The sequence below is a fragment of the Vipera berus genome (genome assembly GCF_964194415.1).
Source record: "Vipera berus genome assembly, chromosome: 1".
Taxonomy (NCBI): domain Eukaryota; kingdom Metazoa; phylum Chordata; class Lepidosauria; order Squamata; family Viperidae; genus Vipera; species Vipera berus.
This window is the reverse complement of record NC_138202.1, coordinates 158,424,279-158,485,226: the sequence shown is the minus strand read 5'-3', so window position 1 is coordinate 158,485,226 and position 60,948 is coordinate 158,424,279. Positions and strand designations below refer to the sequence as shown.

Genomic DNA, 60,948 nt, shown 5'->3' with positions numbered 1-60,948 from the left:
TTCATCTAGAGGAACCAGTTTGGCAAATTTGGCTTCTGGTACAACAATATCAGGCAGGGTCTGGAAAGAGATGTACGATACATTCCCTTCTTCTGCTTTCTCTTAGTAGGAATCTTTGGGAGATTCAAAAATCACAATAGTAATTTCTGTAATCAGCCTCTAACCCTCTTGAAACCTCTTGTGTTATACTTTCAAAACAATCAGAGGATATATATCAGACCTGCCTTTAACGCTCTGAGCGAAGACTGACACAGCAGTACCTGAGGCAATCAACCCTAAATATTAGGAACAACCACACTGATCCCACAAATTGTACACCACGTAAGAAGCTATGCACAAGCCACACATCTGTATCTCACGATAAACGGCTGAATTAATGGACTGTTGATTTTAATGTATTTTGCAGGGAAAAAAAGAGAGAAAAAGAAACATTTATTTAGGGTGCTTCCAAATTTCTAGGAATCCTGATGAGAGTCTTCAGAACTTGTTTCACTTTCAGTCTCGCTGTCTTCTGAGCTGTTGGTCTCTTCTTCGTTCTCGTCACTGCTCTCCTCCTCCTCACTTTCCTCATCTTCTTGATCAGTACACTGACTTTCTAACACAGAAGTGTAAAAGACACAAGCTTTAAAAGCAGCCCTTCTTCTCAACGCTCATTATGTACGTGGTGGCCTGGTGCTTGCTGCCCTCATAAGCCATTTGAATCTTCTTCCTGCTTTCCAGAGGTTGACTACGTCTTAAGAGAAAATCCAATGGAAATGAAACTTTCTACATACATCCTTTCAAAAATTAGAAATTGGTGTCGTAAAACTTCGTAGACAAATTGGAGATGTGAACATCGAACAGCTTGAATTGCATGCTGGAAAGATTTATATTGTGTTGATCTCAATTATAATTCCACATCTGCTTCATACATTTCCAAACTCTCTCAAGCAAATTTGGAAAATGCTTAGGAGGTTGGCGGGGAGACAAGGGGTTTGTTCCTCTGGTGGGCACTGTTCCATCAGCAATTGCAACAGTGACTTCATAAAAGTTTGTTAAATAGTTTGTAATATTTCTAATGACCGTACTCACCTAGAAGCAGTTTCTTCTCAATAAGTGGAAGAAACTGCTTAGCCTCAGGATTGCTTGGTTCATATATCAGAACTGGAATTTGACAAAGAGAGAAGGAATTAGTATTTCTGGGGTGCAAGAAAATACAAATCCTTCTTCCCACCCCCCAATCCTAACCATCAACTTCTATTTCATGAGTGCAAAAATATTTTCTATGCACTCTATTTAGGTGATTACCTGCTGAAAACCAATAGCTGTTTATTTCTTCTTCCAAAGCATTGGCTACAGTGAATTTGGGGTGGAAGGGGCTGTTAAGCAATATATTGGAATGTTCATAAATTGAGATTAACCCCACAATGTAAATGGAAATAACATGCATAACATTGCATTACAACTCTACTCTCTGAAAATTATATGTATGTATTTATGTGTGTGTGTATATATATGTGTGTGTGTGTGTATATATTATATATATGTATATGTATGTATATGTATATGTATATATATATATATATATATATATGTATATATATGTATGTGTATATATATATATACACACACACATGGCTTTTTTTCTCATTGAACGCTCAGAACGGAGTTCCGGCACCTTTTTTGGATGGAACCTTGTAGGGTAGGCAAGGCGGGTTGTATGACATGTGTGAGTTATATATATATATATATATATATATATATATATATATATATATATATATTGTTGTTGTTGTTGTTGTTAGTTGCGAAGTCGTGTCCGACCCATCGCGACCCTATGGACAATGTTCCTCCAGGCCTTCCTGTCCTCTACCATTTTCTGGAGTCCATTTAAGCTCACGCCTACTGCTTCAGTGACTCCATCCAGCCACCTCATTCTCTGTCGTCCCCTTCTTCTATTGCCCTCAATCTTTCCCAGCATTAGGCTCTTCTCCAGTGAGTCCTTCCTTCTCATTAGGTGGCCAAAGTATTTGAGTTTTAGCTTCAGGATCTGGCCTTCTAAAGAGTAGTCAGGGTTGATCTCCTCTAGGACTGACCGGTTTGATCGCCTTGCAGTCCAAGGGACTCGCAGGAGTCTTCTCCAGCACCATAGTTCAAAGGCTTCAATTCTTTGGCGCTCAGCCTTTCTTATGGTCCAGCTTTCACTGCCATACATTGCAACTGGGAAGACCATAGCCTTGACTATACGCACTTTTGTTGACAGGGTGATGTCTCTGCTTTTTAGTGTGCTGTCTAGATTTGCCATGGCTTTCCTCCCCAGGAGCAAGCGTCTTTTTATTTCTTGGCTACAGTCCCCATCTGCAGTGATCTTGGAGCCCAGGAAAATAAAATCTGTCACTACCTCCATTTCTTCCCCATCTATTTGCCAGGAATTGAGAGGGCCGGATGCCATGATCTTGGTTTTCTTAATGTTTAGTTTCAACCCAAGTTTTGCACTCTCCTTCTTCACTCGCAACAAGAGGCTCTTTACTTCCTCTTCACTTTCTGCCATTAGAGTGGTATCATCTGCATATCTTAGGTTGTTGATGTTTCTTCCAGCAATCTTAATTCCAACTTTTGATTCATCTAGCCCTGCCTTTCTCATGATGTGCTCTGCATATAAGTTAAATAGGCAAGGCGACAGTATGCAGCCTTGCCGGACTCCTTTCCCAATTTTGAACCAATCAGTGGTTCCGTGTCCAGTTCTCACTGTTGCTTCTTGGCCTGCATATAGGTTTCTCAAGAGACAAATAAGATGGTCTGGAATGCCCATCTCTTTAAGGACTTGCCACAGTTTGTTATGATCCACACAATCAAAGGCTTTAGCATAGTCAATGAAGCAGAAGTAGATGTTTTTCTGGAACTCTCTAGCTTTCTCCATGATCCAGCGTATGTTAGCAATTTGATCTCTAGTTCCTCTGCCTCTTCGAAATCCTGCCTGTACTTCTGGTAGTTCTCGATCCACATACTGCTGGAGTCTAGCTTGTAGGATTTTAAGCATAACTTTACTAGCATGAGAAATGAGTGCAATGGTGCGATAGTTTGAACATTCTTTGGCACTGCCTTTCTTTGGAATTGGAATGTAAACTGATCTTTTCCAATCCTGTGGCCACTGTTGAGTTTTCCAAATTTGCTGGCAAATTGAGTGTAGCACTTTTACTGCATTGTCTTTTAAGATTTTGAATAGCTCAGCTGGAATACTGTCACCTCCACTAGCTTTGTTGTTGCTCAGCTTTCCTAAGGCCCACTTCACTTCACATTCTAGGATGTCTGGCTCGAGGTCAGTGACCACCTCATTGTGATTATCAGGGACATTAAGCTCATTCTTGTATAGCTCTTCTGTGTAATTTTGCCACCTCTTCTTAATCTCTTCTGCCTCTGTTAGGTCCCTGCCATTTTGGTCCTTTATCATGCCCATTTTTGCATGAAACGTTCCCTTCATCTCTCCAATTTTCTTGAAAAGATCTCTGGTCCTCCCTATTCTATTGTTTTCTTCTATTTCTTTGCATTGTTCATTTAAGAAGGCATTCTTATCTCTTCTAGCTATTCTTTGGAATTCTGCATTTAATTGGGTATATCTTTCTTTTTCTCTCTTGCCTTTCGCTTCCCTCCTTTCCTCAGCTATTTGCAAAGCTTCCTCAGACAGCCATTTTGCTTTCTTGCATTTCTTTTTCTTTGGGATGGTTTTGGTTGCTACCTCTTGTACAATGTTGCAAACCTCTGTCCATAGTTCTTCAGGCACTCTGTCTATCAGATCTAATTCCTTAAATCTATTTGTCACCTCTACTGTATATTCAACAGGGATATGATTTAATTCATACCTGACTGGCCTAGCGCTTTTCCCTACTTTCTTTAATTTAAGCCTAAACTTTGCAACAAGAAGCTCATGGTCTGAGCCACAGTCAGCTCCTGGTCTTGTTTTTACTGACTGTATAGAGCTTCTCCATCTTTGGCTGCAGAGCATATAGTCAATCTGATTTCTGTGTTGACCGTCTGGTGATGTCCATGTGTAAAGCCGTCTCTTGGGTTGTTGGAAAAGAGTGTTTGCTATGACCATCGTATTCTCTTGACAAAATTCTATCAGCCTGTGCCCTGCTTCATTTTGTACTCCAAGGCCAAACTTGCCTGTTATTCCACTTATCTTTTGGCTTCCTACTTTAGCATTCCAATCTCCCATGACGATAAGGACATCATTTTTGGGTGTTAGTTCTATAAGGTGCTGTAGGGCTTCATAGAACCGGTCAATTTCATCTTCTTCAGCACTGGTGGTTGGGGCATAGACTTGGACTACTGTGATATTGAATGGTTTGCCTTGGATTCGAACTGAGATCATTCTGTCATTTTGAGGGTTGTATCCCAGTATTGCTTTTCCTACTTTTTTATTGACTATGAAGGCTACTCCATTTCTTCTGAGGGATTCTTGCCCGCAGTAGTATACCTGATGGTCATCTGAATTAAATTCACCCATTCCTGTCCATTTTAGTTCGCTGATACCTAAGATGTCGATGTTTAGTCTTGTCATCTCTTGTTTGACCCCGTCCAGCTTTCCTTGGTTCATGGATCTTACATTCCAGGTTCCTATGGAGAAAGAATCTTTACAGCATCGGACTTTCCTTTCACCACCAGACATATCCACAGCTGAGCGTCCTTTCGGCTTTGGCCCAGTCGCTTCATTCTTTCTGGCGCTACTAGTACTAGCCCTCTGCTCTTCCCCAGTAGCATATTGGACGCCTTCCGACCTGAGGGGCTCATCTTCCAGCGTCATATCGTTTTGCCTTTTGGTACTGTCCATAGGGTTTTCATGGCAAAGATACTGGAGTGGTTTGCCATTTCCTTCTCCAGTGGATCACGTTTTGTCAGAACTCTCTGCTATGACCTTTCCGTCTTGGGTGGCCCTGCACAGCATAACTCATAGCTTCATTGAATTACGCAAGCCCCTTCGCCACGACAAGGCAGTAATCCATGATGGGAACTTAAATTACGCTCCCTTAAGCAATATGCGAATCAAAACGTAGCTATCTTTTCAACATGTTGAGTTTTGAATACCATCTCCAATTTAAAGTGGGCAGAGAAATAAAATAACAAAATTAATATTAGACAGTCCAAACCATAGTGGCAGAATGTAACATGCAGGCAGGAACAGCATATATTGAATAGCACAACCAAGTGGCTGGCATTGTGTATCGGCTAGATCCTCCCATTTCCAGATGGGGGAATTCCACCAAAGGTCATGGCTGAGAGCCTGTGGGATTTCCAGATACAGACAGACAGGTGGGTATTGGCCAATCAACAAGGCACTGTGGTAGTAGACAAGGAGCAGAAGATAGTGGTGGTGATGAGATGTAACAATGCCAAGTGACAGTAACATCAGGCAGAAATATGAGAAGCTGGAGAAGTACCAGGGCCTGAAGGAAGAACTAGAGAGAATGTGGAAATTAAAGGCCAAAGTGTCCCAGTGGTGGTAGGAGCATTTGGGGCTGTGATTCCTAAGATGGGAGAGTGGCTCGAGCAGATCCTATGAATGATATCAGAGCAATCTGTCCAAAGCAGTTCAGTGTTGGGAACAGTTAAGATACTGTGCTGAACTCTCAAACTCCCAGGCCACTGGTTGAGGACCCGAGATTGAGGAAGACACATGCCACCCAAAGGGGTGAAAAGGAATTTTTTAATATGGTACTTAATCTCACAATTGCCACTCTGGGTGGTAAACACAGGAGTAAAAAAATGGGCATAATAATGAACAACATAAACAATACAATACTGACACAATGGTGTACTTACTCATCTGACAAAGCTTCTTTGCAAGGTTATATTTCCGTTCCATTATAGCTTTCAAAAACTAGGAAAGAGATTTTAAAATATACAATTTTTTAAAAAAATCCTAAGATTATTTGAGAGTGTGGTAAGATTTATTACTTTTAACTGATTTCAGGTTTGTTTTAAATTTTATTTATGGCCGTTCCTGGGATTGAAGCAGTGGAAGCCATGAGCATATCTTAAATAAAATAACAAATAAAATACTGCATCCGTAGACTATACTATGGTTGTCACTAATCAATAATGGTAATATATAGCCTGTTACGCATTATCTTATGCTCTTCGTTATTAAAGTAAATATCATTTTAAAGAACCTTAGATGAAGAAAATGACATAATTACAAAACTAATATGATACAGAAAAGATTGAAGATACTGTGCTGTTGCACGCATCTTCTGGAGTCAGAGGTATTTAAATTGAAATGTCCATATATGTTGTAGCCCTTGTATTCTCTGAAAGAGCTGGAAGCAAAGTGAGGCTGCCTTCCTAGCCTTTAGGGCAGAAGAAAGCATCCGAAGATTATCACACCCCATATCTGCATTAGAGTGGACATGTTCCTTTTTTATTGTAGACAGATCACACTAATACTGTTGAGATGAAAAATATTGTTTTTCATGCAAAACAAAACTATTTCTCCCATATGTGTCATAAATGTATTCATGCCTGCTATGTTTTTTTTTAAGATAAAGTAGATTCTTACAATTTTTTTACATTATTTATAACAATGGGATTTTTACTTATATGTGGGGAAGTAAACCCTATTTTACGAAATAGTAACCATATTGAGAAATATGTGTACTTGTTTTCTATGAAAAGCTAATTTTGCTTCATTGCTAGTTAATTTAGTATATTCTTGTACCTCTCCCATCAATTGTATTGGTGCGATTCTCTTTTGAGTTTCACTGTGTGTTTGACCAGTATTGTTTTCATCATCTGAACTATCTGGTGGCTTTTCATCACCATTTTTTTGGTCCACACTGTCCTTTTGTGGTTTACTACAGACTTCATTGTTGACAGTCTTTTCATCAATCCTGGAATTTTTCATTTTTTCATCTAAAAAAAAAATTCAAACACCCATGAAAAGGATAAGAGAGGCATTTGGAATTCTACACCAACCTTTTACAAACGTTAACACAAACAAAATCACATTGTGATTGGTTCATATTTTAATTGTTTGTCATTAAATTGCCCTCTTCGTTAAATATTTAAATATACAGTATGTAAGACAAATGATTTTGAGTGCTTGTACAATAAAATGAATGGCTAACATTGGATTATCGATCCAATGAAATACACACAGTCAGATATTACTGATATCCATAAACAGTATATTCTTCTGTATTTGTTCTACCCAGGGGTGGAAGCATGAGAATTATCCTGTCCTCTCTAATAACAACCATGTACTTCATAATTAGGTTTGGATTAATATTGTTTCATATCCAATTGATGCGGTGTAGTTAATAACAGTTCTCTTTAAAAGAAAACTACAGTAAGACAGCCAAGTAACTTAAATGTTGAAAGCATATTTCACGTGAGACGAGACAGTAGCAATTAAGCCATTATCTTAGAAAAAGATAACTCAAGAAAGAACTAATATGGTTGGAGGAGATAAAGATTCTTTTCCCCAATAACAGGACAAATTTCCCCTATGATAATAATTGCCAATACAGGCAACTTAAAAATCTTTTAATTTACAGAATTTCTGCCTCAGAATCTGATGCTGGCTAATAGGGCTTAGCTCTAAATTAAAAATGAGACGTATTCATTAATCAGGGCTACTGATGGAATCTCCTTCTTCAAAAAGAGGATATCATACAGAATTACAATATGTGGAGAGCCTCACTGTGGGGAGATTACTATGGTAGTAGCCTATTTTTGGGTTTCCCTTCAGCAGCTGGCTTGCCACTGAGGGACCTGGAATGCTGGAATTAAACTGACTCTGCCTCAGGTGCAGGAGGACTTTCCCTTAAATGTGATCAAGAGGTTCACTCACTAGATTTTTTTTTATATTCCAGTGCACACTGCACTTACATTAGAGTTGTCAATCCTCACAGGATAGCTTTCCTGAGCTCAAAATGTATATCAATCTACCCTTCGCTTAGTGAGGCTGAGTGACTATGACATCATGTGCAACCATGATATGAGTTTAGCTCAGGGCTCTTCAAACTTGGCCCTTTTATGACTTGTGGACTTCAACTCCCAGAATTCCTCAGCCAGGCACACTGGCTGAGGAATTCTGGGAGCTGAAGTCCACAAGTCATAAAAGGGCCAAGTATGAAGACGCCAGGTTTAGCTCATAAAAAAGGTAATAGGAAGGACTGGAAAGATCAATGAACACAGAGCAAATTAATTTCAAAAGTCAGCTACTTTCAAAAACAATGCAACATTGGACAATTTTTCTATGAATTGTTAATACTTAGAATAAAATGATGTAAGGATGTAGAAGACTGTGGCTTCTTCTGTTAGCTCACTCATGGATTGTTGATGTTTTTTTCTTCCCTCAGGTGGAAGAAAGTATGTGACACCAAAAATGGCTGCTTCCACAATAGTCTTTTTACCTAAGCTCTTAAACTAAGCCAAGAAGGGTCTTGCTGCCCTTCTTCGCGCACAAAAGAAGTTCACACGGCAAACTCTATGCCTTTTTCTAAAGGAAAATAGCACTTTCCTGGTGGATCCCACTGATTCAGATTCAGCTTGAATCGGTAGTGAGCTAGCAATAGGATGGCAACGGTGAGGACATATCCTTCACAGACGCTTCAGTAGGCATCTGTTACAAAGGTATGGCAAGGAGACCAGGCCAATTACACTTTCTTGGTAAAAGAAATTATTATAGGCTTGCAAGAGTTAGTCAATTCATTGATTTTTTTTACTGATTGACAATTCGGACTTGATTAATTGGTAGCCTACACTAGAAATCCACCATTTCATTGCCTTTTGGAATAAGCTATGCTATGAAAATTTCAGAAAATGAGTAAGTAGTAGACAGCAAAAGAAATTTAAGGTGAGAGGTAAGAAAAAAAGAGAAATCTGTAACAATCTAGTTTAACCCAAACCATTCACTATAATACTTTTAGCCTCCACTTGTTCTTGTTTTACCGTTCATAGTTAAGTAACACATTCTTGTATCTTTTATACTTCTCCTGACATACCTAACATTAACTTCCATGTAATAAGGTAGGCAGAAGCATTACATAGAGCCATTTTTACCTCTTTCAGCAATCATTAATTCTTTCAACTCACCCATTGCCCTTCTATCACCATTTGCATGTTTAAAAATGTAGCCACCTATTTCCAATCTAAACATTTTAACATGATGCAAACATGGAGTAGCCTTAATTGCTTTCCAAGTATGTGTGACTTGCAGTAATGTACTCTCAGCGGTCAAACACAACTGCCTTGTGTTATCTTGGGATTCTATATCACACCAGATATACACAAAAAGAGAAGAGCAAAGAACTCGAGGCAGACTCAGAAGAAGATGGAGAGACAATAATCAAAGACCCACTATGACAGCATCAACTAACAATGGCTGAGACCGCCAGAAATAGCAAGAACAAGAACTTTGTCTCCCTCGACACCTGAAGTGGGAAAAGAGGAAATTAAGGAGAAGAAGAAGAACACAACTACCTTGGACTTTGGTAATTAATTTGAAATCTGTGGTCTTATTTGCATCATTCACTGCAATCTATCTAACATTTCTTGGGAAATCATTTGGGTTCTCAATAACATGACTTCATCTGCATGTAAAAGGCTCCATTCATGTCCCCAACTAAAACACCTGTACCATTTGCATGAACATTTCTTACTCATAACTGCATTAACCACCCAAGGGACATCACACTTCCTTGCCAATTCTCTACACGTTAACCCATTTGGTAAGAATCTCATCTATTCCCTCTTCCATTGCATGCAGATTGTACTGTGTTCAGCAAACAAACTTCCACTCCGTGTTCATGCAAAATATTCTACAGCTCTGTTCATTTCACCATGCACACTTTTTTTTTTTACTTTCTAACTCAGATACTGACAAAAGACTTGGGAGGCAGATGCCGTCATAGAAATGTTGTCTGTCAGCAGAGGTTTGTCTCATCTTTTCAGAGTTAAGCTATCTCGTATCATATGGCTGTTTAGCTATTTCAACCTTGAGTTAAACTGGTAACCCATAGAATTAAAACAAAGCAGGCCAGCTCCACTGCACAATTCTGCAGCCTGCTACCTCCAGCTCTTTAGGGAGACCACAGGAGAAAGATGGTAGCAGAGGTAAAGCAAAGGGGAAGGGGAGTATTTGTATCAGGATAAAACAGCTGCTCTGTTGCCACAATACTTCCAAGCATCCTCAGCAGTCACAATAAAGGTAAAGGTAAAGGTCCCCCAGCACATGCGTGCTAGTCGTTTCCGACTCTAGGGGCCGGTGCTCATCTCCATTTCAAAGCCGAAGAGCCAGTGCTTGTCCGAGGACGTCTCCGTGGTCATGTGGCGGGCATGACTAGACGCCAAAGGCACACGGAATGCTGTTACCTTCCCACCGTAGTGGTCCCTATTTTTCTACTTGCATTTTTACGTGCTTTCGAACTGCTAGGTTGGCAGAAGCTGGGACGAGTAACAGGCGCTCACTCTGTTACGCGGCACTCGGGATTTGACCCGCCAAACTGCCGACCTTCTGATCGACAAGCTCAGCATCCTAACCCACTGAGCCACCACGTCCCTCAGCAGTCACAATACTTCTGAGCTAACAGGTGGCAAAGCATAACGGCTGTTGCCACTGCCATCAAATTCATTCACTACATTAATCCTGGTACCACAAAAGACAACTTATGTCTGCTCATCCATGGGCTGGAAACAAGACGAAGGCCACATCATGGGAAATATGGAAGAATAAGTGATTGCCAGGTATGTTTGTACCATGCGTAGGTGAAAGGGTGAAAGGCTTAGCGATAACACGCTGTAATGTATATTACGATTCATTTATATATTTAAACTAACAAAGAAACTAGAAGTGAAGATTGCTTTTATCGATCTGCATTTATTTGATTACAATAAGAACTAATAGAAGTGTGAAGTGAGAGTGCAGGGTGGGGTGGGGTGGAGTGGTGGCGTTCATCGGTGTTATGCCAGAGCCCTGGCCAGCAGCAGCAGTATTCACTGTATCTGATCAGGCGAGCAAGAGCTCGCTGGGGTCAAGATCCACCAGAGCCTTGGTGGAGCAGTGGGCTAATGCCTCCTTAAGTAACACCAGCTGCCTGCAATTAGTGCAGGTTCGCATCCCACCAGGCTCAAGGTTGACTCAGCCTTCCATCCTTCCGAGGTAGGTAAAATGAGGACCCAGATTGTTGGGGGCAATTAAGCTGACTTTGTAATAATGCCGCTTGGGGGTGTGTGTGAAAGCCCTAATAAGCAGGCATATACATAGAATGAAGGCTACTGCTAAGCTTGTAAGCCGCCCTGAGTCTTCGGAGAAGGGCGGGATATAAATGGAATTAAAATAATAAAAAATAAATAAAGATCAGCAGCGGCAGCAGCAGCGCACAGTTGCGGCTGCGAGTGTCCCGGGGCAGAGCTAAGATCGGTGCTGGCAGTGGTGCACGGTTGGATCAGCTGGGAGGCTGGGAGCTGCAGGTGTCCCAGGGCAGCAGTGTTTGCCTGGTGACCAGATGTGGATGCCTGAAGGGAGGCACCTCGCCAGTGGCAGGGTGGGACATCCCGGGATGACCACCAGGCAGAGGGAACCTCCCAGACATGAGGGGAGAAGAGGGAAAGTAAGCAGGAGAGGAGGCGAGAAGAGAGAGAGAGAGAGAGAGGGAGAGAGAAAGGTGGGAGAATACAGCACAGAGCTGGGAAGGAGGAGAGAGAAGAGGAAGGGCCCTGCTACCATCCCACCACCTTGTCCCTGCCTGGTGGGGTTGCATGGGAGGTGATAGGGGAGAGAGAGAGAAGAGAGAGAAATATGAAGCCAGCAGGTGACCATGACCAGAGGAGGCTCCAGACCTGACAGGACAGCAAAAAGCTGATCCATTCTTGAGAGTGGCCAGCAGACGGTAGAGACAAGCTGATCCAGGCGAGTTGGTGAGCCAGTGACCAGAGGGGGCACCACACGCACCAGGAGACAGCAGAGACAAGCTGATCCTGGTGAGTGGACAAGTCAGTGATCAGAGGGAGCGCCAAACCTGACAACGGATTACAGAGGCGAGCTGATCCAGGGCAGCAAAACAAGTCAATGACCAGAGGGGATGCCAGACACACCAGCAGACAGCAAAGACAAGCTGATCAAGGTGGCGGGGGGGGGGAACCACTGACCAGTGGGTGCTCCAGACGCACAAGGAGACAATGGGGAAGAGCTGCTCCAGAGTGGGCAAGCCAGTGACCAGAGGGGGTGCCAAATGCACCAGCAGATGGCAGAGACAAGCCGATCCAGGTGAGCGGGTGAACCAGTGACAAGAAGGGGCACCAGACGCACCAAAGGACAGCGGAGGCAAACTGAGCTGGGCAAATGGAGGTCCCTAGGTGAGCAATCAGAGCAAGCTGACCCCCAGGGCAAGGGGCAGAGTGAGAGACCTTGAGACATCAGGGCAGTGACTGAGAGCAGGGAGGGATCTAATTACCTGGGAAATCCTGGGATGATCGCTAGGAAAAGGGAATTGCCTGTAAATTGGGGGGGGAATAGGCAGCTCAGGACAGAAGAGAATAAATGGAGGAGGTTTGGAGGGAAACGGGGAGAACAAAGGAAGAGAGAGGAGAAGGAAGTGAGATGGAGAGTGAGAGAGTGTGAAGGAAGCAGAGAACCAGTGTGAGAAGAGAGAGAGAGAGAGCGCAAAGGGGCAAGCCAGCGACCAGAGGGGTGCGAGACATAGCAGCAGGTGGCAGAGACAAGCTGATCCTGAGGCTCCACGCACCCCCCCCAACCCCTCTGCCTTACCAGGGTTCAGTTGAAGCCTGCTGTCCCCCATCCAGAGCCTCCAGACACTGTGAAAGAGCAGCCACAGCAAGACCAAATACTATTTATAAGGATCTCCAATCAAATTTGATAATCGTTTTGTGTAGTTATGGCTCAAATGGATGCCACTTTATGAAGATGAAGTGGCTGCACACATGCAAAATCATGCGTGTCCAGAACCATTATTTGTCTCTAGGGACAATACCAAATTAAAAATATGGATAAACTGACACCATCAGAACAAGACATAGAGGCTGCCCACGGTGGAAGTGCCTAGGTGAATTCCGGCTTCTACTCTCCATTCCAACAATAGACAATCTCCCGTATTATCTATAAAGCACAAATGCAGACATAAATCTCACCTGCTTCTTCAAGGCAGTCATGCGGTTTTACATTCATCTTTAGATTTTTCTTTTTTGCAATCCTTGCTGCTAAAGCATTCCGTCTTAGCATTGCATTTTTTCCCCAAACAATAAAAAAGCATATTTTTTTAAGTCAACAGAATAAATACTAAATAAATCTCAGGGTTTTTTTTAAACTTTCTTTACATGGTTAGTATTAAGTCAGAATTACTTAATATTTAGGGCCAAATTAATTGCATTATACATGTAGCATGCCCATTTTAAAAAAAATGCAAAATAGCATTTTCTGCGCATTTAGTGTTGTTTAATTTGGGTGAAGAAAAAAAGCTATTCAGAGTTAATGCTGCATTTTCCTGTCTGTGGATTGAGAGTGGTATGGGTCACGAATGATCTCAAACTATTATTGCAGCTTCATTGCAGGGAGTATCTCTATCCTCACATCAATTGCCATACAGACCGATATAATTATTGAGGTCTTTTCACATTATTATTGTGTTCAGAACTTCTAGATGTCACATTGGCATCAAACATCATGGGGCGGCACCTCCCTCACATGCATAAAATAAAATAAAAAAATTCTACAATGTCTGCAGAGCAGACTATAAAAACTTGTCAAGATCTACAAAGTTGTGTAGCTGAACAACAGTTAACTATTTAAAAAGCTTGATGTCAGCAGTTTGTTCTCATAATAGAATTAATTAACAACTCAACTGAAGTGAGACTTACTTTTCTAATGATTTAGCTGTACATAACAAGATGTGCTTTGACGGAGTGTAAGATCTGCTTGTAGATTCATTTCCACATCCCATGCTACCTTGGTTAAAAATTTTAAAAAAAGATCACTGCAAAAAATGTTAAACATCAGAATAATGATTCTACTAAAATATAATTTTAAACAGTTGCTGTCACTTTTTATTTTTGCTTTGTTGTATTCCATCTTTTCAAGGTTAGGGTCAAAGGTTGATTTTGGCACAATGATAAGGCAAGCAGAATACAGACATACCGTAAAATAATTGGTGAACTGTGGAGTAATTAATACATTTTCTAAAATGATAACCTACCTTATATCTCTACAGAGAATGAATATATTATTTCAATAATTCAATTAATGTAAGTTTGTCTCTTAAATTTAAATACCTTAGTTTACAGAGTGACCAATAAAGATATTATTGAGTCAAGTTCAACTCTTGATAAGTACACAAACATATCTACACAGTTTTCTTGGAAACAGTACCGAAATGGTTTGCTACCCCACCTTTTTCTGGAATATTGTTAAATGTCCTATTTTATAGCCCTGGTATTCCAACATGAGTAAATACATTAATATCACATTCACTGTATAATACTTCCCCAATTTTAAACATAATCTTTCTAAAATCTGTACTACAATTTAGTTATTATTCAATGTTTTCAGCTGTAAGTTTTCGCTGTAGTTTTTACAATGTTTACATCATTTATTCATAATAGTTTATGGATAGTTTAGTACATATTTAAGTTAGAAATAATCTAGTAGTATATAGAAAACATTTCTGGGATTATCTAAAGTAGTTCTCAGACTCTGAAACTCCCATCAAAGGAGTCCATTCTCATTTTAATACCCTTTCTCAGAAGATGAAGCTGTTCATACTCAGAGAAACCTTTGAAATTTAACATTTCAGTTTTACTAAAATGGATTTTAACAGAGAGTATATCTACTTTTAGCTTCTTCATTTTATTGATGTGCTTTTCATTGATTTTAACATTTTAATCATAAACTTTTATTTTATCCTACACAGTGCATTGGAAAGTCAGAAATACACTGAATACATAATGTACATATATTTGGGGGGAAAAAATTAAAAATGATTCAATCATATTTGGATCTATTTCAGGCATGTCAAACTCGTGACATCACGCGATGTATCGCGACTTTTCCCCCATTGCCGGCAATGGGGAGGGCACGGTTTCATCGTGATGCATCCGGCCCGCGCCTTCCATTTTCATTTTATTTTCATACCAATAGCTGAAAATTATGATTTTTAAACTTAATTTAGTGGAGTTTTTAAAAAATGAATTATACAATGAATTATATCTTACAGGAACTGAATGATTGTAGCTGTTAACTCTAATGGATACACCTGTGTGATTTAGAGCCTGCTAAAACTTATTATTTCCAACACAAGCGGTATAGACCCCATACATCAGCACACTCTCCCTTGTGTTATGTATCATGCAGAGGAAATGCTCAGGACCACATTTTCATGTGTTTCATTATTAAAGAGTACCACCACCATGTAATATATTTGCTTGAGGTCAAATGGGACTTACTCCTGCTGAACAAAACATATGGACTGCAAAACAAATATGCTGCTACAGACACTGTTAATTATCCTCAGCGGGGAATTGTACTTTTGAAAGCTAGAAAAAAAAAATCACATTAGCATCAGAAAGCTAGGACGGGACATGAAGCTATCCCACAGATCAACCTGCTCAATTTAGACAAGAATGCATTACAGGTAGTCCACGATTTACAACAACTGAACCCAATGTTTCTGTTGCTAAATGAGAACAGCGTTAAATGAATTTTGCCCCATTTTATCACTTTCCTCGCCACAGTTATTAAGTGGATCACTGTATTTATTAAGTTAATTTACCCCAGGTATGGGAAGCACTGCTGTAACTCTACAAACAAGCTGTGACTACAATAGCATAAGCAACAGTTTACAGGAACGGGCATCCGCAGGGCCTTGCCGCTTTGCCAAATTTGACAAAAACTGTACTGCCCTGCAAGCACCACCCTGGACATAGGCACAGGTGACTTCACAACACGTGTACAAAAACAGGGCTTGCACTGAGACGGTGCAAGGATGTTTCCTGATTCTGTTCTGTACCAGCCTGCTCCCGGCCCTGCAGAAAAGGCAGGGACAACCCCTTTACAAACGGCAAGAGGCTGGAATTACGCCTGCCAAATTTATTCACATAAAACAGAGCAAGACAAGACACCAACCATAAAACATGAGCTAAGAAGCAGGAACAATCCAAGCGGTTGCCTTCAGCAAACCAGCCCTCCCACACATTCCCCTTAAATACAGTTCAGGGCGTGGCCTCTCTCTGCCTCCTTCCGAGGTGCCCCATTGCCTTCCTCTGTTTACTCCTGACTGACTGCCTCCTGCGTCGGGCGTCCTTGAACAGGGCCAGCTGTGGGTCATCTTCATCCACGCTGTCAGGCTCACACAGCTGGGTCTGCGTCGTGACCAGGTGGGAGGGGCCTTGCTGGGGGCTCTCATCAGCAAGCTCTCCAACCCCCTCAGCAAGGTCTTCAACACCCCCCTCCTCCTCCTCTGAGTCGTCCGACCCAACTGCCGAACCCACAGGCTGACCCTGAATCACAACAGATTCTGCCCTCCCCGCATCACTTCTGTGGAAGGTGCCAGCTTATAGAAATATCACAAAATAACTGATCTTGGCAAGTGAAAGGAAGCTCTCAGACAATCTTCTGACAGAAGAGCCTTTTATTCCTTGTAGATAAAAGGGAAGCAAAGAGTGTGCGATGCTGGCCCTTGTTTGACTCCAGCCAAGTTCAACTGTGCGATGCTGCTGTTCGGTTACCTTTGGCAGCCTAGTACCATATGTCTTTCTGCTATTGTAGGTTTTTAGAAGAGGGGGGGGGGGAAATGAAGCGATACTGGGAAGAATAGGCCACAAGAACTCAAATATTCCACCCCAGGAAAGCTGAACTTCAGTGTCTTAGCCACAATCGTGGAAGGGAAAATGAGAAAAGCTCTGAATTATTTACCCTTGAATGCTTCATTCTGCCCATATAAATAAAAAGTACAAAGAAAATTTTAGCACAGGTTCTAAGAATAGGGGTGAGAGATCCAATCAGACCAAACCCAATCAAACCAAACCCTAGAATGTTTTAACTGCTCTGGCATTATAATCTAGGCATAGCGATAAGAAACCATTATACACAGGTGAAATGTAGATACGACAGCACTTAGGGAAATTAATAGGATTAGGAGTAGGCGGTCAGATTATGAATATTTTCATCAAAATCAAAGCCGGTGGATGTTTTGGTGGTAGTGATGAGAACCAAGTGGAGCTCGGATTCTTTACTTTATCAAGAATAAACTAAATGCAATTGAATAGCCCATTCCTCATTTTTACACTTTAGTTACATTTGCAATACATCTGCACTGGACCCAAGATTGATGTGGAAAGTTATCCAGTCACTGGAACCAAATATATATTCTATGAATATTTGAAATCAGCACAGTTACATGCTTTCGACAAACCTGTATTAAACTAATTAAGTGCTCCCAAACTTTTTTTTTATTGAAAAGTTTTTCAATACATTTTATCTTTAACAACCCCTCCCCCCACCCCCTACCCAACCCTTCCCAACCCTCCCCCCTCCCCTTCCCCCCTCCCCGTCCCCGACTTCCCAGAGCTAAATACAAGGTATAAAAGTAAAAAACAATCATAAACAACCATATACTAACAACAATAAGCTATTAAGTAATCGCACTCTAGCTCATATAAAATGACTACAAGCAATACTAATATCACATCAAAACTTATGCAAATGCTAAATGAAACTTTTTAGTCCCATATTTATTCTTGATGTAATCAATCCATTTTTTCCACCCCGTAATATAACGTTGTTGCGAATGGTCTTTCAAGTAAGCCGAGATCTTTGCCATTTCCGCCAGGTCAGAAACCTTTAGAGTCCATTCTTCTATAGTCGGCAGTTCCTCCTTCTTCCAATATTGACCTACTAAAAGTCTTGCTGCCGTAATTAAGTTCAACATCAACTTAGTGTCCACAACAGTAGTATCAGTAATTATGCCCAGTAAAAACAATTGCGGACAAAACTTTATCCTTTTCTTAAATATCTTCTGCATATTCCACCAAATTTTAATCCAAAAAGCTTTAACCTTTTTACAGGTCCACCATATATGAAAATACGTTGCGTCTTCGCCACCACATCTCCAACATTTAGGTTGATAGTTCGGATACATACTTGCAAGCTTTTTAGGATCTAAATGCCACCTATAGTGCTCCCAAACTTTTTGAGCTAATAGGTGGAGCTTTGAAATTTGGGAAACATATCATATATAGCAAAAGAAAATGGCTGCCATGGGGGGCTTTGTCCAATCACCAAGTGGTGGGCCCACTGGACACCCCAGAGAGTACAGACTCCTAACCCCTGGTTTATCCTTAACGTTGTTGTTTTTTTCCCCTCAGCAGAGTGGTCATAATCTGATCTAAACGGCTTTCTATTGCCTGAGAACTTCTTTGGGATCTATATACACTCTGAATGTATTCTTGTCAATGCAGATTATTCTAAGGATACTTTGCTGTGTCCCCTGCTTGCTTCCTTTTTGTTTAAAACTGAAACAATTTAAATATTTAAAAAGTAGAAGAGGATGGAGGCTTGGCAGGCAACAAGGGCAGCATCTGTAAGCACACTGGGATTCACAGGAATCTTGCCGGGAAATTCTAGTATGTATTTTACCTATATAGTATATACCAACTGTGAATCAGTATTATTTCTTCCAATTGTGATTTCAATCCTACTTGTATTTACTTGAAAGAATGAGATTTATTTCTAAACTATATAAAAAGGTAAAGGTTTCCCCGCACATGCGTGCTAGTCGTTTCCGACTCTAGGGGCCGGTGCTCATCTCCGTTTCAAAGCCGAAGAGCCAGCGCTTGTCCGAGGACGTCTCCGTGGTCATGTGGCCGGCATGACTAGATGCCAAAGGCGCACGGAATGCTGTTACCTTCCCACCGTAGTATTTTTCTACTTGCATTTTTACGTGCTTTCGAACTGCTAGGTTGGCAGAAGCTGGGACGAGTAACAGGCGCTCACTCTGTTACGCGGCACTTGGGATTCGACCCGCCAAACTGCCGACTTTCTGATCGACAAGCTCAGCGTCCTAACTATATGCGTATGTATAAAAAATTATGGCATTGGTACCAATCTATCTATTAACAAGATATGATTTTAAAAATACAAGAACTATACCAGCCACATAATAGATTCCTTAGCGTGGGACTGTTTGAACTGGTTCAATAACTACTTCCTCTAAAAACATAAATAGAAAATCGCAGTTCATTTGAGGCAGGGTCAATGTATTAATCATAATTTTTCTCTTAAAATAGAAATCACAGAATGGTAACAATGTCTGCAATAAATGTAACATATATTTGCTAGTCTTTCCTTAACTTCTTTGAGCGAGGGCTTTTTCTGTGGCCTCTAAAAGCAGCTGTCATGCACCCCCTCTTCAAGAACTTTCATTTGATCTGACTATTTTGGATAACTTTACATCTGCTGCCAACTGTTCCTTGCTAGGAAATGTTGCAGAGAGAGTGGGTGGCCATGCAACTCCAGCAATTAAAGGAAACAGCTTATCTGAAACCATTGCAATCAAGACCAAAATATAGCAGAAAAACTGAACTGGTCCATTTTGGATGACCCATGGACAGGCTTTGCAACAGCTTTTGGTGCTATCCAATCAGGATATCTTCTTAGACCATTCCCAAGGCACTGAGGAGGAAAGCACACTTTTGCAAGGTCTCTCTTCCTTCTTGAAGGGGCAGGTCCAGTCAAGCAGAAGGGAGAAAGGATGATTCTGCTCAAAGACATCTAAATATGGAATCCATCATGGTCCTCTCCTCTTCCTACTTCTCTTTAACATCTAACATCTTCCTATTTCTCTTTTAAAATTTCTGTTTAAGATGATTAGAGGACCGGAGGTTAAAACATATAAGGAACGGCTGCTGGAATTGGGTATGTGTAGTTTAATGAAGAGAAGAATGAGGGGGGACATGATAGAAGTGTCCCAATATCTCAGGGGCTTCCACAAAGAAGAGGGAGTCAAGCTATTCTCCAAAGCACCTGAAAGCAGGACAAGAAGCAACAGATGGAAACTAATCAAGGAGAGAAGCAACCTAGAACTAAGGAGAAACTTCCTGACCGTTAGAACAACTAACCAGCGGAACAACCTGCCTCCAGAAGCTGTGAATGCTCCACCACTGGAAGTCTTTAAGAAGAGACTGGACAGCCATTTGTCTGAAATGGTATAGGGTTTCCTGCCTGAGCAGGAACTTCAACTCCCAGAATTGGACTAGATGACCTCCAAGTTCCCTTCCAACTTTATTATTATTGTTGTTGTTGACTCTGACTCTGAAAAGGAGTGTTCTGTCCCATTCAGAAGTGGCTTGCAATTCTGCCATCCTCCTAGATTACAGCTTCTGTTCAATAAGGAAGTGGCCAGGAAGTAACCATTTCTGAATCCGAAGGCTTTGTTCCCAGTCAAGATCGACTCACCTCCTGGTTGCCTTATTGTAACATGCTTGTATGTGGGCTACCCTTGACAAAGATTGGGAAGCTACGGCTGGTGCAGAATGTGCTGGCCTAGGCAATAAAGGGGGTATCCTGGAAACCTGGTTGCCTGTTGGCATTCAGACACAATTCAAGGTGGTGGTTCCTATGATGGAACGTAGGAGGCTGGATCATCAGGGGTGCATTCCAGAGGAATAAGAGGCAGGTCAGTCCAGATATAATGTGTGAGAGGAAAGAGGGCGCAGACAGCCTTCCCCTAATAGTTTCTCAAAATGTAAATACATTTTGATAAATGGTAAATGGTAAATACAGATAGTAGACTGCTTCAGTTTGGCAAGATTTTGCCTACAGCCGTGAAACAACAAAGAACTCGGCTGGAAAGAATCACCACGTATCCTCCTTAGTTTCTGAGCCCGAGAGTTGCCATCTTTAATGTAGTGCAGGGCTCCAGATCTGCTTATCGAAGGGGCTGACCACTCCAATATCCATCTGTCTGTCCAGTTTAAATGAACAGGGTACATTATTCAAGGCTTTAGAAATTAGCTTTTTTGATAGCTCCTTCTATACTCAGGAGCAACCGCTCTGCAGAGAGATACTGAGCTCCATTGTTTCTGGACTTTCTGAAAAGTATCAAGGCCTATTTATTATCTCTAGCACAGAAGAAGGGTATGCTATGATGGAAGATGGTGTCTACGAACACAATTTTAGTATTTTCTGATTCTTCATTTCTCACTTTGATGCTGAACAGATACATCAGGCTTCATTTTTCTTTCGCAGTATTATTTATTTTACCATGAGATTATTTGACTGCCTAAAGCCTTTGGGACTGGGCAGCAGACAAACGAAATAAGGGTAGTTCTCGATTTATGACCCTACGTGAGCCCCAAATTTCTGATGCTAAGACTGTTATTAAGTGAGTTTTGCCCCATTTTATGATCTTTTTTTCCACGGTGGTTAAGTAAGTCACTGCAATTGTTAAGAGCGCAGTTGTTCAGCGAATCTGGCTTCCCCACTGACTTTGCTTGTCAGAAGGTTGCAAAGGGTGATTCTATGACCCCAGGAGACTGCAACTGTCACAAAGGCAGGACAGCTTGTCAAGCGTCCGAATGTAAACCATGCGACCGTGGGGATGCCGCAAACAGCCATACGTGTGAAAAATGCTCGTAAGTCACTTTTTTTCCAGCGCTGTTGTAACTTCAAACAGTCACTAAACAAATGGTCGCAAAGCAAGCACTACCTGTAAATACATAAATCCGGCTTTACTGTATTTCTCAATCGTATATGAGATCAGATGTCCACGGAATTAAGGGCTTTTTAAAAATTGTATTAAAAATCTTCCCATCTTTACATCAGAGCACGATCATATTGGCATAAAATGCACTGTCCCTATTCCCAATCCCTACCCTGCCTCTATCGTTCCTGTTCCAAGTCTGTGCCCAATGGGATTGCCCTGACAGGTCAGCAGGACACCTACGCTAAAGCCATTCAGTTGGTTTTCTCTCTAGTTCTTCCATTTGCAACCAACAGGAATGACATCCACCTGTCAGGGTTACGCAGTACTAACGGAAAGTTGATTTCAGAACTCCATCTGGGCTTCTCTGGGCTGGTTTATTTGCTCTCTGCAGCTTCCATCTGGGCACCTCCCCATTTCTTTCTGAATGTGAAATAAAGAAATCTACAGGGCAGAAGTAGCTCTAGGAAAGCAAAGACGTCAACATAGTGCAGTTAACTAGGCCCTATACAGAAGGATATTTAAAACAGAGCAATTTCTGAGCAATCCCACTTTTTACTTCATGGAAAAAGTGAAAAACTAATTGAAACTGACAAATATAGGGAAACTTGTGTGTGCGCGCATGCACGCGCGTACACACACACACACACACACACAAACACCCCTATAAAAACCCAGATCTGAACACTGCAATGAGGAAAAATGGGGGAAATGGGACTGTTGCATTTAAAGGTAAAAATACAATTACAAATCTTTAAAGTAAAACAGCCCAACATTTATTTATTTATTTATTTATTTATTTATTTATTTATTTATTTATTTTTGGGACTTATATGCCGCCCTATCTCCCGAAGGACTCAGGGCGGCTAACAACAATAGCGTACAATAAATACAGAAGTTAAAATAAAAATTAAAATTAAAGGCCCCTGTAGAGTAAATAAAAATTAAAAGTTAAAAATTAAAAACATCGGGACTTCCGGTGGCGGCGCGGCGCCGTAGACAGCCTTCCCGGGCTGCCCGCGGCTCAGCTGTTTGTTTTTTCGCCCGAAACAGCGCCGATCAGCTGTTCGGGCGAAATTGAAGCCCCCTCCTCGGGAGAAGAGGAGGGGGTGAGGCCCCAGGTAGGGGTAGAGTTCTCCAGGGCCGCCTGAGCTTGGAGCTTGGGCGGCTGAAGGATTGAACTCCCCCGAAGCCTGGGTTGCTCCCAGCTGGCCGGCGTCTCTGCTCCGAACTTCTTGGAGCGGAGCCAGGCGTCTGCGAACCATCCCTGCCTGCAGAAAGGACTATGATTTAAAGGAGCAGGCAGAGCGGTACAAGAGACAAAGGTGAAGAGATTTATTTTAATATACTCTCTAGCTTGTTGGACTTTGTAAACTTTTGAAAGTGCGTCATAATTGAGGACTAAAAGATGGCGGCGAAACCTCCCCCTAAAACTCTTCGGAGTGGTGGATCCTCGCCAGTGCAACAATCATCACTACAGGCATTGCACCCTCCTGAAGCGCTGACACCGAAGGATTTACGAGATGCTTTGGATAAACTTTTGGAATCAATCAATCAATCAATGGCAGATAAATTTGCGCAGATGGAGGAGAAACTGGAGAAACTGGAGGAGAGAATGGAAGAGAGGATGGAACAGAAGCTCAGCGTGATGAAGGTAGACATTTTGTCCTCAGTGCATAAAGTGGCGGAATGTGTGGAAGAATTAGATGAAAAAATGGATGATTTGGCTCAAAGAAATGCTATATTAGAAGTAAAGGCTCGAGAGAATGAAAATATAAGAGACAAAGTGGAAAAGGAGTTAAGCTTGGCCCAATATTACCAGATGCAGTTTGCTATCAGAATTAGAGGTTTAAAAGAGGATATTAAAGAAGATTTAAAGCAACTGATCTCTGAGGCTCTTGAAGGGGTATTAAACCAGCCAGCATCTGAAATAAGAGCAGCTATGGATAAAGTGTTCAGGGTGAATTCATGGATTGCTAGGTAGAGAAAGTTGCCTAGAGATGTGGTGGTTTATTTTGCAAAAAGAGAAATTAGAGACCAAGTTATACAAGCTGCCTATGATGTTAAAGTGGTGATTGCTGGACAAGAAGTTCTGGTTTTAAAAGAAATTCCTCCAAGGATCTTAAGGGGAAGGAAGGACTATGCATTTCTTGTGCAGGAGCTTAAGCAAAGAGATATAAGGTTCAGATGGGAGATCCCTGAGGGGCTGATGGTGATGCATGAAGGTAAAAGGTACCGGCTGATTACTGTGAAGCAAGCGCGTGATTTCTATAACAATGTCTTAAAAGCAGCCCCATTAACACTTCTGGAAGCTGGAAAGGGATCTGGAGAAGGAAAACATCAAGAGGATGGAACAGAGGAAAGTGGTGTTGGAGGAGATCAAGCTACAACTTCTTTGGATGATCCTAGAGAGCAAAGAGTAACGCGTGCTGCTTTAAAACGAGCAAAGAAAATAAAAGAACAAGATCAGCAAAAGTCTTCAGATTCTTCACAACGTACATATAGTCAAGCTGTGGGAGGAGCACGGCCTAAAGAAATTAGTCCTATCAAAGCTGTGGTCCAAGAGCTTTTGGAGGATATGCATGGCAACTAAATTTCTAACTTGGAATGTTAATGGATTAAATTCACCGCAGAAGAGGAAGAAAGTTTTTCAATACTTAAAACAATTTAAGATAGATGTTATATGTTTGCAAGAAACGCATATTAGAGTTTTGGATCAAAAGTATTTATTGAACTCGAGACTGGGTACGCAATTTGTTGCCTCTGCAGAGAATAAGAAAAATGGAGTGGTTGTTTATGTTAAAAGTGCCTTAACAGCAGACTTAATTGAAGCAGATAAGCATGGACGATATGTTATGATTGAGCTGTTGTTAGAAGGTAAAAAGACGCTTTTAGTTGGATTATATGCACCTAACCAACAACAAGCTGATTTTTTTAGCTTACTTCACACAAAGATTACCCAGTTGGATTATAAATCTTTTATTTTTATGGGAGATTGGAATGGTGTTTTGGATGTACAGCTGGATAAGGCTGGAGTTTTTAAGCGCATTCCAAGTCATGCAAGACTGCCTAAATCCTTTTTTGAAATGAAGGATGACTTGGAATTACGAGATATTTGGCGTGAGAGACACTTCCAAGAGAAGGATTATACCTTTTATTCTGACAGACACCAATCTTTTTCAAGGATTGATTTTATTTTGTTGACTAATGACCTTTTTCTGAGATCTAAAAAGGTGAAGATTTGTGCGAGAATTATCTCTGACCACAGTCCAGTTTGGTTGGAGATTGATGAGGAGAAAAGAGACAGACGCTCGTGGCGTGTAAATGAGAATTTGTTTAGAAATCAGAAAAATGTGGAAGAATGTAAACAGCGGATGAAGGATTTTTTTGAGATTAATATGAATAAGGGTACTTCTATGGACATGGTTTGGGATGCTAGCAAGGCCTATATGAGAGGGGTGTTGATATATATGAACAATAGACATAGACGTGCAGTGGAAATTAGAAGGAAACAACTGGAGAATGAAATAAAGGAAAAAGAAAAGGCTTTGATTTTGAATCCAGAGGATGTGAAGATTAAGGAGGCTATTAGATTGCTAAGAGGACAATTTGATAAATTAATGGCAGATCAAGTGGCAACTAATCTGCGGTTTGCTAGGCATAATACTTTTTGCAACGCTAATAAACCAGGCAGATGGTTAGCTTATAGACTGAGAAAAAAGCAAAGGGCCTCTAATATAGATAAGATTGAATATAAAGGAAGGGTTGTGTTTCAACAGAATCTTATTAAGGATGCTTTTCTGGATTTTTATTCGAAATTATATACTAAGGAGGAAATTAATATAAAAGATATTGATATATATTTGGAGAATGCTAGCATCCCGGTTCTTACGCAAGTACAAAAAGAGGGGATTAATCAACTGATTACAGAAGAGGAAATTTTTACAGCTATTAAGGAACTGAAGGTGGATAAAGCACCAGGCACTGATGGCTTGACTGCGGCCTATTATAAAAACTTGCAATTAGAGATGATAAAACCGTTAAAGGAACTGTTCCAGACAATCCAGAGGGGGGGAGAGGTGCCCCCGTCTTGGAGAACAGCTTTTATTTCTTTGATTCCGAAGGAAGACCAGGATGCTACTCAAGTTAAAAATTATAGACCGATATCGCTTTTAAATACAGACTATAAGATATTTGCTAAGGTCTTGGCTAATAGACTGATGAGGGTCCTGCAACAGGTGATTCACGGGGACCAAACGGGGTTTATTAGTGGTAGGCAAATGAAAAATAATGTGAGACATATAGTTGATGTGTTAGAGTTTTTGGAAAGGCACAACCAGATCTCTGCAGCGCTAATCTTTTTAGATGCTGAAAAGGCTTTTGATCAATTGAATTGGCAATTTTTGTTGAAAGTCTTAGATAAAATGGATTTTGGCGAAAATTTTTTGCAGCCGATTAGGGCATTATATCAAAAACAAACTGCCCGAATCATAGTTAATAATAGCTTGACAGCAGTATGTAATATTGAGAAGGGCACAAGGCAAGGGTGTCCGTTATCGCCCTTGTTATTTGTGTTAACATTGGAGATACTATTGACCAAGATTCGGAATTCAGAAAAAATTAAGGGAATTCAAGTTGGAGATCAGGACTATAGATTGAGAGCATTTGCCGATGATCTGGTTGTTACAGTGACCCAGCCAGAGAACTCTGTTGTGGACCTGATGGAGATAATAACACAATATGGCAAAGTTTCTGGATTTAAAGTAAATATACAGAAAACTAAAATTTTGGCTAGAAATATGACAGTTTCACAGAAGGCTCTCTTAGAAGGATTAACTGGATTTGAGATTGTTAAAAGGGTTAAATATCTGGGGGTGATTTTGTCGCCCTCTAATACAAAGCTATATAAAAATAACTATGAAAAATTATGGGGAAAAATTCAAAAAGAATTGGAGAGTTGGCAAAAATTGCAATTGTCTTTGTTGGGACGGATTGCAGCAGTGAAAATGAATGTCCTGCCCAAATTTTTATTTTTATTTCAAATGATACCGATTCTTAAGAAAGATTCTAATTTGGAGGAATGGCAGCGTGGTATTAATAAATTTGTCTGGGCAGGGAAAAAGCCACGAGTTAAACTTAAGATTATGCAGGATACTCGTGAGAGAGGTGGCCTTAAGCTGCCCAATTTGAAATTATATTATGAAGCTGCTGCATTAGTAGGAATAAGCGATTGGATTAATTTGACGCAATTGAGGTTATTAAATCTTGAGGGCCATGATCTGTTGTTTGGCTGGCATGCATATTTGTTGTATGATAAGAAGGTAGATATTGTGTTCAGGATGCATATTTTAAGACAGGCATTGCTGAGAGTTTGGAAGAAGTATAGACATAAGTTAAGCAGCAAGATACCATTGTGGGCAATTCCAAAACACGCAATAGAAAATATACATGCTGGCTTTAAACATGATGTGACTACGTACAAGGAGATTTTAAGTTTGGAAAGGAATATTTGGTGCTTGAAAGCATATAGCTTGTTGCGAGAAGAGAAGGTTGTCCAAACTTGGTTTCAATATATTCAGTTACGGGCCAGGTGGAAAGAAGACCAGAAAAATGGATTTATAATGACTGATGAAAATTTGATAAAGCAAATTAGAAACCAGGGACCAGCACATATTAAACGGATATATCTTGCATTGCTGGAGATTGATTCAGAAACGGAGCTTGTTAAAGATTGCATGATAAAATGGGCCCAAAACATTCAGGAAGTTATTACAATGGACACCTGGGAGAAGATTTGGGTGAGGAATGTAAAATTTACTCAAGCTCAAAATTTAAGAGAGAACTTTTACAAAATGTTTTATAGATGGCATTTAGATCCCAAAAAGCTTGCAAGTATGTATCCGAAATACCAGCCTAAATGTTGGAGATGTGGTGATGAAGATGCAACATATTTTCATATATGGTGGACATGTAAGAAGGTTAAGGCTTTTTGGATAAAAGTCTGGTGGAATATGCAGAAGATTTTTAAACGGAGGATAAAGTTTTGTCCGCAATTTTTTTTGTTGGGAATAATTGTTGACGCTACAGTTGTGGACTCTAAGCTGATGTTGAACTTAGTTACGGCAGCAAGACTTTTGATAGGTCAATATTGGAAGAAAGAGGTACTGCCGACTATAGAAGAATGGACTTTAAAGGTTTCCGACCTGGCAGAGATGGCGAAGATTTCAGCCTATTTGAAAGATCATTCGCAAGAACGTTATATTATGGAATGGAGAAAATGGATTGAGTTTATCCAGAACAAGTATAGGGTTAAGAAGTTTTATGTAGCATTCGAATGAGTCTTCTTTCGTTTTTTTTTCTTTCTTTTATGCTAGTTTTTTTTTTTATATACATTTATTATGGTTAAGGTGTGTTTTATCCTATATAAGCTAGAGAGTGATGGATTTTAGAATCTATAGTCTTTAGTATATGGTAGTTTATGATTGCTTTTTTACATACATATACCTTGTATTTAGCTCTGGGAAGTCGGGGGGGAGGGGGGGTGGAGGGAGGAGGGGAGGGAGGGACGTTGGGGGGAGGTAGGGGGGGTAGAGGGAGGGGGAAGGGTTTTTTTTTTTTTTTTTTTTTTTTTTTTTCTAATGGAAAACTGTATTTTAAAACTTTTCAATAAAAAAAAAAAAAAAAAAATTAAAAACATCCTTTTCTTCCCCCCCCCCCCGACTAAAATAGCGGAGTTCTCCTCTCAAGTCTGGACAGGATTTGGTATCAATAATCAAGAGGGGGTGGGGAGGTCATGATAGGTACAAAACAAACTTAAGAAACAATGCTCTTATGGAGAGAGCAAACACCTGGACAGAAATGGCTGACTAGTGTTTTGAAGGGAGCGAGGAAGTGTGCACACTCCTTTTAACACTCCCTCTGTCCATCCTGATAACAAGTCAGTTGACTGTCTTACAAAGTTGACTGTGACAAAGTATCACAGTCTTTTACACCTTGAAGGTATAATAGCCTTAAGTAGAAAAAGCCTAATCCAGTATACTTAAGAACGACTTAAACCCAATTCATTCAAGAGCTGATGAGGGCATGTCCAGAGGCCAAGGGGGAAAAATGGCGCATGATTTTTAAAATGTTATTGGGGACATGACCCCATGGGATTCGGTTATGATATCTTGAACTATTTACCTTCTGGACCAAACACATGCAATCTTCCATTATGTTTATTCTTTTGTCCCTGCAATACAGACAAGGTAAGAATTGCTATTTTACTCGGTCTTTAAATTCGTCACCATGAGTGCTTTTAGGAGAATAACTTTTTTTAAAAAAAGATGACAACACAGTATAGAATGTGACTCTTGATTACATTTATGTATATTCAATGGATTAAAACTGACGTTTCTTATTAAAGCTGTTAAATACCAGCATACACATTCCTTTTAAAGATAAACTTATAGCAAAATCCAGATAAATATTTTTACCTTCATTGCATCTGTCCTTCCTAAACCAATATGCCTAATATAAGATAAAATAATTTATGTAATAAGTATATGCAAAATAGGATAGGAAAACGCAAGTAATGCTTCAAAATAAACTTGCAACCCACAACAGCTCTCTAGTTTTCTGGGGACCACTAAATCTTGAAGTGGTTCACATATCATGTTACAATGTAGTTTTCTTAAGCATTTTTTTTTAAAATCGTAACTGACGGTTCATACAATTCATCTTCCAATAAACCACAGTTTATAAATCCCAAAGGTTAGGTTCATAAAACACAGCATGCCAAAACATATTCCAAGCAATTACATTATGGCTTAGTGTATATTTACAAATCCAATTTTGGGGTAATGGTTAAGGCACCAGGGTAGAAACCTGGAGATTGTGAGTTCTAGTCCCACGCTGGACACAAAGCCATATGGGTGCCTGTCACTCTCTATCAGGAAAGAAAACTGCAGCAACTTGCCCAGCCAGTCACCAGGAGTCAAGACTGACTCAAAGGCGCAATATCATAATCTACAAACGGGAGGCGTTTCAGCGATCTTCAGTACAGGTGCTACGTCATTCAGAAGAAGCACTGCCAGCAATTCCTTACGCAAGCCGATACATAATTCCTTACAATACTCCTGACACACAAAGAAACCATAACATAGTATGTGAGCACCAAAAAATATCTACCTACTGCTTAATCACAGTTTCAGTCCCTGCTAAGTGACAGCATAAACGTTAGTAACCAGCCTGGAGCTCTGGTAAGATATCAGACTGCTCCTGCAAGAACAGGAATGCTCTCTGGTTTAATCTTCCTCCGAAAATTACCAGGTAGAGTTTAGTTAGTAAAGTGATCGCAGGTTCCCAGCCCAAAATCATTTGGTGGCTCTCCTATTCACACTAGACCATCATCTCAGCACATCCTTTTTGTCCTTTCCATGGAAGCTCTCCCTTAAGATTATTGTGTCACACTGCATCTCTCCATTCCATCTATTTATGGAAAGCAGTTCTAATGTCTGACCAGCCTCTTATGTCTGACCTTTGATGAATTCCCAACTTCCTGATTCCTTTCCCAAGGTGATGAGTTCAAGCCACATAGATCCACAAGTCTGGGGTTCTCCACTGCTCCACTGCTTGGTGGAGCAGTGGGCTAATGCCTCCTTAAGTAACACCAGCTGCCTGCAATTAGTGCAGGTTCGAGTCCCGCCAGGCTCAAGGTTGACTCAGCCTTCCATCCTTCCGAGGTAGGTAAAATGAGGACCCAGATTGTTGGGGGCAATAAGCTGACTTTGTAATAATGCCGCTTGGGGGCCCCCGAAAGCCCTAATAAGCAGGCATATACATAGAATGAAGGCTATTGCTAAGAACATTGATTTGTGCTTCTTAGATTGTAAGCCGCCCTGAGTCTTCGGAGAAGGGCGGGATATAAATGGGATTAAAATAAATAAATAAATAAAAATACTAACCCAGCAATGAGGTCACTGGGCAGGGATGCTGCTCTTTCGGAGGAAGGGGTGGTAAGGCAACAATGGCAAAAGCAATAGCTGCCTCTTGCCTTAACATTAACTCGGTTAATCTGAAGAACGGTGTCTCTGGTTGCTGCGAGTATCTCTCACATCTGAACTGCCATCCCCATTCCCACCAATTTACCGATGGGAACATTTCAAACCCTCTTCCTTCTTCACTCCGGACTCAGTTAGTTCATGCCAGGTAAAAGGCCCTAACCCGTTTATGGCTTTAAAGATCATAACCGATACTTAAATTTTCGCTCTAGGCTAGTAGAAGCTAATACAGATAGTTTAATACCATCCTCTCGTGACCCCTAAATCTTGGACCTAGCCACAGCGTTTTGCATCAATTTCAAAAGACCTTTTTTCAAGAATAGCTCCACATAAAGTACGCTATAGTAGGCAAGACAGAATGTAGTCAAGGGAAGAAACGTTAAGTAAGCATAAAAAAAATCAGAAAGGAATGGATGGCATACTGGCTGCAATTATGCAAATACATTCCTTGCTGCAGTCACCACCTCTGAATCTAGCAACAGCAGAGATTCCTAAGAGATTCTCCCTTATCCGGGCCATTATTTAAATTAGGCATTAGTGTACCGATTGCTTCTTTGGAATTAGTTAGGAGGAATCCGTGGACCTGGCTGTTATCAGCATACTTCTAAAGCTCCAAATGACTTGTGGTTTTAGGCACATTTTAAAGAGTTGGGGACCATCAGTCAGTAGCCGTAATACTGCATAGTAATCTCCCAGAACTATCTTCTGGACATGTCCAAAGAATAGGACCAGAATCATTGCAAACACAGTACTCTGCAAAGAACTGTTCCTAGCTCTAGGTCCAAGCCCACCAGATCACCCAGAGGGATACAATGGTTAGACTACCAAAATATCCATTAAACTATCATCCATCAAGACCAAGTGTTTCAGCTGACCTATGACCAAATAACATATGACAGCTGACACTCAGATTGTCTTGTCTAATCAATATAATTAAAATCATCTGGTACTGAAAGGAAACTTTTTCAATCGGAAACATTTTCATTCAGCCTTACTCAGAAATATAATATTTGAGACTGGCCTATATTACAGAGATCTCCTGGCTTAAGGGAAGACTTTTTTTTAAAGTTCTTATTACAACTTCTTTTAAACAGACTTCCTACCTTCAGGAAAGCACTAAAAATCTTCCATGACTATCTGGGACATGAGAGATTTTATCAATCAAAATGGACGAGAGTTAGACAGAGCTTCTGATCAGAAAACCAAACTCCTACAGATTATGGATCTACCACCGCCTGTCTGTCTCTCTGTCTGCCTGTCTGTCTGTCTCTCCTGCTACATCCAAAGCAGTCTGCCAGGCAGAGCAGGGAGAAATTAACCCCCTCTTTTTCTTTTGGCCAGATCTTTGTAATGACAAAGCAGTTCTCAGGATGAACTCCTAGAGAACAGATCTTTCCTCAATAATTGACTTGGCATGTTAACATTTAATTTGGAAGGCCCACCTTTCCAATCACATTGATTCCCTTAGTTCAGGGGTCAGCAACCTGAAACAGTGAAAGAGCCACTCGGAACCGGTTCCCTCACAAAAGGAAAAACTGGGAGCCGCAAAAAATCTGTGCGCATGCGCGTACATGCGCACATGTGCAGAACAGGGTTTGACTGAAGAGTGGAGCCAAGGCGATATGCACCTACCCTGCATATTTGAATTGATTGGTTGAACTTTTTTAGTCCCACTTTTTTTTTTTTGGACTGCACATGGCAGAGAACTGGGAGCCGCTGGAGATGTCTGAAAGAGCTGCATGCGGCTCCAGAGCCACGGGTTGCAGACCTGTGCCTTAGTTAGACTCCCGCCTAAAAAAATAGGGATGCCAAACAGCAGTCTGTTTTCTTTGTAATATCTACTGGTAGGTTGTAGCATTTGATCATTATCTACTCCTGTTGGCTATTACCCCAACATTTACTTGCAGGGCATACTCCATTCCCCATTATATTTATACCATTATATTAGCAACATAACAAGCCCCTATTCCCCCACATCCTCTCTTAAATACCCCAGGACCTATTTTTCACATACGAATGGAGAAAGATTATAGTAACTCCCAGAGTATATACTTTCAAAAATTACACATCATTCTAAACGTCAAATGGATAATTTTATATGCATTCCAAAATTATTGTAGTGTCTACTCAAGTTAAATTTGAAGGTGTAGTACTGTACTGGTTTCATTTCCAATTTTACAGAGTGTCCACAAAATTGCCAGTAACTAATTTCAAGCCGCTCCTCCTTTCTCCAGGATGAGAAGAAATTTCCAGAGAACTCAGAAACCTGCACACTGTTTTACAATATTTTGAGTGGCCTTATAAGCCACTGTTCTAACGGTAAACGCTTCCTATACCTAAAACAGATACTTTTTGCTTCCTTAATTTTTAAGAAAAACAGCTTTGGGACAGAGTCATCAAATGAACATAGAAAGTGGGAGGTGATGAAGCACTTCCTTCAGTTTCTTTACCAAAGCTGCATTTTCTTTTGAAGAGTTTTGTGGAAGGAAGTGAGGAGAGGCTGTTGCATCATCTATGTGCAAGGTACAGTTAGGTTCTTAGTCTGCAGCTATTCTTCCGTTTAAGCCCCATTTATCTGGTCAAATTTAATTCCAAATAAGGATTATTAGTTAAAAATTATTAGTATTTTATCAGGCAGAGAATCCTGAGGAGAGCAAAAGATCTTCTATTCTCAAAATGCTGAAACTCCCCCGGAGCAAAATTTTCTTTCTTCCTTACCTTGACAAAGGCAAACGAGTTTCTAAGATAAACTCATCTTAAAAAAAAGAAAGAAAAATATTATGTATATTCAATCAATGCCTTCAAACCTCACCTGCTTTAGCGTCTAAAGAAGATCAATAACACACAATAACAGACTGATAAAAGTTTTCAAGACGCATATAAAATAAAATTTGAAGAAACAGTAATCATGCATGTAATAAATATAAGTGGATAACGTGATTTGTACAAAAGAAAGGTAATGACCTGTTAATATTTGGGGAGCAGGCAGGTGCGCTAGGGCTACCAGATCAGAAGTATAAAAATTAGGATGCTCACAAGATAGCAACAAACAATTCTCTGCGCCAATCTAAAGGCTATTTGGATTTTTGCAGCTCAGATAGTTTTAGCTGTAAAGTTAAAGAAAAATTACAAATAGAAATAAACACCTCTGACAAAGAACCACGCTCGGTGTGTTTTAGCAATGTTGAGGAATACTGGGACAAGTAGCAGTGAGGACGAAACGGGCTCTAGGTCAGGAGAATGTATAGCAGGAGTTCTCTCCTTTGCTATACTTTTCTTCAGAAACTCCTTTTATCTGCTTTATAGTAACCTCTAAGTGTAAGCTCTTTAGCTATGAACAACAAACTGGAGCACATTCTGGAAGAGTGTGAAAGAAAAATCTTTTTTTTTTACTTCTCTGCCCTTGTAAATCAAGTGTAAATATTTATACGTTTATATACATTTATATAAAGTATATAAAATAGTTTCTTCATAAAATCATATTGTATATTTTATCAATTTCAATGTGTATTAATATATACTGTATATTTAGAGCCTAAATACACACACATACGCATACATTCCTGATAAAGGTTGAGAATACATATTTTTTTATACAAAAAGTTAACAAAATGGGCTTTTACCAACCAAAATAATGGTTTCTCGCTTGTACTGAATGCAACAGATACTCAGAAAATACAGTTATCACCAATACCATCATTTTAAGTAGAAAATAATTGTTCTCTCAATATCCTAAAACAGGGACTTATGGGATCAAAAAAAGTCCTCACTCACACTATTACTATCACCATCTTGACTTTTGTGCAGAGGCCCCAATGGAGCAGAACTTGCTCCGTATGGAGAAAGAAGATCTCAGATCCAGTCCCTAGCATCTCTTGGATATGGTAAAGAAAAACTCTCACCTGAGTCCTTAAAGAGACTTTGTAAAAATCAAAACAAATCAGACATGCTATTAGGAAAAGCAATGCAATATCTAGGCAAAACCATTCTTACAGTATGTAAGCTTTTGAGTTTTCAGTATCTCTTCATCAGGCAACGTGACTAAAAATCCAGAAAAAGGAGGGAAGGGGGGAATGGAGTTGATGCTTGAGTCCATATGCGTTACAAATTATAGTCTTAAATAATACAATGGCATCTCCAAGTATGCTCATTAAGTCTAACTGTGTATGGAAATTCTATTTAGTTGTACCAGGAATCTCCTAAAGCTGCCAATATAATGATTTCTAAACTGTTGTCTATGGACCACAGTTTGGCCGATGGGGGCCCACAGCCTCCCAACGTTCACTGGCCAGAGTCTGTTTACACTTCTGCCAGCCACTGTGTTTGCGCCCCCATCAGACCACACTCTGTGCCTTAATCTCTGCCTCCCTACATTCATTGCTGGCTGACTGGTCAGACTAAAACACGGGTGTCAAACTCGCCACGTCACGTGACATGTCACGATGTATCACGACTCTTTTTGCATTGCCGGCAATGGGGTGGGCACAGCTTCGGTATGATGAAACCGGCCCGCGGGCCGGCAGTTTGACACCCCTGGAGAGTCCTTCTCTATCACAGCCCTGCTTTCTACCTTCCCTGCTAATCAGCTGGCCAGAGTCTTCTGCCCTCTGAGCGCCCACTTCCCCACAATCACTGAAGGTCAGGTAGCCAGAGCCAAGCCAAGTCCTGCCTCAGCCCCAACTTCCCTGCATTCGATACTAGTCAACTGGCTCACAAAAGTCATGGCTGACAACTGATATACTGAGGTATACAAGTGACACATATATGATGTTGGTGAGAAATGTTTGTTTAGTGATCCATGAGTGCAGAAAGCTTGAGACACACAGTGCTAGAAAGAAGAAAGAAGCAAATAATTATGGGTGTCCATTTTTAGAAATAAACATCTGTCATACAGTAGTCAAAAAGTCATTCCATCTTTTCTGAAATGTGGTATTGGTATACAGTACTGTATAAGGCAGCTTGCATATGCCCAATATCCTAATCCCATTTTTTTTTCTTAATTTCTTGCCTGGTGGACTTTAAACAATATATTCGTATCAGTATCTACTTTAGAAACAAAAAAAGTATAATTCTTTCTCACAATTTCTATTATGAAACATCTAACATCATCCTAGTAGATAAAAGTTGGGAAACTGCATATAAAATATTGGCTAAATTCCATTTTTAGATGGAGAAATTTAGGAGGTCTCTGTGATTTAAGCCACAACACAGGATGTGAGGCTCTTGTCTAAGAGAAGGAGGAAGAAGAGAATTAAACATTTGCTTTCCACATGTTTGCTCTGAACAGCACCGCTACACAGAGACAAAAATGTCAACTTTACAATTTACAGGTTAACAAAGTTGCACATCTGTCAATAATTTTTCTTATAGTACAATCTTATGCAAGCTTACTCAGAAGTAAGAATGACTTAGTTCAACGTACAGATTCTTCAGAATGGGATTGAATTTAAGCATTTACATTTTTGATATAAAAACTAAAATGTAAAGACATCCAAGAAAATATTACAATGCAAAATATAATGTTTTAAATAAATACCTTCAGGAGCGATCACTTCCATCATTCCAGAAACCTGAATAAGTGTAAAACAAAAAAAACCAAATATTTCTAAGAAGTCATTTCTGAAAACAAGTTTCATATGTGTATAATTTAGGAAACCTGGTCTGTACCAGTGGATTGTTGCTACAATGTCTGACAATATTTGAAAGAGGGGGCTATAGTCCTTCTCCATTACTACTACCATTTCTTTCTTCTACGACTATCATCTAGTTCTACTACAACTTTTTTCTTGATGCTATATTGTTCCATTAATACTGAATATATTTACTTTTATTAAATATACTTTTCTTTTAATGCTTTATTAATAATAAAATACATATATGCAGGGCTTTTTTTTCCTCATAGAACGCTCAAAACGGCGTTCCGGCACCTTTTTTTTGCTGGCTCAGGAATTCTGGGAATTGAAGTCCTTGAGTCATAAAAGAGCCAAGGTTGCCTACCTTGCACTAAAGGAGGACATTAAAATTATTTACAGGGTTACTTCTTTAGGAACTAAACTTTTAGAATCTAAAACAGCTAATTCAAAAAAGCCAACAGGAAAGAACCTCACATTTTTCATCTGCTTCTGTCTTTTGGAAGGTAAAATTAGATAACAAAATAATCTATTTCCTATGTTAACATCTCTGCAATGAAATCAATAAAGGTAACAGGAAAGAAACGAGAAACATTTTTCTCAATGTAATACGTCTAATTTAGCTGATGCTAGAAAAAAATAGTATCTTTTGTACATACTCTTGAAAACTATTTTGAATCTAACCATCTATTACAACTAAACCACTTTAAATTAAACAATTCTTAAGAGTGAAATATTCTTAATTTGGACTTTACTTTTACTGTTTGGACTGTGGTGTGTTTTGAAAAATAGATTATTTAGGATCTAGTTATGTTGCACTTCAGTCTTTAAATAATTAACCTAGTATATACATAACAATATATGATGTTTTCCATGGTGAGCTTAACATCAATAACAACATTTATTAAAAAGGCTAAAATAATTTCTGGGGGTATTATCTGTACATTAAAATTTTGTTTAGTCACAATCTTTCACTTTTCACATTCTGGACAAGCAGTGGTCATGTATCCTAGCAAAAGATGTTATATATGTGCATAAGCGTAGTCAGTAGCATATGCCTTTTTAAAAATATCAAACATGCAAAGAAACAAAAATAAGTCCAAAATATCTATATTACATGCAGAAATGCCAACTTTGCAAACAATATTTCTCATCCATAACTATGGCACCCTAAGGATACCTGCATACATGCAATTGCTTCCCTGGGATCAGTAATGCAGCAAGGATTGCTTTTTCCTTCCGGTAACAAATTGCTGGGAAATACCAAACATGGCCTTAAGAATTCCAATGTTTGTTACAAATTTTTCTGGATGTGGTTGGAAAGAGACCTAGAAATGCCAGCACAAATACATCACACTTGCTGAACATGCACACACAACTAATTACAATCTTCAATTATATGTGATATATCTAAAATGAGATGTCTCAACTGCAACTTGTAAACCGTTCTGTTTTGTGGCAAAACAATCCAGGACAAGCTGATCAGCAGAGCTTAGAGAGGACTCATTATCACAATTTTTGGGAAGGAAAGAAACAGAAGGACAGTTTAACATCTTCCAGTTGATGTTATGTTATGTAATATCTTCTGGGAGTTAAAGTCCACGAGTCATAAAAGAGCCAAGGTTGCCTACGCCTGGCCTATTGGCTTTCAAAAGCCAATAGGAATTGCTGCTGACCACGCCAAAAGACCCGGCTGGCAAACATTGCACAGGCAAGTTGTCTGCAGCGAAGGCAGGAACTTTGCACCCCTCCCTGCTGCCCAACTACACCATCTCAACTAGGTAAGTAAGATATTATTTGCAAATAGGATGGCAATAAACAATTTAGGCTGCATTTACATCAGGGCTTTTCAACCTTTTCAGAAATTGTACCACTTTTAGGACATGACAATATTCAAGCACCACCAGTGCTTAACAAGGTGTCAAAAACTTGATGACTAAAAAAAAGGGGGGTTATTTTTTCATTGGTTAGATTCATTTATTGTTATAGGCCATTATAAAATAGCCATTATAAAATGGCTATTTTATAATATTATAGAAAAGCAAAAAGTTGAGGTTCAATGTTAATGCTTCCTTCTACTCCTGTAACAGAGAAAGTCAGAAGTCAGTGCCTTTTCTTTTTCCCTTCTCCCCCTCACTTTTCCTTTTCTCTCACCCTTCGCTCGCAAAAGCCCCCCCCACTCACTCACACTTTGCTCACAAAAGCCTCCAGTCGCTCTCACTCACTCCTCCATCTCTTTCAAAGGCACCTTGTTTAGTCTGTCCCCCACTCACTCCATCTCTTTCAAAGGCCTCTTGCTCGCTCGCTCACTTACTGCCCCGTCGCTTCCAAACACCATTTGCTCGTTCACTCACTCACTTACTGCCCCATCAATTCCAAACGCCACTTGCTTGCTCACTCACTGCATTTGGAAGCGACGGGGCAGTAAGTGAATGAGTGCCGGTGCCAGAGGCCATCAGCTGTTTGGTGCCAGAGACCATTGCCACAAGGAACACAGCTCTGGGTCGGGGTTCAGAGCAGCTTCAGGTGGGGGCTCAGCATGGGCTGCGGCATGGCAACTGCAGGGAGGGGAATTCCCATGGCGGCTGTGTGGAGGGGAATCCCCACACGTGGCTTCGAGCCGCAAGGGCGGGGGTGCAAAGGACAGGCGGCGATGCCATAGCAAGACACCGGCATCGCTCCCAGTGACAGCACCTCTGAGTTCCGGCACCTTTTTTTTTTTTAGAAAAAAAGCACTGCATACTGTATATGTAAAAAACAGTCATCTTACATGCATTCAAAATATTACTTAATATTCCTATTCACAGTAATTATTATAAGCACCTGGCATTAAATATTCACATACACATTTAAAAAGTATATTATAATGAAACCAACTTTTGCAAAAAAACAAAAAACAAACAAAAACCCCTCTTACACTTTGCAAGCCTGTAAAGTCTCTCTTCTATCTACCTTCTTTTACACTATATGTCTGTGAGATATATGTTGTTTTTTCAATTTTCATAAACCACAAAGCACATGTAGAGACTAGAGTTTTGGTAATTTAATTCAAATGAACTAAGTATAGTAAAATGATGGTGCATTATTGTTTGTATCCTAAACTGCAATGAGGGTAATGTAACCAAAGGGGAAGACTGGGATTGATGTTGCTTTATTGTGCTGTTGTAAACTTTAAGTAGGGCCAATAGAAAGTCCCTAAACAATAACTGATTTTGCAAATATTGTAAAAAGCTTACTAAACCAGGTAACTTAAGATGTAAGGAAGTATACTCAATTTACTCTTACTTATTTTTGGATACAGCATTGCTGATTTGTAGTTTGTAAATATAAATTATGCAGCTTTAATGTAGCCTTAATTATTATGACACAAAATGTGTCAACTAAATTGCTATAGAAATAGAAGCAGAAAAGAAATCATTTTAGTGAATACAGGATCTCCAGAATTAAAGGGTAGGAAAAGATCATTCTAGAATCAACCTACTATCACAATACTCCAATGTGTTGGATATTCTTCAGCAAGTCACCCTCCAATCTTGCATTCAAAGCTGAAACATTCCCATTAATAGTTATTATATGACCTTCTCTATATAATTCTTGTATCAAGACTAGTTGTAACCTTCATCTCTTGGGACCAGATAATCAGATTTACATAAATATAATTTTGTGTATAATTATGTATCATACGTGCAACTGCTGCTATCTCTGCAGAACACCAGAACTTCTGCAAATCACTGTATTCATAATCTGAAATTCATTTAAGCCAGTAAACTGCATTTAGCAGGTCTGGCTTGAGTTCAAATGAGAATAAAGTAATTTGAGTGCTTTGTAGATCTGACCACTGCTTGACAACACTCATGTGCCCCGTCTCCCAGCCGTTCTTGCAAGTACTGGGAAGGAATAAGAACTATTTTACCATAAAATGATATAAATTATTTAAGGGGGGAAAACAGTGCATCAGTGCTTGGTATTGCTGCCTTGAGGACTGCAGGAGGACTGCTTTATATCTGTGATTTTACATTAACAGAAAATCTGCATGCTGCCTCTAAACATACACTGAAAGGCAATTAAAACTTTTAATACTTCCAAAGTATTGATCGTAAATAGTACACAGTGGTAAAAGGATAAAAAGTTTTAATTAATTCCTATTTCTATGTCTCACATACTGAAACACACATGGCTTTGATACTATTGCTTGTTTTATCATCCTCACTTTTTTATTGATTTTATTAACAGCTCTATATGTAGGTTTTGCAGACACTATAAAATACGGTTCCTAATCTTCCTTGTGAAAAATGCAGCTCCTCAAACACCATCCCCCTTAATCTAACCCCATTAATAAACCCGGTTTATAAACCAATGTTCTCTAGGACACCAACCTGTGGATTTGTTTAATACGGTAATTTGAGGATATTGTTTCTTTGGTTATGGGAAGACGGAGAGAAAATTAAACTGAAGACAGATGAAGGCTTTCCCCAGTTGGCTTAGCTAGAGAGATTGTACTTGTGGGATTCTGAGTGTTTTGCAAACTTTAGACATACCTCCATGCTTTTCAGAGTAAGGATCAATAGATGCCGTATGGCCTTTTTCCATATTAAGCATTGTGGATGTCCAGAGCTTTTGTTGCGGGCCATAAGTTGAAAGATCAAGTATGATCAAAGATGGTAAAGACAGAAGAAAAAAAAAGATCGAGGTTCCTACCTTAGAAGCCCCAGGCCTCGGCATTCCTTGCCCCACAAGAACATTTAATCTGGATGAAAAAAGAAGGGAAGGAGGGTTAGGGCCTCATTTACACGCATTCCCCGACCTTCTTCGGAAAAGTATCTTAGAGCTACCTATTCATGGTGTGACTCGGCTGCCCGCGAGACAAGACGCTAAACTCCGGAGTTGCTCCCTGCCTAATGCCGAAAGCGTCTCTACGGGGACTGACGGCCACCCAGTTGCCATAGCAACAACACGCTCTGGGGCCATCTCCGAGCCTACCGCAAAAGGAGGCCGACGGGGAACTTTGAGCCGAGACGGAAACGTTCCCGCCTCCGCGCGGGCCGTGCGCGCGGCCGGTGAAGCCTCGCAGGGCGCGCACGCGGAGAAGACTCGGAAGGAGGCGGGAATGTGAAACGTTTTCGTGGAGAGGAGAAAACGTACAGCCGAATTGCTTACCTGGAAATTAACCCTTCGAGCGGTTTTTAAATAAATTAAATTTGGCTGGAGCAGCTATCGGCCCTGGTTCTGTCTTAAAACAACACGCAAAACAGTTTGATTGGGCTCCCAAAGGTGCTTTCTCAGGAGGCGACTGGACTTTCTTGTTTTTCGTTGAAGACGTTGGGCTTCTCACCCAAGAAGCTTCTTCAGCTCTGAGCGGATGGTGGGGGATGGAAGGATTTATATTTGAGATGCAGACAGCACAGACTCGTCCCCAACAGCCTGTGCCTGTCTTCAACAGTGAAGGCACACAGGGCAAAAAATATCCTGCAGCCACACATTTGCATTACTCAGGTGACCCTGAAGACACAGGTAAACCTCCAAGTGGCCTCAACGACTCTCTAAAAGAATGCAGATGACCAGATGATCCTTCCATTCCCCACCATCCAGTCAGAATATGTTATGATGCAAGCGATGAACTCCAAATGACTGGGCTTGTTCAGTAGACTAAACTTTTTTCCCCCCTTTTCTTTCCATTCAACCGCGACTGATTCTTGGAGACTTCCCGGACAAGTCCTGACAATTTTCTTGGGAAGTTTTTCCCAGGCTTTGCCTTGCCTGCTTACAAGGGCTAAGACAGAGTGACTGGCCAAGATCACCCAGCTGGCTTTGTGCCTAAGGTGAGACTAAACTTCATGGTCTCCTGGTTTCTAGCTTGATGCCTTAACCAGGCAAATCAGGTGTTATAGTCCCCTGTGGGAATCCAAGCAATTGTTTATTCAAGATACAGGTTGTCCTCGAGTTACAGTCATTCGTTTAGTGAAATAAGCAACCTATTACCATTTTTCACACTTAGGACCATTGTAGCATCCTGTAGTCATGTGATCAGACACTTGGCAACTGCCATGTATTTGCAGTGTCCTGGAGTCATGTGATCCCCTTTTGCTACCTTCTGATAAGCAAAGTCAATGGGGAAACCGGATTCTCTTAACAACTGGATTACTAACTTAACAATTACTATGATTCACTTAACAACTCTGGCAAGAAAATGGGGCAAAGCTCCATTAGCAACTGTCTTGCTTACCAATGGAAATTTTAGGCTCAGTTGTGGTTGTAAGTCGAGGAGTAGTTGTATATATTTTATTCTTAATAAAATGAAGATTGTGAATGCAGCCACTGAAAGCCAGACTATACCTCACAACATTGATCACATACTGTGCCTTGGAAGACTTTATTTCAGGCCTCCTTTTTGCCTCATACGTGATTAGGCCAAAACAAGTTGGATTCTTCTCCAAAGTTAGATCTTGGATCTAACCCTGCTTGTTTTCTTTTTTTCTATCTCCTTTTGCTGCAGGATGCTTGCAAAGCGTGTAATCTCCCAACTAATCCATGTTTATAGCATTCTATGTTTATATGATTTTGATGACCCTGAGTGGAGTTTCCTTTATTCCTTTATTCAAATTTAGGTACTAAATTTGGAGTTTCCTTTATTCCTTTATTCCTTTATTCAAATTTAGGTACTAAGTAGATGATAGCATCTATTTGAATCAAATGTGAAAGAAACAATAAGGCTTCTTATTCCTTAAAGGCAATTTTTTTCAGTGTCTTCAAAAATATCATTGGATTTGGGATGTTTTCATGGGAGAATTCAATAACAGCCAACAAAGCAATCTTGTCACTAGAGACCTACAGCATCTTACAACATTACTCAATAACAGATATAAAGACGGCGTGCATTACTATATCAGCATGTTGATGGTGAAATGATGCACATGGAATGGCTACAGAATACTTCTCTATGCTTTCTTGCTATCTGATTCCACGCAAGGAAATTATTACTGAGAGTCATTTCATACTATTACAAACTAATGCAATCAGGAAACACTGAGGCCATACTTCAAACAGGAACCTGGTATTCATCCAGTATATCCGTTCCTTGAATAAACTCCAAATCATTCTGAAGCAGCTTGGATGATGGGTATAGGCATACCGGGAAGAACAAAATGGAAAGTTTCTTGCTCCAAACAGAAGATGTTTTTTAAACCACGTGACATCCAAAAGTGAGTAATTCAGAAAAGAATATTCATTGAAGAAAACAGCCTAATTAATTCCTATTCAAATCAATAGAGCAAGTCAAAATCTTTAAACCTATGTACAATTGATCATGGCTGGATTATACCCACTGTATATGCATAATATTTAACCGCTTCTGTAACATCTTAGACTAATTTAATCTAGAGGGGTTTGCAACTGATGTACTAATTTCCTTACTCACAGGAAGCTTTCCAGTTCAAAATATATGCATCTATACATAGATATTGCTAACAGTGCAACCCAGTGTAGGAAATACAACATATGAAATCCATTTTTTGTTCTTAAGCAAAGAAATATTTTAAACCAAGATTTCCATCTCTGATATAATAATCACTGATGGAAATCTGAAAGCAATTGCCTGCTTGCAGCAATTTTACTCAGAAGAATATGCTGGGTTGACTGTAAAAATACAAAATATGCAGCACAGAACATTTCAAGAGATGAATGGAAACAGAGTTTTGACAAAATGACAGATGAATTACAACTAAACCCTCAAGAGGGAGAATATAAACACACTAACATCACTCCATAAAATAACTTTTTTAAAAAAGCTCAATTCCCCTATGATGTAATACATAAAAAATGAACCCCTACCACACAATGGAAATATGTTATCTTTATATCTTTAGATTATTTACATTACAGGGCCTCCCTCATCTTACATCACAAGCACCCAGTCGGTCAAACGTTTCAGAATATGACTTAGCTTCCTAGTGCTGTCTTCCCAAATAAAAGAAATTATAAAACAATGATCAAAGATTAAATATGTAGGAACCACCTCTTTCCCCTATAAATATTTTTTCTTGTGTACGTTTAGAGGAGAAGAAACGTCTAGGCCTGATTTCCCTAAAGAAATAAGGTGCCTTACTTCTGAGAAGGAGCATTGGACTGAGCAGGAAGTATTGCAACTGTTCCTCTGGAATCAGCAGTATTACCAATTGGATGTACGGTTATTTTTGTTGGATCACTTTGAAGTACGACTACCATAAGTTGGGTATCAGTGAATCAAAATCAGCAGCAAATATACATGCGATTATTCTTATCTTAAAAATATGTGGCAAGTTCAGTTTAGTAAAAACCACCGGTTGGCTATATCCTAGGTATACTGTACTTTTGCAGACCAAGACTGTTGCTGAAATAAAAGTATTCACAACTATTGTGTGTTTGGCAAAAATAGGAATATCCTAAGAACGTGATGAAATCCTGAAAATGTGAGGTCTTCTTCACGTCATCTCTGAAATGATTATTAGCTCCCTGGGTTAGTGCTTTCACAGTGTACAGAGTATATCCCCCCAACTCAGTGGCCTCCGGATGTGGCTTCCAGAATTCCCAATGATTGGCCATGTTGATTGGAAATTCTAGCAGCAGTCACTCAGATCCAGTGGGAGGACACCAAGCTAGGCAAAGCCATTGCCCATATGCAAAGAGAGGGAAGATTAGCGTGGACACTACAGACTGGATTCAGATTCTTCCTAAATTGCCCAGCTGACATATTTTATGTTAATTTTACCTAATTAATGCATCAAATTTGATGAGACTTAGTTACCATTAACTTTAGGAGGATATAGACCTGCAGCTTTAGAGAATGTATAACCAAGTTCTGGACTCTGGATCTATTATAATCACATCATGGCATGTGAAGGGGAAAATTAAATTAGTTGAGATTAGGATGGGTGATTTGCTATTATCATGTTGAAAAGTAGGTAAGATCATATCCAACAGGACTTGGGAGTATAAATACAATACAATATAACTGAAGCAAGCCAGTTTGCTATATCTAGTTCAAAGGCAACATGATGTGTTTTACTATTTGAACATATTTTAATGTACAATGCCATATCTGTTTTTGTTTTACTGTGAGCTATCTAACATCATAGGTGGAAGAGGCATATATGTACAATAAATAAACACATGAATTATAATCAATTTATCAAATAAATAATCTAAAATATTTCCATATTATGAAAGCAAGCTGCTAGAGAATGCTATAACAAAATGCAAAATGAATTACCGTAACCCAGATCCAGCTTAAGACAATCTGAAAGATATAGATATGCTGTTCGACAATTACAATTGGCCCAGAATGACTGAGTTTCTGAGTATGGAGGCTTTGTGAACTTTGGGGAATTTATATTATGTAATTTAAATCAGGGGTCTCCAACCCCAGGGCCATGGCCCACTACTAGGCCACAGTCCATTTGGAACTGCGTTGCACAAGAGGTAAGTGAGCCCGCATGCACACACAGCTCCACATGTGCGAGCAGCAAGCACTCACACATGGAGTCCCATTCATGCAAGCAGCAGTTATTTGCGCTGTCATCACAACTCGCATGAAACCATCCCTTCTTCCCCAACTCCAGCGCCAGGCTGCCAACCCAGATAGGTTGGAAGCCACTGATTTAAATATCCTATACAGATAGTCATTCATTCATTTAAATATAAAACTGAAGTGTTTGCTCTTTTAAAGCAATCCCAATCTAATCAGTTTGACAGTTGACTTTAATTGATTTGTATGTGTCATGTGGTCTTACCCAGTTACATAGTATAAATATAGTGCAAACCAGTGTCTTCTCAGAAGCAAATCCTATGTGCAAAGAGGCTTATTCTCTATCACTGCTTTGCAGAATATAATTTTCTTCAGAAATGACCATTATCAAGTTGCATGAGCATGCTAGCTAATACTGACAGAAGACTTCAGTTTAGGAAAATATAGGATGCTTATTTAAACAAAGAAGATGTATCTCATAAAAGATGAACCTGAACAAGTATCCTGTTCATAATATATTAAAAGAGGGATTACACTCTTTATATATTTAAAAATATGTTCTTCATATAAAAATACAATCAACCTATCTTCTTATTTTGAAACTCAAATACTTTGGCCACCTAATGAGAAGGAAGGACTCACTGGAGAAGAGCCTAATGCTGGGAAAGATTGAGGGCAATAGAAGAAGGGGACGACAGAGAATGAGGTGGCTGGATGGAGTCACTGAAGCAGTAGGCGTGAGCTTAAATGGACTCCAGAAGATGGTAGAGGACAGGGAGGCCTGGAGGAACGTTGTCCATGGGGTCGCGATGGGTTGGACACGACTTTGCAACTAACAACAACAACAATCTTATTAGATTGAAAAAGGATTACCATTATTGTATGCTGTAAAAAGTCAGAAATATTTTAAAAAATAGCAGCTACTACTGTATGTTATCTCTTTAGGACTGCAATTCATAAGAAAAAGCTTCACTGAAAATACAGTAACAAAATTTACTTGTAAGCAAGCGCATATAAAATTGAATTGCAAGATGTTCTAAAGAACTGCAACCATTATACATAATTTACTAATGCACAGCGCTACTAACAAAATGATATAAATTGCCAGTACTGGAACAAGACTAAATGAATTAATATTTAGATTATTATTTACCATACACATTTTTAATCCAATCAATTCTGCATTTAAAATACAACTCCTAAAATTCCTATGTTTGCAAATAAATTCTTTTGACATTATACTATAACTTGCACCATAATTTCATTCAGTCTCTAATGTTCACATTCATCTCAAAAGCAAGAGATGTAAAAACTGGAAAAATATTGTCTCATAGATTGGAAAGCATTTGTATTAAAGTTAAAAATATTTTATTAGAAGGCAATATTGCAAAATAATCCCAAATCCAAGTAATCTATCTTAAAACAGGTTGCCCTTCCAAATTCCCATTTAAAACTAATTACATTTTTCTGCAGGTTATATGTAATAAGTTTTAGTGATGTTACTCCCTTCAGTAACTAAAAATGGCAACTTCGCAGATCAGTTTTGGCAGCTTTCCTTTTTAAATTGCTTAAATTGCAGTACCTTGAAAACAAATTCATCTTGATGTTTATACGATTTGCCAAATTTTATTAAAAAATAATAAAATTGCAAATGCAACTAAAACATTCTATTTCAGATGGATATTTTCACTAGTACCACAGTCCTAGAACAGTTCACTGTGATGTTGGTATCTACAGTTACTTTCAGATGTACAATATAGAGTACAAAACTGGGAACACAAACTTGAACTTTATTCAGTAAGCACCAGCTGAATTTTTTTGTACTTTAAATGAGAATACACATTAGTTTGTAAGAAAATCTTTATTTTAAGATGTAGTTGACAAATTATTTTTCAAAGAATATGGAATTTTCCTTTTGTATTATACTTATATTACAAATTTACAAGGCTGAGATCTGAAAATTTGCAGGCTTTACAAGATGAACACTTAGGGGCTTTCACTGCTTTGATAAATGTTTATATAATACAGAAATAAAATCTGTGGCTCAGAAAAAGTTGGATATTTTCTATGTGCGTTAGGAGTACTTAGTAGATCTCATCCCAAGTTATGCTCATATGGTACAAAACTGCAGCCTTATTCTGACATCTGGAAATTAAAAAGAAACTTCAAACTTGCTTTTCTTGATTTTCATCTTGTCCATTTAAAAATGGGGAAACAATTTCAATGTGAAACAATTTTAGCAGTGCAGAAGACTGAACAAAAATGGCAAAAGACTCTGACAAACCATACTCCATATAATATTTCTTCTAGTAACAAGTATGCTGCTTTTTCAACCTTAAGCGTGATCTTGCAAGTTAAGCACTCCTAAGCCCAATGAAGACAATGGAAGTCAAACAAAAAAGTACTTTAACTTTGTAGGGGTGGTTCTTATTACCCAGAAATAAGTCTTGCTGATTTTAACACCGCTAAACATAAATTCTTCAATATAATTATACAGCAGTTGATTTCTGTTTCCCTTTTTCGATCAAGCTTCTTGTACTTTGCAATTTTCCGCTGGGGTGCAAACAATATATATACATTATTGTTTACTTGTAATGTTTGAATGTTACAACTCTGATCAACAATTGTTTTAAAAATAATAGATAAAGCAATAGAAACTCACACATTTTATACCATTATAATATATTCCACAAGGAAAATATAGGTGATCTTTACAATGCTGAGTTAATATGAGCTGCAGGTTGGACCTCATACTAAGGTGCTCTCCAACTAAACGGGGCATTTGTTGAAGTGAAACAAACACTTAAAATGGCTTAGTGGTATATGTTCAAAAAGTTTCAAAAGAAATAAACAAGATGAAATCAGCTTAGTGTGATCTTCCCAATATGACTCCAGGGTTGATGCATTTACTTTAGCATGCTGACACACTGTGGGTCACTTCAAACTTCTCATGGTGTAGTCCCCATAAGGGAGTCAGGTATAAAAATAAGGGGGGGGGAGGGAAAGAGGAATGATTTTATCCAAAGCTTTAAATAAACTGTATACAAAGGGCTGATCTCTCCCCCTAAACACAAGGCAAAAAATTATACCCACTCAATAACTAGGCTAATGTTGCTGTTTCTATTTCTTTTTTCCTTTCTTTCTTTTTAAAGCATTCTGGTCCATTATGGCCAGATGTTTCCAAATGTGGTGGAAGGTGGGACCACAATCTTTTGGCTGCAAGCATCTGACAGTGAAGCCATAATCCTTTGGGGGATTTGGATGGAAGATGAGATCCTAGGATAGCTTTAATCTGGAGTTCAAAAAAGTGTGCGTAGGGGGTTGCAGGAGATCCAAAGGAAAAACAAAACCGCACAAGGCTAATCTCAGATCCACAGAGCAGTTCCAAATCCGCAGATGGGTTTCACGGTTGCACTTCAAAGCACACAAACAAAGACTATGGGGCAGGTTAGCTCCAGAGGGTGAAGATCCGAATCCAAGGAAAACTATCAATCCCTTAGGTCTCCTGACCAAGGATTTTCCAATTGCTTCTCAAAGGAAATCGGTCTAACTAACGCAAGCCTCTAAGATGCCAGACTTTGGAAATTTTCCGGATGTGTGTGTGTGTGTGTGTGTGTATGTGTGTGTCCTTCCAGCTCCTCTTTAATGGTCTCCAAATAAAGAGCTCTCCCGGTTTTTCCCGAAATGTCCAGATTCTGCACGGGGCTGAAGTGGAAGGAGAAAGCGGCCCGCTCCGAAACCTGCAAGAGGGCAGCAGCTGAGGAAACAGAGCAGCGCAAAAGCGCCTCAGCGTAACCGACGCCAAGCAGCAACAGGTCACAAGTCCCGCGACTCCTCTCGCTTGATTGCGCAAGCGCGCCCGTCGCCCCCCGCCAGGCCGAGGCCGAGGCCGGCCTTGAGCCTCTTGTTCTGGTGCGTTTTGACGTGCTTGGCCAGGTGGTCGCTGCGCATGAAGCGCTTGCCGCACTCGGCGCAGCCGAAGCGCTTCTCGCCGGTGTGAGTCCGCAGGTGCCGCTGGAGTTCGTCGGAGCGCGTGAAGCTCTTGCCGCAGAAGAGCCAGTTGCAGACGAAGGGCCGGTCGCCCGTGTGCCAGCGCAGGTGCGCCTTGAGGTGCGACGTCTTGCCGTAGACCTTCCCGCAGCCGGGGACGTGGCACACGTGCTGCTTCTTTTTCCCGGGCTCGGCGGGGGCGTCGGGCCCGGCGCCTGCCGCTACCTGGCAGTTGGGGCAGCGGCAGCGGCGGCACCTCCTGGCCGTGGCCGCCAGGGGCGCTTTGGGGTGCAGCAGGGCGGCCAGCTGCGATTGGTACTGCGCCAGCTCCGAGGGCGCCAAAACCAGCCCGCGCGGCAGGCCCCCGGGGGCCGCGAAGCGATGCGCGCAAGTGCCCGGGCCTGGCGCCGCCTGTTGGATGCTCCACCAAGGCAGGTCCTCGGGCGCCGGCGAGAGCTGCCGGCAGGACTGGGGGGCGGGCGGCGGGGGCATCAAGTTGGAGTAGCCCGGCGGGAGGGCCGCCTGGGCGGCGTAGGGCACGTAAGCCGACGGAGGGCAGCTGGAGGAGAGGGCGCCCATGGAAGCCGGGAGCATCTTGACGGAGGAAAATTCGTAGGGGTAGGATGGATCTGCCGGGGGCGTCAGCGGCAGCTCGTGGCCGCCCGCGAAAGCCGGCTGCGGGGTGAGCCCGAGGCTGGGCGGCGGGGGAGGCAGTCCGCCCGGGGAGTGGGCCGGCATCTCGCTGCTCCACGGGTGAAAGATCCTGGACGGGGAGCCCAAGCTTGACTCGTAGGAGACCTGCAGGAAATCCGAGGGAGCGACCGGCGCGCTCGGCTGCCCGATTCGGCTACAGGTGGCGGCCAGGAGAGCCAGAGGGGAGTGCTTGGCCAAGTCGGGAGAGGCGCTGGGGGTCCGATCCTGCGGCAAAAGGTGGGGAAAGAGCGGCGGTTAATCTCTGTTCCTTGGGGCTTCTTCCTCTCCACCTAGCAGCAAGCGCCCGTTGGTGGATACCGGGCGGCATCTCAAAAAGTTTACTGCCGGGCGCTAAGTACCGGTGGCTGAGCTCGGCACCTGGGCGGGGCGTTTCTCAGAAGACAATGAACCGCAACCGGGATGCCCGGAGTCGGCAGCCCGCGGTGCTGCCTCGCTTTCCTCCCGCCCACTTCAGTTCGGTGCCAACTTGGAAACCTCTCAGCGAACCCCGCTGGAAGAGACCCTCGCGCCCGTCTACCCCCTCCCCTCGCTCTGGACTACTTCCGACGACTCTTAGACCGTTGAGTTCAGGACAATAGCTTTGGAAGGGGAGGGCGGGCTTTAGATGCAGTCGCGGGCCCTTGATTGTAGGGAATCCTTCAATGAGAGCAGAAAGGGGAAAAAACTTCTTTTCTCTCAAAAGTGGATTTAAAGAAAAGGGGAAAAAAAAGCCCAGGGATCAAGCGATTTACTCAAAAGTCTATTTTACGTGCGCAATCAACCCCCCCCCGTAACTTTTCCGAGGGTCCCAAGTGAGCTGGCCCCCTCCCCTAAACACCCACCAGCTCGCCACCTTCCCGCTCTGTGGTCTCCCGCCAATCTTGTCGCCTGAAATTCCAATATCCTCGCGGGGGCGGGGGGGGGAGTAGGCTCCCGGTACTCTACCCCCCATCTTCAACTAGAGACTAACCTGAAGAAACGCCTGCAGGGAGTCGTTTCGCAGGACGGCCACCGCGGCCATGGCTATCGCGTCCGGAGGGAGAAGAGGCCAGAGGGCCACTGCCGCGACATAAAGTCGCCAAGAGGCAGCCGAAAAGCTGCCCCGTTTCCTTGCCCTCCGCCTCTGATTTCTTCTTCTCCCCCCCCCCCCCCCCGTCGCCGACTCAGCCCGCCAGCCCGGGCTCAGCGCGATCTCCGCGGACTGTCTGACTGCGCCAGGATCACCTCCAAGAATTTGATAAGGACTTTGCTGGGCCGCCAGCCAGTCAGGAGGAAGATTTATGGCTTTGAAGTTTGCCGCTGCCCAATCATCAAAGAATAGCGGCTCTTTCAGAAGCGAAAGCAAATCCTTTGAATCCACAAAGCTCCTATGGTGTGTTTGTTGGTCTGGATAAAAGAACTGATTATTAGGGGGGGATGGGAAGGGAGGAGATAAAGGCGGGACAATTAATGAAGTAATCACTATGTGGGAAATGTATATACACAAATAATTGGATTTTCTTGATCAAAGGGACTCTCACCGCCTGGAGACTCACTCGACGTTCAAGACATTGTATCTTGCCCAAACCACTTGCTTTCTTCTTGCGTTCCCACTTTTCCTTAAGAAATACCTATATCGCGATTAAAAATTTGCCTCTGAGTCTTAGACAATACGTCTTTTGCTGTATCTCACGGATATTTGCCACTAGACCTTCTGTTTGGAGGGCACTCGGTAACTGTATTTGCTCCATTTTTTTAAAATAAACTCTCCAAAAGTTCACCGGAGGGACACCTGGTCCCAACATTAAAGTTTGCATTGAGTGGCTATGTACTTTTCTCTAGCCAGAGAATATACGTGATATGTCCCCTGTAAATAACTAAAGGAAAGGCGTGTTTGATCTTGGTTCCATTAGTTGGGTTTTTGTTTTGTTTTGTTTTTATTAAATATATATATATATATATATATATATATATATATATATATATATATATATATATATATATATATATATATATATATATATATATATATATATATATATATATATATATATATATATATATATATATATATATATATATATATATATATATATATATATATATATATATATATATATATATACACAGTGGTGCAATTTATTTAATACTTTGAACGTGACCTCTTTAGATAGTGATGTCCAACGTTTTCTGCCGATAAAGACCTCAAGTCCTCTGATTTTACAGAGTAAGAAAGCTGGCCAAGAAAGTATTAGAAATGCGATTCGTGAACTTTACACTCCGAAATGAAATCTATTCAAAGACGTCCTTTGAAGTAAAATGGGTGACGCTCAAAGAGGCTGCCGCGGTGAGATCCTCGATTCCTTCAAGTCCCTCGGATGGCGAGTTGGGCTGCGAACGCTTCCCCCCCCACACACACACACGCACACACTCCCGGTCTCAAAACCGTTTCCCTGGTCGGATGATCTGGTTAACTTCTCGATTGTTTTGCTTCAGAAGCGGAGTTGCGTTCCTCTTTCCTGGCAAATCAAAAGGCGGCTGCTCCGTTCCGGCCTTTACGCGCTTTCCATTTCCCGCGGTGGTCTCCGGAGTGAGCGGCCGTCGAGTTGTGCCGCTTCCAGGCGATTTGGTACTCTTTTAAGCGCGGGTGCGCTTCCTCGACCACCGCAGCGGCCAGGCTAACGGCTTGGGGCGACTTTAGGCTGCTTCCGCCGCAGAGCGCGCCGCTGGCCGGAGCGATCGCGCCCAAGAGAAGGAGGGAGACTCCTTCGGGCATCGCGCTGAAGTTGAGACGCGTGCCGAAGAGGAGCTCCCTACGGCAGGGGCATCTCGGGAAAGAGGAAGGGGCGGGCGGGGGGCAGCCCTTTGCTCCTCCCCGCCGCTAGATGACATTTCTCTTCCTTCCCCCAGGTAACCTGAGCCGCCCCGCGGTGGCCGCGCTCCATTGTTTCCCCGTTGCCACTGAAACCTTTTAAGGGGCCGTCCGAACCGCCAGAGAGAAAGGGGGGGAGGAGGGAGACACCTTTATCTGGCCTTCCTAGCCAAACAACCCTCGGCCCCGCAAATGTTAATTAATTTAGTCACAAAACCTGACTTCAGGTTTATAGCAGATCACCCAGATACATATCAGTGTTCTGAAATAAATTAGGCTCATAGTTACTCTAATTGGGGTACTGTTTTTGACTGACATCATGATAATGGGTTTTATTGTTTTTTATGTATTTTAACTTAACTTATTGTTATAGTTTTTGGGCATCTTGTTTAATCTTTTTTAACTTTTGTATTCTTGTTTCTTAACATGTATTGCCCTGTTCACCGCCCTGAGTCCTTCGGGAGAAGGGCGGTATACAAATATAATAAAATAAATAAATAAATAAATAAATAAATAAATAAATAAATAAATAAATAAATAAATAAAGGGCTCCAAAGAGTTGTAAAGGCTTGAATCGCCATCGGTGCCCTTTGAAGGGATGAAAGGGCCGAGGCCTCTCCCACGGCTCGGGGCGGATTCCCAGGAAGAAGCGAAGCCCCTCGCCGGGCCTCCGGATCAAGTCTTCCACTTCCCGCGTGAGACGGTGCCGCGAGGAGAGCGGGGGCGTCGGAGGGTTTTTCCGACTCGGGAAGCGCTTAGTCGCCTCGATCCTGCGGGACTGCAGGCCGGCGTGGGAAGAGGAACGGAGCGGATCGATGCGCTCGCCGCCTTCAGACGTCCGACAAAAGCTTTTAATCGAGAGGGCCCCCCCCCGGCGGTCCGCTTGAGGAAGAGATAGATAGATCAGGGGTCTTCAAACTTGGCCCTTTTATGACTTGTGGACTTCAACTCCCAGAATTCCTCAGCCAGCCAGGGGCTGGCTGAGGAATTCTGGGAGTTGAAGTCCACAAGTCATAAAAGGGCCAAGTTTGAAGACCCCTGAGATAGATTGTCCCCAGGCCCCGGTTGTACGGCGTAGAGGCGCCCAAGTCATAGATGTGGCGTCCCTTGCCTTCTTAACGTGCCCCTCTGCACAACAGAGATGGACTGAGCAGCCTGGGTGATCATTTTGCCCCCTGTAAAGAAGACTTTGTGTCCCTGTCCGATCTCCAGCTGTTCAGATTTGCTTTGGCTCCATCTGTGAACAGTTAAGGCTTGTGAAGAAACCAGCCGCGTTGTGGACCTCTCTCCCTTCCCGCTCCCGCCCTCGCAGTTACTCTCTTTTTCTTTCTCTTTCCAGAAGCGGCGGCCGTTTACACGGGGACGGAGGAGACCAGAGCAAACGCGGGAGCTTTTTCCGGCCTGTGATAGCAGCGGGGAGATTCCCAAGACCGCCGGACAGCCAGAGGACGGGGTGTGGGGTGTGGAGGAGGCAGCCTACTTCAGCCATCTCAATTCTCCTTAAGTTGGTAGAGGAATGGGGAGGCTAATCCGGAAGGGTGAAGAATCGGGTGGGCGTTTCGATCTCATAGCAGCATCCAGAGTAACAGTTGCAAATCCAGCCACAACAAGAGGAGTTACAAGGGCACTGCTGGCGAAGGGCGGTGGTGGTGGTGGTGGTGACCACTCCTTCCCTACATTTACACCATTGCTTTGGTCCAGCACCCTGCCCTTCTGCCAGCTGAAGTCCCTATTTATGAAAGGAGACTCCAGAACAATCGATGTAGCGGTTACCATTGTTACAAGCCGAGAAGGATTCCTTGGGGGGGGGGGGCATCAATAAAAGTACACCTTTTGAATTCTATGAATCTATTAACTCACTCCTTCCTCAGGCCTTCCCTGTTAAAAAGGTTGCATGAAGCTTGTTTATTGTTGAAATGGTGGTTCAGTGTTAATATCCATTGTTGTATTTCCCAGTAGGGAACCACCCACATTAGCGAGATATTAACTGGACAGAGAATACAATCATATGTTAGGCCTATGTTGATTTATTTATTAAGAATGGCATCACACAGAGCTTTCTTTGGGCATCTCCAAGAGGGGTATAGGATTAGCCTAAATCTGGATGTGCAGTGAAATTGGGGAAATCAATATTCCGATTTTTGGATCTAAGCAAAATGGAGAGCAGAAACTTTTTTTCAATTACTATATATTTCATCAATACTGGAAAATTGGTGCTCTGCTCTGTTCTGAAACCATACTTTTATTGCAATGATAATAGCTTTATTTAAAGACCTTACACGGTCAATGGACTACATTTATTTCATATCTGTATCACTTCTTGAAAAAAACCTACAATTACCATCAAGCCAAATATTATGTTACCTTGAACATTAGAGAAGAGCAGGAAAAGTGACACAGCAAAGCTTAAGAGAACAAAATTAAATGAAGAAATGGAATCATGCAGGCTTTAAAAAGAAGTAGAGTTCAGACAGCTAACACCAGGAAAGATTTGGAACCATATCGAACCATTGTTCTCTGGTCCAGGATGCCACCAAATGGAAGCCTTAAGATGAAGATTTAAGCTTCTTCCTTCTTATTTGGCCACTGGGAGTCCAGGAAACATTCTCCAATAATCCTCCATCAAATGGCTTCAGCGAAGGTAAGGTGACAGCAGCAATCTGGAGGAACAGACCTGTCTCCTGGTAGAGAAGAATAGCAACAAGAATGGAGCCACACAGGTGGCAGAGGAAGTGGCAGCTACTTCAGGTTTGGGTTGGGTTTCCTCCTCCAAAGAGCCTCATAGACCCCTTTTCATACTCCAGACAATGGAAATCTGGAGAGAGAAGTGAGAATGAAGTGCATAGGTAATGTTCCGTTTGGGAGAGGGGCAGTACTCCAAAACAAAGGGAGAATTTGTACATAAAAAGTAGGGTACCCAAACAGGGATGCAACAATTGAGAGGACCACTGGATGGCAGCAAGGAGTTGTAGTTGTGTTGCTTTGCTGCCATCTAGCAGTTTCTGGATTTTTGCATCCCATGTTCTGGTAGTCTTAAAAAATATTTGCTGACCCTGATTTGATTAATACATGAATGCATATTACCTATATGGAAAGAGCTAAAGAATTATAAACATTCCTCCTTCCTTTCATACGTAGAGCACTTCATACAAATCTAATGGTTTTTGACAAAATAATGTCAATTTGTAGACCAAGAAGGAGAAGCTTGTTGGGGCATCAGGGAATTGTAAAGCTTTGAACTAAAATTAAAGGAGAAGGTCATTTTATATAGGAAACTAGTTTTTCTGTGTCAGGAAAACTCTTAATTATTCTGCTAGTGAGGCCCTAGATTTCTGCCCTGTAAGTACCACCGAGGACCAAACGAGACAGTAATAGCATGTACACTGTCAGATTAATTTACAATTGCAGGGTACGGAGCCCATCCAGAATGAATCAAGATGAGCTATGGTGGGCATGAATAGCAGGATGCAGGTTACATCCAAGTATACTTTTGTGTTTGCAAGAGAAAACAAACTAGAAAGCTACTGTACCAAACCAGCTTATTGATCCAGTTAACTCAGGGTTGCTGAAACAATCCAGCAAAAGTTAAATCAAAATTCAATACTGATTTTTATATAGTCATAACACATTACTTTCAAATTTTGCTAAATTATGTCCATTAAAAATAATATGTATATTGGTTCTTCAATACAGAAGATATATCCGCTTTGCTGCAGTATTAAAAAGTGCATTGGAAAGTTCAGTGACTGCACAATCTTCAGAAAAATATTATATACCTGCAGGCAGGGACTTCCTTACTACTGATGTTTGTGAAGCTGCTCTGGTTGCCTTTTTTATTTTGGCTAAAGAACAAAGCATAAATCCTTGCTTTTTTCTTTTATTAAAAAAACAACATGGGAGAAATAAATAATCCATTGTTAGAAAGAAAGAAAATAACCTCAAACAAAAGAAAAGAAAGAAAAACAAATGCTTGAAAGTACATATCTATGTATTTACTTGAATGACAATGGAATTTAAGATGAATATCCCTTAAAGAAAGTGGACATTTATTTACTGGTGGACACAAATGTTTGTGTAGAACAGAGACAAAAATCTGTGTCTGGCTTCCCACTTGTGTCACCTTAAGGTCGGTGCATGTAACCTCAGTTGAACCCATCCTGGATGTTTATTTGTGATATACATTATTTGTGAACGTATATCACAAATAAAACATATGGGATAAGTGGAATGGGTAATTATAAAATTACAAAAAAGATTAAAATTAACCAGACAAGCAACCATTTCCAAAGGGTGATTAATTTTTAAATGTTTTACTTTTCAGTTGGGGTGTCCACAGACATTTTCAGTTTTGCATATTCCATTGTTTTTAACAGCATTTTCTCTTATCAGTATACCATGACTTTGACTACCTCCTTGACCCAACTCACAGGTACAACATTTGTGCCTCTAGTTGTGCCTTTCTAAATATCCTTATTTGTATTTCCATACAGACTAAAATTTGTATAGAGAACAAAGGAAATCAATTAGGAAAATATGGTTAAGGTAATAACTGTCCACTTGAATAAACTTATCTTTCTTGTATTTATGTTGTTGTATTAATTGTTCAGCCCCAGCAAATAACTCACACCTGTAAATACTGGTACTACTGCTCCAGTGAAAGACAGAGATCATTCCAGTGATTTGCAGTAAGAAAACTGACAACTAACAGCAAGAACTGATTTTTTATATTCAATTTACATTCCCTAGGCCTAGGAAATATGGGCAATAAAGTAAAAGGAGGTTCATTTGAAAGACTGCTGATTGATCTTCCCCATTTCTTCAAAATTTTCAACAAAAGGACTAATGAGGAATTGTCACCAAAGATGATAATATGAATCAATTTGCTTTCAAATCTGCCAATGTAATCCATAAAGGTTACAATTTATACACTGTAACTAGACAACCCTGACTCATTGGGTTATCATTTTGGAGATATTTCCTTACTGGATTTATCATTGTCTTCAACAATAGCAGAACCTCTAATATACTAATTTCACTGGAAAAAATTGTTAAAATTCAGGAAAATATTTGAAGATGTATCCACCTTGAAAGTAGCCCTTATTAAACTGTTCAGCACAGCTAAACATCAGAAGTTAAACACAGAAAATATTTTATGGCATTTAATATTGTGTCATAAAATGTTTTATGATAACTGTTATAAAATGTCTTATAAAATTTGCCAAATTTCAATTTGATAGGAGTAATTGCCCCCTGGATTCTGGACACATTCTGTAAGTTTACCTATCTGAAGTACCCTGGTTTTAAAAGTCTTGCCCTATGATAAACCGTTTTGCCCAGTTAAAGGCAATTCTTGCTGAAATATTGTGAAAAGGAATTATCTGCCCCAAAGAGTTTCCATGAGATTCATCAAGTTGAAATTGCAAGCTATTCTTCCAGATGATGTTTTTAAGACTTAAAAAAATAGATGTATTTAGTACACAACTTTATATAATATTGACAATATTTGCCTCCTATTAATGAAGTAGGTATACATCATCAGATACTGCTTATAGTCACTAACTGACAAAATTTGAATGGTTTATGAAAAACGTATTGAACTTGATTCATTTGAATCCAAATTGGAACTTGTAACAAATCTTGTTGTACAATATATTCAGCAGTAGTTGTTTTCCATAATAGTTACATCTCTAATTTTACAAAAGCCTTTATCTTCACATTATTTATATCAAACTCATTTAACTTCGTGCTTAGAAAGTGGATGACTAAGGAATGGGATAACAGACAAAAGATCAGGGGTCAAAAGTAGTCTCTTGATTTTTCAAGTATCTAAAGATGTACAGGTAATCCTCGACTTAGACCACACTTGAGAGCAAAATTCCTATTGCTAAGCAAGACAGATATTGAGTTTTGCTCCATTTTATGACCTTTCTTACCACAGTTGTTAAGTGAATCACTGTAGTTATTAAATTAGTAATATGGTTGTTAAGTGAATCTGGCTTCCCCATTGACTTTGCTTGTCAGAAGGTTGCAAAAGGTGATCACATGACCCCGGGACACTGCAACCGTCATAAATATATGCCAGTTGCCAAGTATCCAAATTTAGATCACATGACCATCAGGATGTTGTAATGGTCGTAAGTGTGAAAAACAGTCATAGGTCAGGGCCAATGTAACTTCAAACAGTCACTAAATGAACGGTTGTAAGTTGAGGACTACGGGTATAATTTTCAAATAATACTTGCCAACTTTGAAATAGTTCACAATGGTTCAGCAGGTCATGTGAAAGTTAACTAAATGTGGAATCACAGTATTAGTTGGGCATCTGTCATCTGTCATAACTAAAAATAAATCAAAAGCAGAATCTAAACTTAGAATGGGATGGTAACGTGCATACAGTTTCTGCCAACCACACTGTGATCTAGCTGATTCTGACTGAATCAAATTTCATCATGAATGTGCAGAAGAAAGAGGGAGAGGGACAACCTGTTTGGATATGTGATGTATCTGTTGTGTGCCAAAACCAAAGATTGTAATGATTCATCAGATGTTTCCTTAGACTTAAACACAGAGGAAAGACTGATGCCAGGACCTCAGGCAGTTTTTAACAGCCTTGATTGTGGCTCCTAAGACCCACCAGACATTATATATTATAGGGACTCCTTGACATGACTACTACTGAACCCCAAATTTCTGTGGCTAAGCAAGACAGTTAAGTAAGTTTTGCCCCATTTTATGACTTTTCTTGCCAGGGTTGTTAAGTGACTCTGGCTTCCCCATTGACTTTGCTTGACAGAAGGTCACAAAAGGTGATTCCATGACTCTGGGACACAGCAACTGTCAATAATACACGACAGTGGCCAAGCATCCAAATTTTGATCATGTGATCACGGGGGATGCTGCAATGGTTGTAAGTGTGAAAAATGGTCATTAGTCACTTTTTTTTCAGTGCTGTTGTAATTCTGAACAGTCACTGATTGAATAATTGTAAGTCAAGGACTACCTGGACCTTGAAATAATTATATAAATTATAATTTAAACATTTCATGTTAATTTAATTAAAATTAAATAAATCAAGTTTTGTTTTTTCCTGATTCGTTGACATAGTTGGCTTCACCTTACTTATTGTTGGAAACATATTTCCCAGTAAACCACCCCAAAGTTCAACGGAAGCCCTCAAACTTGTTTATCCTCACTTAAGAGAATGGAGACGCATCTTACGTTTTTCTTCCCCATCTACCACTTGCTCTGCCTTCCCTGAAATACATGTAACAGAAATTTGTAGGTATAATGATTATTGTAATAGTAATAATAATAATGCTTATAATTGTTAATTATAATTATAATTAATAATTATCCTCAATTCTTAGGAAAAACATTCACATTATTTACCATGTCAAGAAATGGAGGATTTTCCAAGGAATTTGCACATGGAACGTTTTGTGAGAAAAGTATAAATGTAATTCTTAGGAAAATAAAATAATTTGCTTGCATTACATTGGAGCTACCCCATAAGTGTTAAGTAGGCCTTCTTCCTGATAGCCCCTGTAGCATAATC

The 60,948-nt window shown here is 40.6% G+C and overlaps 2 protein-coding genes across 2 annotated transcripts; both read right to left on the bottom strand.

The window, feature by feature from the left end:
- Positions 1 to 455: 455 nt before the first annotated feature.
- On the bottom strand, positions 456 to 43,717 carry ERICH2 (glutamate rich 2; the record flags this gene model as incomplete). The annotated part of the gene is made up of 14 exons (XM_081340111.1): positions 456 to 595; positions 1,072 to 1,143; positions 5,800 to 5,857; positions 6,695 to 6,888; positions 13,129 to 13,211; positions 13,855 to 13,938; positions 19,162 to 19,198; positions 28,872 to 28,920; positions 29,165 to 29,198; positions 33,449 to 33,485; positions 36,267 to 36,300; positions 41,059 to 41,107; positions 41,193 to 41,336; positions 43,683 to 43,717. 14 exons carry the CDS (start codon positions 43,715 to 43,717, stop codon positions 456 to 458), a joined length of 1,050 nt encoding a protein of 349 aa, XP_081196237.1.
- Positions 43,718 to 49,675: 5,958 nt separating this feature from the next.
- On the bottom strand, positions 49,676 to 51,563 carry SP5 (Sp5 transcription factor; the record flags this gene model as incomplete). The annotated part of the gene is made up of 2 exons (XM_081316203.1): positions 49,676 to 50,767; positions 51,513 to 51,563. 2 exons carry the CDS (start codon positions 51,561 to 51,563, stop codon positions 49,676 to 49,678), a joined length of 1,143 nt encoding a protein of 380 aa, XP_081172329.1.
- Positions 51,564 to 60,948: the final 9,385 nt, after the last annotated feature.